General features: G+C 38.0%; 1 protein-coding gene across 8 annotated transcripts; it reads left to right on the plus strand.

The window, feature by feature from the left end:
* The first annotated feature begins 1,754 nt into the window (after positions 1–1,754).
* Positions 1,755–43,249, plus strand: RPGRIP1L (RPGRIP1 like). Of its 8 annotated transcripts, none has more exons than XM_064712880.1 (22): positions 1,755–1,792; positions 3,952–4,043; positions 4,807–4,951; positions 7,190–7,488; positions 8,656–8,755; positions 10,135–10,278; positions 11,493–11,598; positions 14,200–14,346; positions 15,500–15,573; positions 19,966–20,105; positions 22,349–22,455; positions 23,915–24,094; positions 24,753–24,870; positions 26,023–26,475; positions 27,427–27,581; positions 29,085–29,168; positions 31,362–31,533; positions 32,628–32,755; positions 35,512–35,695; positions 37,235–37,319; positions 39,058–39,191; positions 41,913–43,249. In XM_064712880.1, exons 2-22 carry the CDS (start codon positions 3,959–3,961, stop codon positions 42,014–42,016), a joined length of 3,144 nt encoding a protein of 1,047 aa, XP_064568950.1. In that variant the 5' UTR covers positions 1,755–1,792; positions 3,952–3,958; the 3' UTR covers positions 42,017–43,249. The 8 variants fall into 8 exon arrangements, with proteins under 8 accessions (XP_064568950.1, XP_064568946.1, XP_064568949.1 ...); XM_064712876.1 differs by having other exon boundaries at positions 1,777–1,792; positions 3,908–4,043; XM_064712879.1 differs by having other exon boundaries at positions 1,778–1,792; positions 3,920–4,043.
* Positions 43,250–72,089: the final 28,840 nt, after the last annotated feature.

A 72,089-nucleotide genomic window follows, 5' to 3' on the forward strand; every position in this document is an offset into this window, starting at 1 on the left:
TTGTAAACCAGTCTTGGTTCCTCAAAGTCTGAGCTTTCCCAATAAGGAAGCAATAATTGTTCTCTTGGAATTTTGGTGTCTGTTTGCTGTTATCTCTATCCAGATAGGATAATGTGAAGGATTTCTTGATTATCTTTTCCATTCTTTGAGCTAGTTACAAAAAGTATCTTACATAGTTTCTATTTTAATATTATGCTATAGTCTAAGAACTTTTCACACTATTTAAAAGAGATTAATACAGCACTACTTAAAGGAGATTAATACAGCATAACTTTCCAACATAACACATATTCATTTTAATATTTGCAAAGAGCCAATATTATAATATGTATCTACAACATTATCTAAAAAATCTCAAAATTAGCAAAATCTCAAATTAGCAAACCAAAACCACTACACAAAATTAATATTTCTACCCAATTTCAAATTAAACCACCACATAGCCCTGCACTCTAAAGAACTTCTAATATGTGTACTTGGAACAGATTTGTTCTTCTATAACAGCATAAATGAAAACTCATTATATACATGAAAATTTGAGAGAGTGAGACCAGCTTACCACATATAAGACACATACTGCATAATTACAAATCAAAAGCCAATCTGGGATTTTGACAGACAGCATTTAACTGCATACAACTATATCAAAACAAGACCAATTACAAAATAACCAGGTTGTCCTTAAAGAGTTAAGAATCTTACTACTGCCAACAGGCTCTGAAGTTATTTTCCATTAAAATCCTTAGTTGCAGACTTAGATAAGATCTTTCCCCCACTGTGGGAGCCAAAATAAATGCAGGTAACCAAGATGGCCAAAATCCATATGTGAAGCATAAAGAATAGATTTATTCCATCACCACGCTGGCAAAACTTTAGACATAGACACTGCTAAGCTTGTTCTTTCTTAGCAAAGGCAAAAACTGCATGCAACAGGCCTGTGCCCTGCTTTAATGCAACATCAGGCCTGGCACAGGCACACCGCTTCACAGGGCTGTGATTTTACAATCTCTAAGCTTCTTTATTCCTCTTCCCCCACCTCCCCCCCACCAGTAGGCTTAAGCATATGAGGGAAATGCACTTAAGTCTTTAAGATCCTGTTATTTCTTTGAGTGAATTCCATTTCTCTTAGTTGAGAGAAAACAACCTAAAGCAAACACAAATACCTAAAATTTCCACACTGAATAATTTTAGGATCTCTCAGGGACAAGGTTGGTCTTTGAGGGAAAACAATTCTAGAAACAACTTTGTCGTCAGCAATCCATTTTTAACCTTTTCCTCCCAACACTTGCCCCACAGTGAAACACTTTTAATGTTGAATAGCAAATTAATAGCAATACCAAACCCAGCATACCCTGTACAAGTGTATCTGATTGCAATCTTAGAAAGCTTTTTCTAATATTTTTTATAGAATTAGCCTTCCTTTCATTAACATCACTAAAATTACTTTCAAAGGAATCACTTGCTGCTTTTCTGGACTGCTATTTTGTAAACAAACCCAGCAGAGGTACAACAGCCATAAGGAGCAGCATTCAAGAAGATGTTTGCATATTGCACATCTGAAGCAGAACCTTCAGTTCTCGCTGCAGCTCCCCTCTCCTCCCCAAGCACGGCGCGGGCAGAGGCCGAGAGCGTGTCCCGACAGTGCCCCGAGTGTGGAGCGGCGGCGCTCGGCCTCGCCCCGAACTCCAACTCCCAGCAGGCAGCGGGGCGCGCGCCCCCGGAAACGGACGGAGCCGTTTGTCCCTCGGCGGTTCCGGCGGTGGGTCGGGGGTCGTGCCGGGCCGGCGGGGCGGTGAGTGGGAGCGGCTGCTCTTCCTCCGGGCGCAGCGCGGGGAGCGCGGCGCGGCCGCAGCTGCTCGGGGGGATGTGGCACCGCTCCCTGCAGTGGGCTGTCCCCAGGCGGGGAGCCAGCCTGCGGCGGAGCTCATGAAGCGATAAATGTCAGGCCCGTGAGGCCACTCGCGCGCAGCTCGATGCCCGTGGGAAAGGCAGTGCCTCACCGCTTTATTTAGAACAGCCCGAGAGGCCTTTCGGTTGCAGTGTCTATTTTATACGTAAAAAGCGGAAGTTGGCCACTGCGTTCAAGCGGGAGGTGTGTTACCCTGCCCGAGTATGGAAAAATAGCAAGAAAAGCATCATTTTGACCATGTACAAGACTCATGAAATTCTATATCCACATTGAAACAATTAGATGTCGTAATTTTTAAGATTTCCCTAAAACCTCCTTCCCTAGAAGTGCTTCCTACCCCACTGGCTGAGTACTTTTTAAAATTTAGGTAATCCATCTTTAGTTTTGCTACTTTGGAATGATGCTGGTGCAACAGATTGCTTCTGTGACCTACATAAAAATTTGGACCTAAAGCATGAGGTTTGATTCTCTGGTTTTAAGCATTCATCTCGTTACAGGCTGGTCTCGCATAACTCAGCAAAGTCGTGTGCAGTGTTTTGTAATTTGTCAGATGGTGATAGAAACATAAGAAAGTTTTAGTTTCTTGAACTCCAGTAACAATAAAATTCTTCTTTATATCGAACTGGAAGTTCTTATAGGCTAATTCTAGAGATATGGAAAATTTTCCTCTCTTTCTATGTGAAGTTCTTTTCACTTATTTTTGATTAACAAAAGTGCTGAAGTGACTGTATGGTTTATTTCTTAGAAATAAAATCTGATTAAAATTTTTAAGGTTCAGCATAGCATCTGGATCTGTCCAGGTATTGTTATTTTATTCTAAATTTTAGTGATGAAAAATATTGAAAGCAAGACTGACTTGTTGGAAATGGAACTTCCATTAATCCTTTTTGTTCTTTTAGGACAAAGCTATATGGAGACTAGTTTATAATAGATGGATTTGCTGGTAGAAGAAAGGCATCACATAGGCAATAGTTTTCATGAAAAAATTAAGAGATATTTCGTGGAATGTCTGTGGATTGTACTATGTCACTTCTGTCTTCTGTTGCAAGTCTTCTTAACATTGCTGTTAATATGCCAATAGATTCCTAGATATTTTTGGATTCACTTAGGGTTTATATCATCTGAAGGATGTTTCAATGTGGGGGGGAAAGGCCATCCTAAGAACTTAATGTGCCTCCTTTTCATGTTGTTTCAGCATTCCTTAATTCTCTGGCCAACATTTAATTTTCTGCACTGGAAGACAAGAAAAAAGCAGCAGTATCTTCATGTATTACTGTGATTAATAATCTAATTAATACTTTCCTAATCTCACTTTGTCATGTAGCTAATCTTTCTAGTGTCTTAAAAAAGAAATGTGTTTGGATTTATGAATATCGTTCATAGGAATGTCTCTGTTTTAAAAAGTAATTTCTCTTAGGACAGTGATTGAAAGAAGGCTAAGAGATTGGCAGGTAATACTGAAATGGCTTCATAACCCCCAGCACCTCATTTTAGAGTCCCATACAGAATGTGAAGGATGTCATTCACCTATCAGTTGATGCCTTAAGCTTCGACATGACTTAAAATGAACAATCAATTTTAAAAAACCAAAAACCCACAAAACAAAACCAAAACAAAAACACCCCCCAAAAAACCCAACTGAATAAAACACCCCAAAAACAAAGACACAGAAGAAACCCCATCAGATCCTCCCACATCCACTTGGAAATATGTCCTTAGCCTAAAGATTGCTGAAAACGGTCTAGAACTTCAAAAGCTCATGCATTATGCATGCATTAAATACAATTGGAGCTAGCTACTGCATAACCAAATAAGCCATATTTTGTGCATGGATTAAAAATGGCATAATGTTAAACTTGACGGTTTTGATTGTCCTCTGAGGAATTCAGTTGAGATAGGAACATTTACAGTAATACATGACTCAGTCATTCCAGTGAATCTGTCATTACTTTAGCCATCATTTTATATGATGTTTTGTCGTTCATTCTAGTCTCACAGTTTAAATTGTAGATGGAGAAGCATTTGAATTTTGTCATTCCTAGTTAAGCCATGCCTGTTTCAGCTGATGAAACTGTGGGGAACCTTGCTGTGAGAGATACAGTCCTTACTCCAGCTGGAATTGAAGGATTACAAGGTTTGTACCAGATGCTATTTATTGCAATTGCAGACTTTGCTCAGTGGCTTCCTTAGCTTCTTTCTAAAAATGTTTCACAAAATGAAGATCAAAATCTGGGTTAAATTTTGAAAGGTACAGTGACTCATTCTGTGTTCAAGTAGGTTGTTGTAAAGAGAAGTTGCTGTGAGATGCTAAAAACTGGAAAACTCATCAAACTATAACGTTCATCCTTCTAGAAGGAAAGAGAATGCTTTTTTGCAGAACTGAGGACAAGGTCAGATCCATTTAAGAAAATGGGAGCCAAAAGTACTGTGCAATTCTTATATATTACTCAGCTGCTATTGAATGAGACTGCTGGGCTTAGTCTTGTATTTGAGTTCGTTTTCACAACTGTGAGTTAATTTCAAGCTTCAAGAGAGTATGTTCACTTTGAAACATTAGAAAACATCTCAATGGTAATGTTCATCCTATCTTTTAATTATGTTTGACCATTCCTAGTTGCTTGCTAAATTGTTATATTTGCATTGCCTGGTAAGTAATCAGTTTGCTGCATCATTTGAACTATGGTTTTTTTTTCAGTCTCTTAGAGAAAGGAAAAAGGAAGTTATTAACCTGCCCATAAGTCTGAGGAAATTAATCAGTAGACTGAAACAAGTGTAAAATACATTTTACTCGAAATTTTTTGTTAATTTTTTTTCAGAATTTCAAAGTGATTTAGACTTTGAGTTATGTTATTATTGAATGTATTGAAGGTAATTTAAAATTGCCTTGGTTTGGGTAGAATCATCATCTACACAGAATGTAAAAGCTCGACAAGTCATATCAAGAATCGGTCGAGAGGAACTGGAGGACAGATTTCTTCGTCTACGTGATGACCATATCCTACTCAAACAGTATGCCAATAAGCAAGAGGAGAAAATTAAAAGGTATGGGGTTTAATATTTTAATTTTAACTCACAGTACCTTTTTGTCTCTTTAAAGCATCATCAACAAATGTAAAATCACGCTGATTTCTCTCAGAGCACTTTTTAATACGGTACCAAAAATCACCCACTGGACATGATTTTTGTATTGATTTCTACAATCTGTTGTCTCTGAGTATGTGAGATGGTTTTTTTCTATGCCTGTTAGATCTCCCTGTACAGAGGTACACTGCTGTCTACTACATCAGAGCTGATGCCTTGGATTCCCAGCTGTGCTGGTGGAGTGTTCTGGGAATTGGAGAGCAGGCTTTAGCAGCCTAATGGTTCTTCAGGCTTTTCATTCTAGAATCAGAATGGTCTATCCAGAGAGATTCTGCCCCTTTTTTGTCCCAGTCTGTCTTTCAAGAAGTTGAATAGCATTTAGCTTTTTATTGGTGAATTAGCACTAAAATGTCTTTATAATCATTACTTCTTTATTCAGTAGATAGCTGTCACATTATGTCACAGTACAAGCTCGCTTGCACTGGGCAGTTAATTCGGCTATAGATAAGAAGCCCTGCGGGCTCCATAAACCTGGCCCCTGGGTTGACTGACAGGAACCTCAGCCAATTACGTTCCATCCTTAGCTGCAGACATCTCACTGGTCCAGGAGCTTGGGCGGTGTCAAAGATCAGACCAATGAGCTATCCAGACTGGGTTTTTCAAACCCCTTTATAAAGAGGGGCTTGAGGAATAAACACACTCTTTTGCTACATGGACGTCAGGGTGTGTGTTGTCCCTGTCTCCAGCCACTGACACCATGAAGCATGTGCATATTAAACGTAATAGATAACTTCAGGGAAGAAGTCCCAAATAGCATGGGGAGCACAGTACCCAGTTTACCCACAAATATACAAGCAACTTTAGGCTGATTATTAAACTCAGTATGCTAGGATTTGTGTGCTAATCTTTGCCAGGACTTAGTGTGGTGGCAAACTGATCTGGACTGTGAAAAGCTGTTTGAAGCATTACGATATTGCATAAAGGCTGAATGCTGTGACTCTGTGTTTGCATTGTGCTAATTGTTAACAAAGTCTTTCTGCATGTAAGCCAGTTTCTGGTGAGGAGCTATCGCCAGCCGAGGGCTATGTACAAATCACGGACAGGACAGGACTGCTAGGAACGTGTCTTGAGCTGTTTTATTTTCCAGTATCAGTCTCATTACATGGTTATGACAATGGGAAGATGCCATCAGCTCACATCCCAGGCAGCAGACCAAGAACTTAGTGTTACAACATACTTTAAAACTTTTTTGACCAATCACACTAAGCAAAAGCATATTGACAGTAGTTCCATCCAACCACTATAAGCACATGTAGCTTGCTTATTTCAAATACAATACCTGCATGTAAGCCTTAAAGCACAATGCACAGACCACCATTATTAAGCTTAGAACTTCCAAATATCTCGCTAGATACACTTTTCTGCAACTTAGGGAGTTATTCTAACATTAATATTAGACAAGCATTAAAATTAGACAAGCATTAATATACAGACCATTGTTCTATTCGTCCTTTTCTACTTCTTACGTAATTTTTCTGTTGACCAAACTTATGGCGACTGCTTAGCTCTAATCATAGTTCTGCTGTCTCTGATGCCTCCTTTTTGCAGCTTTCCCAAAACCCTCTGATTTTATGGATTCCCACAAGGAGCTAATGAATTCATCAAAGGGTAGTTGACAATAGTGCCTATTTCATACTTTAAAATACGAAACATTATTTTATTTTGACTCAGTATTCAGTGAGCCACTGTCCAGTTGACCAGTATTACATAATTTCCATATTTTCTGTTAGGTTGTTGTCAAATACAAGATTGTAGATGAAATTAATTGTTTCATTATTTCAAATGGCAGTTCCTATGTTTCTGTGCACAGGAAATACCACTCATGATCCACTTACACCAGGTGGGTGTACTTAGTCCACTTAGGTAAAAATACAATGTAAAGGTGTCCTTCCTTCACTAACCTTAAATGATTAGCCTTAGGAAACTGTTATTCTTCAGTGCTATAATGCAGGTTGCTGCTCAGTGGTATGAGTTACCTTCAAGGAGTTTGTCCCAGGCAACAATAGTTATATCAAAACTTGAAATTTATTATCAAGGTTCTATGCTGACGTCTCCATAGTGGCTATGTTCCTTTCAACAGAATACTTTTTATGCTAACTTTTCACATTATTTTTCTTTTTTGTGAATTGTTTTCCCCAGAATGACCACCAAGTTAATACGGCTCGTTAATGATAGAAGAAAATGTGACCAGGCTGGCTCTGGACCCAAGCGGCTGGGTCAGGCTCTGGAGCTGGAAGAAATGATTGAGCATTTGCGAGAAAAAGTCTGTGAGCTTGAGAAACAAAATGAGAGCCTCCGCAACAAACTCATTTCAACTAAACAGCAGCTCCAGATTCAAGGCCATAGGCCTTGTCAGTACAGCTCCGTTCAGTCTCGTGTGAACACTGGTCTGAAAAAAGAGAGTGAGACTGCTGGCATGCCAGAGCACACCAAGAAGGGTATAATTTATTAAAACAGCTGGCTCTTTCATTGCACTTGAAACCATGATTCTGAATTTCAAAACATTTTTAGTGCAGATCAGAAAATATGCAGAGCAATTATTGAAAAATAAAATGCCTGGAAAAAATGAGGATAGTTTAGCTGTCTCTAAGGTATTAAGAGACAAGAAAACTCTACAAATAATAATTAGAGCTTCCTGTATCTGCTTTTTATTTGGCTGATTTAAAAATACCATGGAAAGCTAATCAGGTATGGATGTTCTGGAGATAACTTGCTTTCTTTGAGTGCAGTCATGTAAGAAGTACCTTGAGTTGAACAAAAGTAAACAAAAAAAAACTTCTAAGCATATACACACACATGTGCATCTATATCTATATATCTATATCGCAATTAGCAGTACCTTAAAATAATACGTAAAGATCAAAATTCTAAATAGGTCAAGTTAATGCAGCACAGTAGGTAAGTTTTTCAGGCATTTTGGGAAACTCTTGGCATCACTGTACCTTAAACCTAAGTTATGCAGTTCTGAGGATTGAGGGATGGCTGCCTTAATGCTGTCTTTGAAATTAAATGTATTTGGTCCCACCACAAAACTTGGATAATTTCTTCTTGCTAAGAGTAGGAGAAACATGTGGAGAAACCATTGCATTTGCTCCTAGAGTAATAACTCTTCCTTAATTAATTTCTCACTTCTTTTCTTCACCATGGGCTTAGGATGCTTCTAAACAACACAATGAAATTATCTGCACTGCTACTAAAATACAGTCCTAACAATTGCAGGTCTGGATGAATGTCCCTTGGGATTTTGCAGAGAAAATGATGAGAAAAAGTGATTACAAGTTCATGTTCCTGTCTAATAATACTGACATTTATTTTCTTTGAAGACACGATCTCTGTTCTCTTTGAAAGTAAAATCTTCTCAAAATCTTTCAGGACATGTATTTAACAGTTTGCTTTAACACTGTTTGGCATTGCTCATCCTTCAGATTTTACAGCAGCTTATGTTGTGTGCATATTATGATTATTTCTATGTGATTTTGTTGTAAAAATACTTCTTTTGACATCTATATAGAAGTTGCAATTATTTGTGCTGTATTAAGATAGTTGGCTTGTTAGGAGCTTTCTCATTCAACAAGTCAAAAATTTATCTTTGCTTTTGTATTCAGGAATGAGATTTCAAGGTTTAGAAGTGAGATCATCTGACCTTGTGCTTCCTAAATATGGACAGAGTCTGCTCGAGGATTCAAGAGCTGAAATCAGAAATTTGTATGATTTTCATATTACTTCTTTTTTTGTCATTATAGCTCTTATAACTTAAGGTTTTCTTGAAGAAAAAAAGTATATATTCTAAGAAGTTTTCAGTTCAGAAAATAAAACGGTTTGTTCTGGCAATAATAACACTGGTAACAATGCAGAATGTTAAGGAAAACAGGAAATGAAGGATTTAGAATGCAAAATGTAGGTACATAAGAATTTGGCTACAAGTTAAAACTGGTCTCCAGTGGTGAGGCTTTGTTTGCTAGGATGCAATGTTTGTTATGGGTCAAAGGTGACAAAAGAAGAAAGAACCCTAGCTGCAAAATCTTTACCGACATAAGTCCTAAAATGTGCACCACCATGCAAGTAGTAACTATGTGAATGTGTTTCACTGATGCATTTAAGTTTCATTCCTAGAGGCAGACAGATTTTATGGATAAGCACAAAAAGCACAGTATTGGGATAGTTATGTAAAATGATTCTGATTCACTTTTGCATTTTGAAGTGTGGTTTGTAATTCATCTACACGTTTCAATTGAAATTGAAACCCTTGCAGCATCCTTGATGTAGAGATAGCATGAGAAATAGAGAGGTGTTATATAGAAAAGGTAGTTAGCATTTAATTTAAAGATATTGAGGTCTGATTAGAATATTTTTCTTCTCTGAATTATGTTTAGAACCTGGGTTTTCTAAAAGCTGTTAGTTTATTTTCAGAGTGATTTACTTAAATCAGATTATCGATTACCTTGTCTGGCAATGCTAGATTTACAATTAATGGGCAAGCTAAGTTTAGAAATACATGGATTAATGTGCAATTATTTATTTTGTGCTTGAAATTTTATAAATGCAATGATTAACTGGAATAATAAGAAACAATTGTATAGGAAATATTCCTATAAATTACTTTTTCATGCATTCATTGGATAAATTCCACTGTTCAAAACCCATATTTTGATTTTGTTTTCTTTTTTGCTTTTTTTGGGGTTTAGATTTTTCCATTTCAGAATAAAAGCTTAAAAATTACTTTCAGTGCTCCATCCATTGAAGATCTAATTTTTTGATAGCTAGTAATGGTGTTTTGCTTTTGAGAAACCATTGGTGCTAATGGATGAGAAGGAGGATACTTCTAATACAGAGTATAAGAAACCGTGAACAGCATCTTAGGGAGGTTCTGCTAAGCATTATTCAGTCCACAGAAATATTTATTTTGAGAGTTTGTGTTGCTCTTCAATAGAAATTTAAACTCATTAGCCTCTCTTGTAATGTATGTTAATAAGAAATACTGATTTTGCTGAACACTTAAAAGTTTGGCTTACTTGAGTACTCTTTTTTTTTTCCTTGAAAAAATATATAACTGGTTTTAGAATGTAGGATGCTTGTACTTGCAGGGAGACTGTCATTGAGTCCCAAAAGAACCAAATTGAGGAATTAGACCGTGCCAGAGAGATTCTTGGGAATCAACTAAGAAGGAAAGAAAAGGAAATTGAAGAATCCACCCTACGGCTGAAAGAGCAGGGTACAGCAAGCCAAAGGTATTGTGAAAAATTAAAAGAGTTATATCATAATGTTTGTAGGTAGCTGTGGAAGTTACTACTTACTAATTTTTGTCCGATTGGTGAAACCAAGCCATAAAATGTTTTGCCAAATAGCATGGATAATTCTAAGCAAGGAAATAGTTACAATGATAAGTTATGATATTCTTTCATAAATAAACAAAAAAGTTCATAATTACCATTTTAGAGAATTCTTTTCCAGCTGATACAGGTTCAGTTAAAGTTCAAGTCATAAAATTTTAATCACCTGTTTTTCCTTCACTTTAATTCTTATCAAATTTTAGGTGTAGGTTCATAGTGGACAATTTAATGTTCACTAGTACTCAGTAATTTGGAGTCTACAAATAGTAGAAAAATTCTGCTCTGCTGTTGCAGAAAATGTTGAGATAAATGAAAGTCTCTAACACTGTTTTAGTATTAGAGAGCAACATTACTTTATTCACATACTCAAGTGTTTTCCAGATGTCGAAGCTTTGTAGCCCCCTTCACTCGCTCCAGCATGGCATTGTGACAATTTGTCCTGTGTGTCTAAAATAAACAAATATTGGAAGAGAAATTGCCTTTTCAGATATTGAAAATCTATTCTGATTTTATCATAATTTATATTAATAAAAATCCCTGGTTTCTCCTCTCATATTTGCAGAAATAATGGGGTTTAGTTGCACCGTTTGAAGTAAGGAAAAACACTTAAGTAAATATTTTTTAAATTTTTGAATGATTTTGAACATCCTTTCTAATAAACAGTACAGGCTCAAATTAATCTTAGAATTGTAAGAATATCTGCATAGATATTAAATTATTTTCGTGTAATTAAGACACACTGGCAGCTTGTTTGAATACCAGATTTAAGATGTTATAGTCTAAATTGCTAGCTCTCATTTTCTTTGCAGTGTTTGATAGGTGAAAACTTCACAAAATGGTGTTCTACTGGCACCAAATATTTTGGATGGCGGGAGAGAGGAAAAACAATCTCTTTAGGCATAGGATTGTTTTCTTTTTCTGTCATATACAGTTTTATACAATAAACAAAGATGTATATGTATTGATTGAAGTTGCTGTGTCATCAAACAGTAAAATGCGTATTTACCTAAACTCTCTAGTGTGAATTATAGAAGAACAAATTAATTTGGCTATTATACACTACATCTTCTTCGAAGTATGTGTTTATGATGCATTTGTTTTTAATTTTGAAGGCTAAACATTCAGGACAATGTGGAAATGATCAAAGTCCGTAAACAGCTGGCTGAGAAAAGCAATGCTCTTTCAGCAATGGAAGGAAAGTTTCTCCAGCTTGAAGAGGTAATTGCAATTTGATCAGTGACATTTCTATGCTCTTATCACATAAGCATGCTAAACAGAAGACAAATTATACACAGTTCTTGATTCTAAGTCAATACAATTCCTGTTTTAAACTTCCCAGTCCCTTCCCAGGTGTGGCAATACCTCTCTTCCCCTTCCCCCTTGCCCCCTGCTGGGTTGTCAATCTGTCTTAAATATTCCAGCAAGGCACTCAGTGTGGTTGGTCAAGTTCAAAGGATGCAATTCAGGCCTGGGGGTCATTGGCCTGTCTATGTGTCCCTCGTCCCCTGAGACCCTCCTCCTCCCACCTGGTTGGTGCTCACCTGTCCCTTCCCCTCCCCCTGTCCCCAGGCTTAAATTGAGCCCCAACCATGTGCTCAGGATTCTGTTGGAGCTGTTACCTAAGATTCAGATGTCTGTGACCATGGAATTAAACTCTGGATATAAACCTTCCAGCAGAATCTGTCTCCTTTTCCTCTTTAACTTAGCCTGAAGCCCTTCCACCTGAGCTACAAGCCTGTGTTTGTTTCAGTGCCCGGCTGCAACACCCAGCCAGCCAAAGGTGTCTCTGAGATGAAACACCGCAGTTGCCGCCTTTAGCCCAGCAGCAGGGGTCAGACGAGCCCAGGCACAATCTACTTGATAATATTGGGATCATAATCCAATAAACCACATCCTAGATTTCGCTCAAATTACTCCAGATGGAGTAGGGATTTTTAGTCTTAATCTCTCTTTCTTTCAGCAAGGTCCAGCAGGTCTTAGTGATTTCGTCTGCAAAGTCATACCAAGCCGATTATGAAGAATGAACTGAGTTGTCTGGCTGTGGAAAGAGATCCATGATCGTTTAAATAGAGGACTTTGATTTAGATGTTCTGATTTATCAAAAAAGACTACCAAGCACCCTCCACTTTATTACTCTTTGCTGAAGTTTGGGCAGTTTGGCTCTTCTGTTAGGATTTAACCTCTGCTCATATGTTCTTGGAAATTATTTTAGAGGGCCACTTTAAGTAACAATTTTCCTTATAAAAAGAGCAATTTTATGAAAATATCTCTGTAAGTTTTAATTATACCACTTTTTTTCTGCTTTTTTCCTGTATGTATATGGAAAACTGCATATGTGTACAAAGGTAGTATGATAATACCTTGGAAATGGGAGACTTCCTGTAAGGAGGAATCCTACCTGCAATAGAGCTTTATTATGCATCCAGTCTTAAGAAGTGGAAGAACTGAGTATCTTTAAAAACACCTGTGTGCTTGTTGTTAGCATGCTAAATAACACTTGTGCCATTAGATTTTTCTTTGATTCTTTTTTTTTGGCCATGTTTTCCTGTTTCTGCATTTTATTTTGCTGTGCCTCCTTCCCCTATTCTGTGTAACTCCTGTATCTTCTCTGCCAAACTGAGAAAAGGTTTAACATGACATTTTGTCTTCTTTCTCTTTAAGAAAGCTAAAATAGAGAGAGTTTACTCTAGAATTTAAATTCTCTCCATTTATAACTATAAATAACTACTTATAAAAATAGCTATAAAAATAACTCTATTTCTTTTTGTTAGACTGACTGCTAATATTGTGTATTCTTTGTGATTTTTGTCTTCCTGGAAATGAATACAAAAAGCTGAAGATCAAGTTGGTGACTGATTTTTCATAGGTTTTTTGTTAATTTCCAGTCTGTTCAGACCGCATGTGAATGTAAACGATTTTTACAGGATTAACATTTAGCTTCTCCATTTAACTACTTTGTAGGAATGCTGTATGGAAAAAAAATGAAGCTAACTTCTTTCTGTCTAAAAGCATTAAACATTAACTATATTCACATATGTATTTGGCATAAATTACCATCCAGTTATTTTATGAAACAGGAAATTGGGTTTTCAACTATTTTGTCTCAAATCATAATTTGAATGTGATTTACATATGAATTTTTAATGAATGAGGCCTAATTACAGGATTGTAGGCAGTATAATATTTACTAATATTCTGGAATAGAGGCTCTATTGGCATCCTCCATTTAATTTTAAAATTGGTTAAATGTGCCATCAAAGTAAATGAAAATATGATATAAATCAGAAGTCCCTTATTAAAGTTCTTCTAGCTAGGAAATAGAGCTGAATGCATGAGGGTTGCAAAAGAATCATATATCTACAATTGTGTGTATATGTGTATCTACAAGTATAAAGATTTATATGTGTGTGTGTGTATATATGTATATGTAAATATAAGGGTTAAGAGAGCTGTGGCAAGCTCTGTGATTAACATAGATGTGGATGACATTGATTTCTGCTTGCTGCAGCAGTGGTTTTTGGTTAGCATGTATAACCACTGTAAGCACTGCAAAATCTTTTAATTGCTTTACAGATTTATTTCTTTGTCATTTTCATCATGAGGAAACTGAGGGTTTGGTAATTCATGAGGGCAGCCAGGTCACCTTCTGTGGGCCGTGGGAAGTGAAAGTTACTTTTAGTTACTTAGTTCAAGAATGTGTCTTGCTGATCACATTGAGAACATCTACTCAATAGCGCCTTGAGAGCCCCGTGTTGAAATACACAGTGAGGGAACATTCTACAAGGTCTGATTTTGATATTCCTTCCTTCCTTTTCACAGAACCTAAAGAACTTGAAGACCAACCATGATGCTTTATTAGCAAAAGGTGATGAACTGAATGTTCAGCTTAAAGAGGAGCGGTTAAAGTGCTTTCATCTTCAAAAAGAATTGCAGACAGTAACTATTTCAAACAGAAGGACAGAAGAGGTGAGATTGTGTTCAAGAGATCTTGAATCTACTTGAAGTACATACAGATAAGGGAAGAGTTAATGATGAGATACCTTTTAATTGTGAAAATGTGAATAGATGTTTCAAACACATTTAGAAGACTTGACATGGTGATATATATATACTACTGATATATATACTTTTATCCCATTAAAGAGAAAAAGACAGTGGCTGCTGCTGCTTTGCATTTGGTAGAATATCAACCACACTTTATCCCTGTGCCGCATAGTCACCAGTGTTTGGACAATATTTGAGGTTAAGGTATAGGATTCCATGTCAATTCTGATACTGAACAAGTGGTTTGTTAACTGAAAGAAAATGATACTTAATTTATTGGTAATATATTTTAGTATTCTTTCAACCTGATTAATATTCTTTCAACTGATTTGAACTGCTAAATCAGATATAACACTATAGTGTACTGATTTAATTCCAGTACACTATAGTGTTATATCTGATTTAGCAGTTCAAATCAGTTACTTCTGTTTCTTTGTCTAGAGGCTCTCTATGGATGTCATCCACACTTAGGGCTAAAAATCAAGTGGTTTATTTCTCATTCTCTTCAATGCATGAGAAGTAAGAGTCTGCAGTCTTACTTGTTTTTCTGTTACATTTTGTACTAAATTTAGTTTCACCACCTGGTTTACCTATTTTAAATGTATTTGCATGAACCAGGTTTACCAAGAAGTAACTCACAGATACTTCCTCCAAACCTTTAAACTATTGTAATACATGAAGGTATCTTCTTGCTATCTCATAGCTTTCAAGTTATGTCTTGCTTTAGGGAATGTTTTGAAAACAAGAATGTGTTGTTTAACATGTCAGTAATATACTTAGACGTTTAGATTTTTATATTTTGCGTGTATACCCTGAGATTGGCTCTTTTGATTAGAGCAGGATGCTAGTACTGCCAAGGTTGTGGTTTTCATCCCCAAATGGGCGATTCATTTTAATTGGACTTGATGATCCTTGTATCCCTTCCAACACAGAATATTCTGTGATGCTGATTTTGTATAAAAAGAACAAATAATAGCTTGGCAATGCCTACAAATACTTAACTATCTGTCTTCACACATTCACTGTAATTTGCTTTTGTGCTGTGCATCAAATAAAACTTCCTTCTTCATTTTAGTTACAGGAAAGAATAAATGATCTAGAAAATGAGAACAAACTGTTGAAGGAAAACTATGATAAGCTGCATAACAGGTAAGTTATGGATTCTGTATATAAAAAATTAGGTTCCTGTCCTGTTGAGTAGGACTTCATACACTAAGTGCTGGAATATGGCTATTGAGTGTTTGTGCACACATGTAAATATGTTTGTGCTCCAGTTTATCATATCAGTAAGTGTATATGGAAACATTCATGGTACTCTGCCTGTATTTCATCTGCCCTGTTTAAATGGACCAACTTGTTCTAATACTCTTGAAACAATAGGACACTACTTTTAAAAGCGAAATTAAAAATAAGTAGGAGTTACTTTGTTTTGAACATAAATGAAAGAATTTTTAGTTGAATTTCTCATTATTTTCTTTAACGTTATTGTTGAAAGAAGAATACTTCTAGGTAGATATATATTAATTTGGATTTATTTTGGGTTTTGGGATTGTTTCTTGGGGTTTTTTTTAACAAAGAGGTGTTTGAATTTTTGTCAGTGGGATAAAAGTTCTTTCAGCACTTCACAGTGAACCTGTATAAAGTCTGATATTTAGCTTTCCCACTAATTATTTTTGAGGCGTGTTTTGTTTCTTTTGTAATATCTATCATTTTACATCTACTGATACAAAAGTAAGTAATTCTAGCCAATTGCCACAAGCATATGAAAGCAAAAAATGACCTTCAAATGAGCTTTTCCTTTATTGTGAAACTGTGATTTTATTACACTAAAGAGGGTTAGATAATAAGAGAGGTGTCTTACAGTTAATGGTTGCCTCAGAAAGTATGTAAAATGCTTAACATATTTTCTTATATTGAAATTATTTCTCCTGTTAAAGTGTTTGGCTTGTCAGTGTGATGTCTGTCAAAAAAATACCAATGACTGAATACAATGTGAGTGATGCCAATTTTTGTTTCTAGAATTCTTACAATATTTCTTATACTTCCTGTACTGTTTGTAGTAAAATTAAAAATTATAGAAGTGAAAAATGGTGAGTACAAATAATTTAAAATAGTTTTTTACTTATGAGATGTAACATTTGTATTATCATGATACTCAGAGATTTGTATAGGGGCAGTTGATCAGTTGTCTGTCACTTAAGTTCATTGTTGTAGATTTCTCCAAAATTTGATTGAAGAAACCGATTAGGATTTCTTTCTCTCTTTTATCATTATGCAGAAAAGTAACACTTACTGAGAAATCAACTTATGATATTCCTGTTCTACTTAGGTCATAGAGAATTTAAGATGTTTAAATAAATTTAAATATGCTTCTCTTACTATGTAGTAACCTACAATATGGCTGTTCTTTTATCTAAAGTGATCTGTCTTTTCATATAGTCCCATTTAAACGTTGATTAATGTTTCATCATTCCATATTGTGGTTTTACTCCAGCCAGCCACCAAGCCCCTCACAGCCCTTGCTCACTTCCCCACCAGTGGACTGGTGAGAGAATTTAAAGAGTAAAAGCTAGAAAAACTGTGCAGTGAGATAAAGACAGTTTAATAGGGAAAGCAAGACAAGGAATTAATTCCTGGCTTCCCAGGGGCAGGCAGTTGTTCCACACCTTCAGGGCCCCATCACACCTTATAGTTACTTGAGAGGGCAAACACCATCACACCAAATGTCCTCCCTTTCTCCTCCTTCTTTTCACTTTATCTACTAGAAAATATTCCTTTGATCTGCTCTCCCAACTGTGTCACCTCCCAGTTTCCCAGACTCTCCCAGCCCTTTCCCCAGGACAGCAGTTTGAACGCCAGAAAAGGCCTTGGTTATCTCCAAGCCCTACTCAGCAGTAACAAAAGCATCTCTGTACTATCATCACTATGTTCAGCACAAATCCAAAACACAGCCCATACCAACCACTAGGAACAAAAAGTACCTGTGCCTCAGCCAAAACCAGCACATTGAGTAACAAGAAATTAGAGAAATTGATAATTTCATTATAACCACTGTTTAATGGCTAGCTTTTCCAGTTTCTTATTTTCACAATGGAACTCTACTGCAGCTTACTTTTTGCTAGTGGTGGGTAGGAAGTGCCCGCAGGTGCTAGATCATTAATAAATCTTTTTAATAGAGGAAAAGAGGCACAAATCCATCCTTTGCTGATGTTAATTTTGGGAAGTTGATAGCAATTTTGCCAAAGACAAGACTGCAGAACTGCACCTGAAAAGTTTGCAAAGAACAAGTATGAATTTGTCAGTTGACTCTTATTGCTTACTCTTTGTCCAAGAAAACAATACATTTTGATAAAGGGTTTGGAAGAGTGGTTTTCATATGACCTTGTAATGGCAACCTGACAATGCCTAAATTTTTTCCAAAGAAACAGTGCCCAATGTGGTTGACCATTATAGTTTATTCACATGGCTTTTACTCTGATGAAATACCGTAGATGTGACAGATTTTCCATGTGAATCTTAAATTCAAATGAAAAAACAACACAAGTGGACTCAATTCAAACTAAAACATTACCTTAAGCATAATCATTAAACATCAGACTTTAAATGTAATCATTAGCATTACATAGGCTTGGAAGAAACCTGTCTTCTGAAATCTTCTTCATTTAAATACTGAGATCTTGAACTGCCATCATAGTTACTCTTTATGGTTTCTCTGACAGTATAGTCTTCCAAAAAACTGGATTAGATGTAGCTACATCTTTATGTGAAATTATTGTACCCAAAGCTAGCAAATGCACATACAGTTGTCATTGAAATGTGAAAACACTTTCAGAAGTGTGAAAACTAAGGGTATTTGATACCTTTTTTGATATGCTTTGTTCTTTCCTTATGGGACCAATGAGACTTTAAGCAGTTAGAGAACACACTGTATCTTTTCTATACCTAGACAGTATTATGGAATGATAGTGGGTGCAGTGCCTTATATTCCCTGCATATTATCTTCAAAATTATAGGAGAGTAAAATATTATTATTATTTTACTGCAGGACTTAGAAGCATTCCATAAGTTCATGCACGCTGTAAAAGACAATCTGTCAAAGTGTAAGATGTTCTGTGCCTGGAGAAATGTATTAAAGAGTTTAGGTATACTATGAAGAAATGACAAAATACTGGGAAATAAAACAGTTTTTAAGAAGACCCTTCCATATAATTCAGAGTCTACAGTTCATGCTGTAATAGGTTTTTTTTCCTTTAAGGTCATTCTTCCATTATTTTTGATGTAACTGCACTTAAAAGTACTCAGAATCACTGCATGTAGTCACCCATCAGAGCAGGCATTCTCTTTGAGTCTACAGGTACAGTCTACAGGGCTCTGTGGGCTGTCCCTTCTGCAACAATTCTCTTTTTTTTTTCTTTTTTTTTCTTTTTTTTTTCTTTTTTTTTTTTTTTGAGGCTTGTTACATAGATGTCTGGGAGAGATGGGCTGCAAAATAGGTTCCAGAAGATTTTTTAATACATTTATAAATATAAAATATAATATTTGTTAACTGGTGAGCTTCTGCAAAGGAAAGAGCTGAGGAACTGATACCTTTGTTTAAAGAAAACCCCACAATTTATGATTTTTCACAGAATGTGTAAATGAATAAAACTGGTTTATGATTTGTTAAGGTGGACGTTTTTCCAGTCAATAAGAATGCAAGAGTTGAGCAACAGTAATATGAAGAGCATAGTACTCACTGGCTAAGAAAGCACATTACATTGCTTTTTCTTTTTACCTGCAAGGAATTATACTGTAAATTACGTAATACAATTACTTTTATTTCAGTCTGAGTTACACAGACTGAAACCATAACATTTTGTTATGGTTTCAGCAGTTCTGATTCTGTACCCCTGCAGTCCTTGCAAGTGGATTGGCAGTTTACAAGCAAATAATGTTAAAGGCAAAATAGTTTTTCTAATTTCTTCTCCCACTTTTTTTTTTTTTAATTTCTTCAAGTAGGAGAAAGATTACTTTATATGCACTTCTTAAGCAGTAGCAGAATTGTTTTAGAGTATGAGAAAACTGTTGTCACTTTGTGGTCAACATTTCTTTGACCAGGCAACTGACTTGAGGTTCTGCATGTCTCACAAATTTAAAAGAAATCAGGTGGATGATTCCAATTCTCTACATTAAGAGGGTTTGTACACAAAAAAACCCTAGTTTTGTAGTTGTCACTTGCTGAATTTTGCTGTTGTGGATTATTCTGAGATATGCATCTCAGTTGTTTTCCTAGTCCCACAAATGTTGCGTGCTACCAACTTTTTTTAACTTTGGAGCTGTAAATTAAGGTCAGTTCCTTTGCTCATCCCACAAATCTTTTATGGTTTTTAATTCCATCCTGAGAGAGCCACCTGGCTTTCAAGAGCAGCCGACCAACATGTTTACATGATTCCTCAGCCACAATGACAGTGGTCTCTGTGGTGCTAAAAGGTTTTCTCCTTGATAATTTTCTGCTGAAGCTGATTTCTAAAAGTTTTTCATATAACATATGTTTTATTGCAGTGTCTTCAGTCTGCCCCATGAACAGCAGTGGAAGTCAAAGGAACAGCAACTGAAACTGCAAATTGCTAAACTAGAGGCAGCTATCAAAAATGATCTAGCAGACAAAAATGAAATCCTTGACAAGATCAAAGTAGAAAGAGGTATATTTCTGAGAAAACTAGTATTTTCTCAAAATGTGAGAGTATACCCATGTTGGAGTTGAGATGTACTGCCCTGAAAAGTGGATTCTCTGTTGCTGGTGTTTTCAATACTGCATTTTAAGTATACATTTGCTAAATATACCTAAGTGATGACTATTTATTAAGTGCAAAATATGACCCAATACAGAATATGAGCTGAATGAGGCTCATATAATTTCAGCTGCATTTGTTCTTCATCTGTTGGATTTTCATATTTACTCTTTATTCAGTATTTCTTTTCTTCTCTACACTGAAAGTTCTTGTGGAAAAGAGACCCCTCTGACAGTCTCTCTCAAATTATAAACCACTATTCTGTTTACTGTACAAAGCTATGTGAAGCCCATGTAGGCCCTTGGCAATGTTTGTCTTTCATTAATTCAGATTTGTTTTTATTTTCAGTATATACTAGTTTTTATTTACAGCATTGTACATTTAAAATAACAGTTGTCTTTTAATCTAATGAACAGATTATTTCATATGTGTTTTCTTCATGCTGTAAGACAACTTCTTAGTGAATACTGACCTTGCAATCTTTATTTTAATCTCAGCACTGGTTACTGTAGCAATATGAAGTTTACAAAGGACAAGCACAGACAGAAAGTGAAGATAGTTAGTTTAGAGTTGATTCTTCAAATGTGTATTTTTAAGAGGTGTATTTCTGTGAACAATTCATGGAATGAAGTGGGCCAACTTGTTGTGAATAATTCTTATGATAATGGGTTGAGTTCAGCACATGCGTACCATTAGGATTCTCAGTAGCTCTGCTGATTTCACATACCAGATTGAATATTTAAATATTTTATTTGATCAGAGTAAGCATTTGCAAAATGAGCCTTAATTGATACTAAAATAAAGATGCCTTAAGCTACGTTATTATGAAGTTATGACATACTAACAGTTGTTACTTGTAGCATGATTATGAAAAACCTAGCATTCCATCTTCTGTCCTTCCTGTGGCCATTATGTTCAACTGTCAGGTGTTTACCATCCCTTCCTCCGGTAGCTTGTTGTACTCCTAAACTGAAACACCGGAGTACTACACTTCTGATTTCTATTGAATTGACTTGCTGCAGCTGGAGTAGATGTTCTAATATCTTTCTAGGCCTCTGTATATAGGATTTGATTACAGCTCCGTCTTTAACAAAACATAGGCAGTATAACTTTCTTCAGTCACATATTTCAGAGTATTTGACTTTGCTGCTCATTCCTCTTTGAAGTTCAATACAAGAATTGAAATTAATGCTTGTATTAAAGTACTGCCTAGAGCTAGTCTAGAAATAATGTCTTGTCTACCCTTTGTAGTTTGGCATATTAGTCTTTTTTCTAAGCTTTTCCATGTCTAAGAAAGATGGCAAAATAAGTGAAGCCTTGAAAATTCTTAATGTTACAGGAGACCAACGTCATCTTGACATTTTCTATGTCCTCCTTCTGTATTTCCCTTTTACAATAATCCTGTAATTTGATCTGATTGTTTTAGTAGTATTTTTCTGGCCATAACATCATAATGTGCTTTGTAATACTTGAAAGAAATGTATTTAGATAGAAAATAGAGTAAGACTCTAACTATGTTTTCTGGGTTTTTTTTAATATAGTACTTAAAGAAGCTAGATCACCCTTCCACCAGCCTCATTTCCCTTAGACATTTATACTTGTGTTTCTTGTCTTACCAGTAATTCCCAGATTCTCAGCCATAAATTACAATAGCTGTTTGGTTCATCTTCATTGAAGCTTACTAACAGTAGTGTTTCATTCAGGTTTTAAAAGACTGAGATAGGCTAATACAAAGTCTAAGTTGAAACAATTCCTATAGCAAGGATTGTTGTCACTCATAAATTCATACAGTGTATATATTTACTTAGTTATGTCTAAGTACTTTTTATTTTACATTAATAAAATTTCATTAATTGCTGCATTTGTTGTTCTTATTTATAGTACTGTTCTACAGAGTACGCTATTTAATAATTACAATTTTTTTTTTATTGTCTTGATAGAGAAGTATTGATTGTATCAGTAAAAGTTGACGTCTTGGAAAAATTAACCCTATCCTAACCAGAAGAAGGAAACAAATATTTCCCCATACAAAATACATTAGTTTCTGCATTTTGCAATGAAATTTTCATGCATATATGAATATGAAAAAATCAAGTTTGTAATTTTTTTAACTATGTTGAATTAAGCGTAATATTTTGTTCTTCTATATCAAGACCAAAAGGAAAAGCTGATGCAAGACAACAAAGACCTGCAGTTGCGCTACCTGGAACAAAAACAGCAACTAGATGATCTGAAAAATCAAGTGAAGTGTTTAACCAAGGTAAACTGTATTTTTGTTTCAAATATGAGGGAAAAAAACCCTCTATGTTTTATGCATAGTGCAGATACTTCTTGATACTTTCTTCTAGTCAAATATGGAAAAGTGTTTATTTATTCATGCTATCAAGCAAAATATCATGTCTAGTGAGAATGTATCTTGTTATTCTAAATGTATTTCTTCAATTCACATCTGGTAACACCTTTCCATTAAAGTTCAGGAAAGTGGTGTTGGTGTGGCAGAATTCAATTAAACCCTATTACTTATAAAGGTATCTTTCAAAGAATGTGGGGTTGGAACTAGATAATATTTAGGATCCCTTTCAACCCATACCATTCTAGAATTCCATATTTTGCATTCTTATTTTCTCATTTGTGCAAGGTGTGTTTGTTGGTTTTGTTGGTTTTTTTTTCTTTTGTTAAACCCTTGACTGACCATTGTATGCTTTCTACACACCTGGAATTTTCAAGGGCTGAATTATTTGAGCATCTTTCAGTAGTTAATACCTCAAGCTCAAATGAGGCATTAACTACTCGTCTTGTCATTTTTTAGTTACAGTTAATCAGAAAGGAAGATTAAAAGATTGCCAGAATTAAATCTTAATTAATGTAAATAGTTCATTATAACAACAAAGGAGAATTAAATCAGATTCACAGCCATTTAAAAAAACTTAGGTTCTCTCACTTAAATGACTTATCACAGCATCTTGTGATCCCTATAATGTTTACTAAAACCAATTTTGTTTATGAATTCTGTAATTGATGCAAGTATACCATAAGCATGGAAATTCCAGTATGCAGTATAGCAGTACCAGAGGAACTTATCTTAGGAACTTATCTTTGATTATTAAACAGAAAAACAAAAATACTGAGAAAATACTCTATTCTTTTTTCTTTTGCATAAATTAAAAATGGAGTGAGAGGAAGAAATCAGTGAACAAATAATTTTGCAATGTTTCCACTGTTTGGGTAATTTATGTTTCATTTTCTTGAGGAAGTGTTAACTGTAATGATGATTATATAATGATAATTTAAAAAAAAACAAAAATACAGAAAACCTCAATGAAAACTAACTCCCCAGTATTAATAACAGAAGGAATGTAGACTTGAGAATAATAATTCAGGGTTTGTATATTTATGGAGGCAGGATTATTAATTATGAGAAAGTCAAATGTATCTGTTTGTATTTTCATTGGATTGACAGGAGTGATTGCTTCTGAATATCTGATACATTTTAATTGATTCCTGATAATCGTGAAATTACATTGCTGAAAACAATCCTGACACATTCTAGTCTACCTCATTCCTATTTTTGTGTTACTATGTGCTTAAAGTTTATAAAGTTCTGCTTACTGCCTTACTGTTGTACCAAGAGTACATGCCAGTGTTGCATTAAGCCATGCACAAATACATGCAAATCTTTTGCAAAATTACTTTCTTGTAATTTTTCTAATGTACTCCAGGATAGAAAGCAACAAAAGAATGTGGACCTTCTGTTCTTGGAAAAAGTGGAAGATGATATCCATAAAGATGTAGAATACTCCATGCAGGAGCTGCAGTTAACACATGTGGAAACTGTGCAAGAACTTGAAAAGACAAGGAATTTGTTACTTGTGCAGCATAAAATTAGCAAAAATTACCAGGTACTAAATCTACTCACAGTGGGAAATAACCTGATAATAACATTTTAACCTTTGTAGCTCTAACACTTGTAATAATTAAAACTTGCAAATTCAGCAACAAAGCCAGTCTGTGCATAGGGAACCAAACATAAAATCTGTTGTTGCTTAAGGTATTGTTTAAAAACTGTGAGATCCAAGTGACTAAATTGTAATCTTTTGGCTTATCCTGCCCTTAACCCTCAGACTGTTCCTTCTCTCTGAGCGTTATCTCTGAGCTTGTACCAGGTCTTCACAAGAAAATGTGCTTATCAAATAAGCTTCCTTTTCCATACCTCCACTCTGCTTTCACTGTCTTCTTTCTACTTCCACTGTTGGAGTAGTGCAGATCATATTTTGACTTTTCATTCAATTAATTAGCATTTAAAATAACAAAATCATTAAAGAAACTGTTAGGTGTATTGTCCTAAATAAAAGCTACTCTATTTTTCCTGTTGATGTTTTTAGATTTTGCTGACATTAGAACTGATTTGTTGTATTGATAAGTAAAAAACTGCTATTTTTGCATACTCTAAATGTTCTATCCTCAAATCTAACTGTATTTTAACTTGTACCCAAAAGCATTTACAACATCAGTACAGACAATTCTCAGAACTTCTTTTTACATGCAATTGTTTTTCAGACTGAAGTAGAAACAATGACAAGAAAGATGGAAAGTCTACAGAAAGATTATGAGTTAAAATTGGAACAGTATACCCATCTTCTCGATATTAGAGCTGCACGTATCAGAAAACTAGAAGGTATCTTTAAATTATATTCTTCACTAATATTTTTTATATTTTATCTCTTCCAAATTACTGTTTTAAATTTATTCTCCAGGTGAAGCACTTTTCCATTCCTAAAACTACTAGAAAGGTCAGTTCTTTCATGGAAAGATTCCTATTCCAGTTAATTTTCATTGACTTAAATGACAGTTATTAATTAAACCAAATCCAACAAACTAGTTTTTATATTGCAGCTATTGCTGAATAAGAATAAAATTACCAAACTTGGTTTTTTGAATAAATCGTACTTTTATGGTCAACCTTTTACTTTACAGTACTATCATTGCAGAATCACTTTGTGTTACTAAAATCCCCCAAGCCTTGGTATAATATACTGACATAGTATTTAAACAGGATGAATTTCAAGGGTTTTTTTTAGTGGCTTCACTGTGTAAAAGGTGCATAGGAAGCTTCAAATAGGGTATTTTACAAACTCAGATGTTGAAACAGTTTTCACATTTTGTCTCCAAGTTGCATCTGTTGCATCATGGTTTATGTCCTAATTCTGTAAGCATGTATTTTGATTTCTTAGAGTCATACAATTCCAGAATGGCTTGGGCTGGAATCCATCTTATTCCAAACCCATTCCAGGGCCAGGACACCTTCCACTAGAAGACTCCTCAGAGCCCCATCCAACCTGTGTTAATCACTTTTTAACCACTTACCACCAGAAGCTGGGAAACATGTGATGGTCTTTGCTGATAGTTCTATCCACTCAAGATGTAACATATGTTAAAAGTCAGGTGTATTATTTCTTTCTCTGGCAAATTTAGATCAACCCTACAGAAATGTGCATCTTAAATCTCTGCTACATTTGCATAGTGATACTTACTTTGAATATTGCATAAGACTTCTGAATTTTACCTTTTTCACTCCCTTATAACCTGATAATAACTGTTAGAGGCCTGTGACTATGCGTACTGAGGCAGATCCATTGAGGAAGTGTTCTTGATTGTTGCCAGTGTGCTCAGTGGGCATTCAGTGTATGAATTATTTTTGATAATGCCTTTATGAAAGTAACATTGTTAATATAATTGAATTATACTTTCATCCTTTCTTCTTAGTCATTAATTGTATTTGAGTTTTTAAAAAGACAATCATATTATAACTCTATTTTATCTGTTGCAGCCCAACTAGGAGACATTGTGTATGATACAAAACCACTTAAGTCCAGACAAGAAGTATTGCTGAATGATCCAGTGTGTGGATTTGTTGAAACTGTTCATTTAGAAAGAGGAGAGAACCTTTTTGAAATTCATATCAGCAAAGTGATCTTCTCTTCTGAAGCTATGCACACTTTTGGTGACTGGGAACCTGCAACCTTTTGTACTTACGCGTTCTATGACTTTGAACTTCAGATAACCCCAGTAGTTCATGGGAAGACCCCATCATATGACTTCACTTCTCAGTTCCTTGTGCAGTCTGATGATAGCTTCTTTCACTATATACAGGAAAACAGCATCACACTGGAGGTTCATCGTGCGTATGGCATAGATTATGAAACAATTGCTTCTTGTCAGCTTAAGTTCCAGGAAATCTTGGAAAAGGAAGGCAAGATCTACAACACAGCAAATTTAGTTGGTATTTAAGATCTCACAAAGTATTCTGTTTGATTATGTGTCACTATATTCCAAGTGATAAATAATGCATATTTGACCAAAAATGAATTTGTGCATTACTATTTCAAAAGAAAAAAAATGTGTTTACAAGAATGCTATTTTCTGTTGGATGTGCAGCATGTTTTTGTGGTTCTGCCAACATTTGTAGAAAGCTGGAATTGGGTACAGTTTTGCCCATAATGGCATATAGTCCCAGGGCAAGAGGGAAAAAACCCAGAAAAGGAGGCACCCCACTTTGCCCATCAGTGCTTTGTATCTGGGCTGAATATCATAAGTATATCCTCTCTTTCCTTATTCATAAACAAAGGAAGAAATGGTTAAATCTAAACTGGTAAGACAAAGTTTGCCATATAATAGTGAAAAAGGTACAAATTATGGTGATTATGATTAATAATATATATAGTAGCATAATCTAGGAGGGTGTTTATTTACATTTTGTGGATTGTTTTAAGCAAATTCATATTCATTATATTAAAATAATATTAAGGTATCCTGGACAAGACACTTGTAAGATGTCTTGAATGTTCTTTGCAGCTTACTTTTTCTTCTAGAAACATTTTGTCAGGTCAGCATATTCAGTGACCTCTTAACTGCCTACTGTTGTAGAGAATCTGGTTTAATAAGACATTGTACAGTGGTACCTTTGCCAGTAATTTGAATTGCATACCAAATATATAAGTAGGGGAAAATGGCTATGTTTTGATTTTGGATCGTACAGTGGGAGCCTGAGGAATTGTTTCTGTTTCTAAGATGAACTACAGATGTCACACCACAAGCACTGGTGTAATGCATAGGCACAATCTTTAATTTGTGGCTGTTCTATAAATCTTGCATTTCTGGTTTTTCCTAGCTTTTAAGTAACATACCTCGATGTTGAAAAGAAAATTAATGCAATCCTCTATTTATTCCTTAGGAAAAACAGGACACATTCAAAATTATGGTACTGTAGAATACTGGATCAGGTTGCAAGTTCCTATGGACCAAGCTATTCTTCCCTACAAACAGAGGTCAAAGGATCTGGGATATGGGATAATGCCCAGTTTTAGGAAGCATGAACAACCATCCAAGGTATGTTTGGGTCTGTACTTGGTAGAGAGAATTACTTCATGGAGAAGAGAAGCTTCAGGGTGACCTAACTGCAGCCCTCCAGTATCTAAGGAAGCCTGCAAAAAGGCTGGAGAGAGGCTTTTTACAAGAGCACAGGACAAGGGGGAATGACTTCAAATTCAGGGAAAGTTGATTTAGGTTAGAAGACAGAAATTCTTCATAGAATCATAGAATAGGCTGAGTTAGAAGGCACACATCAGAATGAATGAGTTGACCTCCTGGCCCTGCACAGACACCTCAACAATCCCAAATGCTCCAAATGCAAATTGGGACAATGCTAATTGTCCAAATGCTCCCAGAGCTCTGGCAGCCTTGGGACCATGACCGTTGCCTGGGGAGCTTGTTCAGTGCCCAACCACCCTCTGTGCAGAGAATCTGTTCTTGATGTCCAGCCTGTCCCTCTCCTGACACTGCTCCAGCCGTTCCTTCAAGTGGGACAGGTTGCCCAGAGAAGCTGGGCCTTCCCCATCCCTGGAAGTGTCCGAGGCCAGGTTGGATGGGGCTTGGAGCACCTGGTGGAGTGGAAGGTGTCCTTGCCTATGGCAGGGAGTTGGTGACTAAATTTTAAGTTCCCTTCAAATCCAAGCCATTCTCTGATTCTGCAATAGTTTTGATAAAATAAACTGTTCCATTCTTTCTTTTTAAGTTCAAATAGCTTAGGTCTAGGGTTGATATGTTCAGAGTGTAATAAAGTTAAAGATTCTTGAACTGGAAAACACGTTAGCAGTTTTTCATATAAAGAGATCAAGAACTACTTGAATTATCCCTTGTCTGAAGAGGCAAAGTCTTAAACTTACTTATTTTTACTGAAATTGTCACTATAACATTTGACATTTTATTTCATTTTCTTGAGCTGTAAGTGGCAGATTATACTCATAGTATCATAGTCATGAATTTTAAACCAACTAGATGTTGGATACATAGAGTGGGTGAAGCAGTTGTTCAACAAGGTTTTGAAGTCCTTAACACTGGAGTATTATGAGATTGAAATTCCTTCACAATGGGTTTTTTACTGAGTTTTTTGGCTGGATATTGAAGAGCGTTTTGAAAATAAAATTCACTTTACAATCACATTTAAATTGGGGCCACAGGAAAAAAGGGACTTTCAAACATCTTTAACACTCATTTAAGAAATAAAAGCAAACAAGTTGAAATGCAAAAATTAAAATACTAGAGTTTTTAGTGGGCTTTTTTTAACCTAAGCTGTTTAGAATATTCTATGTCTGGAGTAACTCTAATGTTTTATATTATTCCATGGTGTAAATTTATATTATATATAAAATCTCCATGGGTTCCATGATGTTATCTGAGAAGTATGTTGTGTATGAATTCTGTTAAATTGTATCTGATTAGAATTAAATTTAGTGCCGTTAGATTTGGCTTTGAAAAAAATTAAGAGTTCTTCATAATTTGCTATGAAATAAGATGGTAATAAATGTTCTTCAATATATTTGTTTATTACAGACTCCAACACTCAAAATGAAGCATCGTGCAGCTCAAGCACACAAGAGAGTCTCTTTTCTGGATCTTAGTGCAGTACAGATGGCAGTAAGTTCTAAGTATTTCTGTCATGCACAATGAAGCATGAAAGGCTACTTGTAGCTCCATATGGGCAATTTGTAGAACTAGTAATTAAGAATGCTGGATTATTTTAGCAGCACAATACAGCACTGTCCCAGGCAATGAATGATAGCATAGTACTGCATAGAGGTGGAGAATGCAATGCCGTGATATTTGTGTGACTCCCTCAGAACTGCTTGATATCCTCCACAGTTTACAAGTTTCAATTTCCACTGGCTTAGGGCAGATTCTAACAGGACCAATCAGCTTGCTCTACACTGTGTTTCTCAACTGTCTGCATCATTCAAGTGTCTATCTACTGTGTACCGCTTGCACTGCATATAAGTGCCTCTATAGAAACTGGCTTAATCCAAACAGTTCCTGACTGTTGTGCTAATGGGATACACAATTTGGCACAGTTCAGAGTCACCTCTAAAATTAAGTTTATCAGCTGTGATTGCACACATTCTGAAAATAATGATACTTCTTGACTTGGCATACACTGTCATCTGTACATCCTTCTAGAATCTAACAGAGTCTACATGGAACTAACTCAGATGTTTTTGCTGCATTTTCTAAATTTTCTTCTGAAATAATTTGCATTGGAAGTACTAAAAATAGGTTGTGTTTAGTCTTTTAAGTCAATCCAGTATGTAAAGGTATGTTCTTCAACAGGCAATTATAAAAGGTTATATTTATCTATTACATATAATTATAATATTAATAATATTGCATTAATTAAAAACTAGTTGTGGGTTTTTTTCCTTTCATAAATTACTTAATTGGATTTATTCTTTGAAATGTTAATATCAATTTTTGGTTAACAGATTCTGTTACTGTTTGGTTTACTATGACTAGAACTTCGTTGAGAGCTATAGAGTATAGACTGAAAATAAGAATTAAGTCGATCTGTTGCATTTATCAACTTTAAAAAACAAAAAATCAAATGTTGGTGAATATAATCTTTTGAGAGCTTAGATATGAAAAACTGAAATGTTAGCCGGATAGTTGCACACACAAAATATATTCAGCTGTCCAAACAATAGCTTCTCAAAGTTTGACAATTTTTCATGAACTAGGATTTTCTAAGTGACACAGCTACTTGGTCTCCATCAGAAATCTTTGTTCTTGGGTGGCAGCTCCTCTAGCCGTTTTAAAGATCTAAACCTCATTGTCTGGTTAAGGACAAAAGTACTATTAGGCCTAAATAATGAAACAGCTGGGCCTTCTCTGATGTCTGAGTCTTGTGATGAAATGGCAAGAAAGTGTCCATGCAAGAAAAACAGAAGTTCGACAGATTAAAATGGGAAGTCTGTTTCATTTTCCAGTTCATTTTCTCAATAGCAGAGAATCTAGTTCTTAATAAAATTTCTTGTCAATGTGATACATGCCAAAGCAAATAAAAAAGGAGACTCACTAAAAGGTGGAATGAATGGTTTGTCTCACCCAAACTGCTTGTGAGAATTGTCCAGCCTCATATGTAAAAGTTCTAGCAGAGGATAAGAGCCAGTGATGCTAATGCAGGGAGGCAAAGGAGGCATTTTCCGTCCAAATGCTTTTCCACCAGTAGATCTATACCTACTTTTGTATAATAATTATCTACTGCATATTAAAGGCTTCCCCTTGTTTTATTCCTAACTTACGGATCTGTATTTGAAAATAATGCAGAAGTACTTTGACATTTAAAATGCAGTTCCATAGGGTTCACTACATTTATAATAATGTCCTAACTACAGATTTGAGATAGTAACATTCATACCAAAATCAATTCCCATGCACACAGGTAAAATTATGTGCAGGCCTATGTGTGTAAATTTAGCTATCAAAAGTTCTTCTTGGGTACAGTGTTTTGGGGTTTTTTGACTGAGTCTTGTAGAACTTGTAGAAAAATATTAAATAGAAATGAAACTGGAAATCAAACAGGCTGTATATATGTTGATAGGTACAAATCATTATAATAGTTATGTTTTCACAAATGCAGTTAGATAAATGTCCTTCTGCTGTATATTATATGTTACAGCAGTTGACACCACCTCATTGTTTCCTGCACTGCGTAAGCAATACAGTTGCTAAAAGGCTCTGGATAATGAATGTGGGCCGTAACTCTTCAAGTTTTGAACTTCAGTAACTTCTGCTTTTCAAGGAGTTTTTTAAAGACTATAAGTTTCTCTTTTTCTGTAGCATGTGGTGCAGGATGCTAAACAGCTGTTGGGTGACAAAGTGAAGGACATGGCTGAAGAAATTCAGCAGGAAAAAGAAGAGCTTTCTCATCTGTCAGAGGAGCAATTGGCTGACCTAACATTGGTTACTTCTAGAGATGAGACAGAAATAATTGAAGAATTGGAACCAGAAGGTAGAATTCATGGCTATTAATAAGTAGCTGTGTTTTCTGAAAAAACTTTTCTCTTTCCATTTTCATAAGCATTTCTTACTAGTAGTGGAAGCTGCCTCATTATGAGAAACTTCATGACATAAATTATATTCTGGCGTAAGCTACAGGTGAAGCTGGGTGGTAGATAAAATGTGTTTTCTCCCCAAATGGAAACCATATTGTAATTGATTGCAAAAATCTGATATATGACTTAGATTCGTAAAATTATTAAAGGAAACCTGGCTTCATTTTTAAATGTCTTCATATTGTCCCTTGGATCTATGCTGTTCCAAAGACTCTTTTAATGAATATGCTTTTTTTGTCTGCGTATCAGCCAACGCTGATACTGGAATCCTTTCAGAGAGTGAGAGGGCTAGGATGCTATATCACATGTGTGACACAAAGTTATTAGATTTATTTAAAGATTATAAAAGCCAGGTCAACCTGTTCCAGCTCCAAGTTTAAACTGTTTATTATAGCAATAACCAAGTCCATGATACCAAGTTTAAAATAAAAGCAGAAGCAGAATGCTAACATTTTATGTTTAGTTGTTGGCAGCTTTTGCATAAGAAATCATTAAAAAGACTGGAGAAACTTGTTGAATGTTGATTTTGAATACCAGTTGTCCTTAAAATTTGCTTCATGGAAAAAAAATGCTCTGCAATGTTCCAGAAAGTAATGCACCTGCGTACAGAACTACTTTTTTACTAAAGAAAAAAGGTGCATTCTTCTTTTACATATGCATGGTGGTAAAGGAAGTCAAAGGAAATTCAGACTATATTCTTAAATAAAGCTAACAGTTGTGCATACTTAGTACGTTTCAGGACTTGCTCTATTAACCAGTTTGCATCTGGAAAATGTTATTATTTTTTTAACAATCCAGAAAAAATACATATTACATGACTCTAAATGTCATCAGTTCAAAGTGTTAGTCTTCTTCAAGGAAGAGAAGATTTACCTAGCACTTACTCTTTTTATATTAGAAAAGGAAATTTATTGCTATCAGATTTCTTATTAAGTCTTAGGTGGTCTAAAATATAGCGAGTGTTATCTGCATTGATTTTTTTTTTTTTAAGGTCAAGAAGATCATCAAGAGGATGATGCTGTTGAATCAATAAAAACTGATAGTGATGACTGTATTATTTCAAGTCCAGTATCCACAAATATTAAACAGCTGAGTCAGAGTATACATGGCAATTATTTGGTAAGACTAAGAAAAATATTTTAAGCCTAATATCCTCTAAGAGTAGCTTTACTGTATCTAACGTAAGTTTTCAATGAAGCTGTACACGTACAGTATCAAATCTCTTGACTTACTCTAAAAACCAGCAATTCAGGACTAGAAGTTGTATATGCAAAATAGCACAGCATGATATGAATTTGGAAAACTCATTTTGAACAGTATTTCAATAGGATAGTTCTCAAAAAAAAAAAATTCACAGTTTTGGATCTAACATTGACTGAACCATCTTAGCCATAAAACTAGTACTTAAAATTAACAGGTTTATATGTTCTGTAATGTGATATCCTGGAGGTAGGGGTTTGTTTTTAAGTGCTCTTTTTAAGGCTCTGTGTTGTCTTACAAAGTAACTAGTAACAAGAAACATGTATAAGAAATACTGCTCCTTTTTTTTAAGGTGTAGAAAGTACATCTTTAAGAAGTACATGTCTTCAACTACAGTAGATTTGTAGAAATGCTGTTACTTATATGTTCTTCAGAAAAATACAGAAGGTACCTTTGAAGATTGCATTATTTATAAGTGAAATGTAAAAAAATTTCAGGAGTAATTTTGAGAACTAAAATGAATGCTAGTTATCACTATTAAGTCAAACTATAATACAGTTGCTCTATACCTTTCTAGTCATCCTATATTTTATTTTATCAAAATTATTTTAAAGCAATTCTGAGAGGATTTTGTATGTAGATTAATTTGATAGGTTGATAAATTTCTGCATTCCTCCAGTGATCTGTTTTTTGGTAACAATGTGCATGTTTGTGAACAGTAAATAAAACCAGTAAAAGCTGTACACTATTAAGGCAACATGTGATAGAAGTTGGATTTTAAAAATACGTATTACTTTGCTTGAATTCTTGGGTTGATTATAGAATACACCATGTCAAAATGGCTGTTGAACTCTGTTTTGTTTGGTTAAGATCAGAAATCACTGCCTTTTATCTTTTGAGATAATTATCCTGCTGATACTCAAATACTGTAAATAGGTGATTTTTGGAGATCATTGTGCTAATTATCCTATAAATATGAATTGTATGCCACGCTATATAAGTAATCTAAGATTACACCAGGGTTATTTGTATGTTGCAAATTAGACAGTTCATAGTTATTTCTTAGATATATTGATCATAAGGCATATCTAACATTTTCCAGTATCAAACTATACCAGTTGCTTCTTTATTTTTTCTTCTTGTCTATGATGTATGATTGATTATAAAATGCTTCATTTTGTTTAATTTCATTTATAAATTGAATATGGAAAGCATATTCAAGTCAAAGATCATCACTTAAATGACATTCAGTAGCGATTAATCTTACTAGATTGTAGGGAAAAAATTTCTAAAGCCCTGAAACTTTATTAGTAGAGACAGAATGGTGTGGATTTTTTTCTCTCATCCTGGTAGAATTTCCATGTACCTGCTGAATAGTGGAAGAACCTTATTGAAATATTGATCCAGTTTTGGACTTTTTGTTGAAGTGTCATAGGATACATAATGAAAAGTCTTTTGAAAGGAGGGGTAAAATTACATAATCAAATACTGAGAGAACTTGACAGCAATGGAAATTATTCTGTATGGTGGATATTTTTACAATAAGATACATTGCTTTTCATTTTGATTAGTTTTATAATTTTCTCAGCAAAATGCAAGCTATCTCCATATTAAATAAGAACATTCATTTAGCATTCTGACTGAATATAGAAAGCTAGTACTTTGAATGTGATTTAGTAGTTCAAGTGATTTAAGTTTAGAAATTAAAATTGTCCAAATTTTTCCCTAGAGAATATATATTTTAATTAAGTTATGAAAAGAAAGTAATATATTGAAAAGAAATAAGTTTTAAAAAAACATTCAACATTTCTGTATCCAGTGTGTTCACTTTGCTCTTTGAAGAATATCATCATTGAATGCTCACCTACATATTCCAATGTTGAAACCATTGTGGCTTTTCTTTCTTCCCAGAGTAACTTCAGGAAATCTTTGTGACTCTTTCTCTTGAGTCTGACATGCCCACCTAAATCAAACTTACTAAAATTTATCTGTACATAAATATTCCAGACTTTGCAGAACAGTATGAAACCATTTCATATAAGGAATAGAAGAATGTAATTTCAGTTAAAGATAATAAGAAAAGGCTGCAGTGAAGAACAACTGGGATATTATTTTTATTATCACATGTTAAAATTAACTTTGTAAGGTGTGTTTGACTTAACTAATAAGGTTCACTATATGAAGTTGAATTCTTTACAAATACATTATTACATTACATACCTAACAATTTTGTGATTTGATGGATTTTAATTGAACTGTTTGTAGTATAGTCTGCAGTAGGTACTAACAATTCTCTTTTATTTGGAAAACTTCAGTACCTTGTATTACTGACAGTATTTTAAGCAGTTACAGGATCACTTTGCCGTGTAGGTAAAAATGATGATAGCTGGAATTTGTGATTCAGATAGCATTTTTACCTAAAGATAACCAACAGACTATGACTACTACAAAAACGTTTTAATCATTAAATGGAAATCAGTATCTCTTGCAATAACAGTCTTAGCTACAAACCCTGGAGCTTTAGATTCTCATTTTTTATATGTCCGTCAATCAGTATTAATCATATAAAAAGCTGATGATTTACATACACATATATATATGTATGTTTGTTTTGTGTTAACACTTAAAGAAACAAAAAATCATTTGTATTATGTTTATATTTTGTTTTTAAATAGGAAGTTGAAAAAATCCAGATTAAAATTACATCACTTGGTCTTACTGAGTCACGAATAACAGCAGATGAAACAATACAGCAGCTGTTTGTAGAATGCAGATTAAACAATTTCCTTGCAGAGGAGACCCCACTGTCACTTCCAAAACCACCTAGTGGTCAGAGAATTCACTATAACTATAGCACTGGTAAGTCTGATGTATTTCTGAGCAGGCTTGGTTCTTCTCTTAATATCTGGATTATGAAAATACCTGCAATAAAGCCCACTTTCTATATACTATAGTTGCATTTCTTTATGTACCAACTCTATTTGCCTATTTTCCAGATATTTTGGGAAATACTAAAAGTGATTTTTAAGAAATGAGGTAAGTATGCAATTATATAGTATACAATGAAATGCTGAAGGAGGCTGGTATATAAAATGGTAACACCACAACATATTTAAATGTGCTGGTACTGCATAAATTTCATAATTAGACTGTACATAACTAAAATCTATATATTCTTTTCAGAAGAGCATGATGATCTAATTTTTCTGTCAGTACATGATGATACATCTTAGCAAAAGGAAAACATTCTAACCTGTACATCTAAAACCTAGTTGAAAAGAGAGAATATGTAATTGGACTTCATCACTACTTGCAAATACTCAGTGTTCTTTTAATGACAACTTTTTAATAGGGGAACTAATTAATCCTTGTTTCATACTAATACATTGCCAATTAATACTTTATATTTACACTACTGGCGTACATAGAACTATTGTAATAATTTAAAATTCTCTTGTTAATTATTTCCGCAGCTATGTCATCATATTTCAATTAACTTCTTCTTTCTGGTAGAATTTTCTTTCTTTTAAGATTCCAAGTGCCTGAGTGCTTCAGTCTTGGACTTTTAGCTGAGATTATTCTGTAGTGGGTGAATCAGGGTTAGGGTTGGGGTTATTGCTATTTGTGACAAACCCTTAGTACAGACATTCAAATTAAGCATTCTTTTAAAAATAATTACGTAAAAGTGGCTTTGCAGAAACGGTGTCTTAGTCAGATCTTTAAAATTGCTGCCATCTACAAACCTGGTTTTAGAATGCAACTTCCCAAATAATTCACTCATTTAGATCTTCCTCTTACTCATAGACTATTGGATTGTTCCATGTGTAGCTGAAGACTGAAATTAATCTGAAATGTCACATCAACAACTGCTATGTTGGCATTGCCCACTTGAGAGGGAATATAAATGACAGATTTTTTCCAGTCCATTGGTCTGAAGATTTCTTCTATTGAAATACTGCGGCAGGAAAGGAGGATTGAATTACTGAGGCTGTCAAAAAGGATAAGCACTTTGCCATACATTCTCATTATCTCCAGCTTCCTTAGTGGAAGAAAATACAGTAAATCACTTCAAATACAAAGCAGTAAAGACCCTTTTAAAATCATGGCTTTTAAAATCATGGCTGCTATTGTCGTTAATAGAAAGTGGCAGCTCTGTGACATGCTTAGATTCTGCTGTTGTATCTTTTTTGACAGTGTTCATATAAACCTGCCAGTGACACACCAGTAGATCATGATTCTACCATTTGATTCTAACATTGTTGTTTTTCCTTAGAAAAGAAAATGAAATGAACATTTATTTTATTTTGTTCTTTTCTTCTAATAGGTGAAAAATGTTTTTTTCTTCTACTAGGTGAAAAACAATTGATAACCAGCTATATTAATTTATTTGTTTTGCAGCGATAAATGTAGATAAGGAAGATAATCATGCAGAAAGAGAGTATCTCAAGTCAATTCTTCTAAAGCCAGATCTACCTGCTGACAGGTACAGATTAATACTAAAAACCTCTATTATAGGTCTTTGTAAAAAATGCTCATGATTTGTCTTTTTATTTGTCTTTATTGACGAGGTAATCCTAAGTAGTTAATGCATAACTAACAAGAAAAAAATAATTGTTTCGGCTAGGAATGATGCCTGCATTGTGATCTGGCTGCTGCTGGTCTTATTTCTTCTCCGAGTAGGTGCATATGGAATGGAATATTACAAACTTATCTAATGTTTGTTTAGTGCTGTGGTTTAATTCTGGGGGGAGGTTGTTTCTTTTGTTGGTGGTTTTTTTTTTAAACAACTTTGTTTTACAAAACAGAGTTTCTAGAGTCTATCATCAGTAGTCTATCAGTAATGAATTTGAAAAGCACGTATCTGTGCGATGGTAGAGTAGTACATTTGTTGCTTTTTGAATTCAGAATACTAAAAGAAGTCTTAAGAACTGCAGGAAGTGTTCCTTGGCCCCAGAATTTAAAGTAAAAAAAAGTATATGTGTGTATATATGGATGTAGCAGACATCTATTATATGAATACATACGAGAAAGACTAGAAATTAGACTTGGTCAATTTTATAGTAATAAATTTGTTCTTATTAATTTTTTTTCATTGAGATAGCCATGTGTATTACTTGGAGAGAAGGAATGACATGCTTTGATTCTGTTTCTTCTTGAATATCAATATTCATTAAAATGGAACAACTATTAATTTAAAGATCCATTCCATTTACAGAAGACTAGGATATCTGCTGATTGCATTTGAAGCATCAGAGTAATTTGTAAATCTTATGCACAAATCACCGATTCACTCTAAGAAAGAGAGAGTGATCTTTCTTCCTTCTATATTTCTTATTTGGCATCTCTATCAGGAACATTGCTAAACATATTCTACTAAAGCATGTTTTACTAAGATTTAACAATAATGAGGATAAAATACTCCTTTTTATTTCCCTGACAGATAATTTAGTTGCTAAATAAATTTCCCTGTCCAACTATCCAGGACCACTGTGGCAGTTTCACTTCACCACCTGATCTGGGACTGAGGTCCCTTGGCAGCTACACCTCCCACAACTGTCCCAGTCAGACCAGTTGCCTTCACCAACTCCAGCACAGGTGTCCAGTCACTTAGAGGTTCCAATCCTTAAAATAAGGTTTTGGTGCTGTAATTAAATAAGACAGTAACAGTTCAAGTTGGAGCCTCAGAGTAAGGACCCGAACAAAGGAACCTCTCGGCTTTCACACCCTCACAGGACAGTCTGTGGCTCCTGCCACATTGTGAAGTGTCCCTCACCTGGCTGTTCCCAAAGTCTGGGAGTTACTGGCTCCAGCCTGTATCTCTGAGTGTCCTTCCCCTGGCTGAGGTAAAAATAAGGTAAAATAACAGCAGTGAGCTTTTTCTCAGAACAGAAGCATTCATCTCTTACATTACTGTCCCCTGTGTTACAAGTAGGTAGTTTCCTGCAGATATCAGAATGTCTGGTTTGGCTTGTGCTGAAATTTCAGTTCTGTATTGAATAAATAGGAAGGCAGAAGTTTATCAGTAATCCAGTTTCCCATTTTTTTGTATCAAGAGGACCACCAAGAAACAAAATTTATGGAAATATTCTGCCCTTAACACCAAGGATGTTTCTCCATTTTAAACTTGTAAAATTGTGGTTTTTCTGTTTTCATTTTTTGTAATTTGATTTATGACCCTTTTTGAAAGCAAAGTACCTTTTTTTTTGTGCATGTGTGTTTAGCCTAAAATTTACAGTGGTCAGTGATCCTCCAGAAGATGAGCAGGATCTTGAATGTGAGGACATTGGATTTGCTTATGTCAGTTTAAAAGAGATATTCCAGAAGCAAAGAGATATCATTGAGCAAGATATTGATGGTAAGTTTTAAAGATCATTTTCTTGTAAACTTCTGTAGCCTAAAATTCATGTAATTGCTACTTTGCTTTGCAGGCATTACTGTGCAAGTAATTGTTTCAATAAGAAATTATTTAATACTAACTAATAACTTCTATATTTGTTTGCAGAAGTCTGCAAAAACTATCTATTAGTATTATTCCCTTAAGTTTAAAAAAAAAAAAACCCAAACCAAATAGCATTCTCACCTCATAGAAATTAGTTTATGAAACCCAAGAACTTTCAAGCTATGTCCACTGCTATAATTCTGTCTTTTCTACAACATACTTCATTGTGGTATAACAATAAATATGTATTTTGTATAAAAATTTGTTTTGTATTAAAATTTTCGTCAGCAATTTGGTATTACTAACATCTGTATTTTATTTGAAATTACGTTATGGCCCCAAGTACCTCAAGTTTGTTTCCTCCATATGAAATATGTATGATACAATGTGAAATACTGTTGGTTTTCATTAGGAATCAGTTTTAGTGAGCACCCTTCTGTGACAGACTGACCAAAGTCATTGTGACTCCATAAGAGCAAGGTGATGTGTGGAATCTTCCTTTTCCTAAGGTCATAGGATGCGTTTTTATAACATTGATAAGAAGACTCAGGAAGGCTTTTTGGTCCTTTTGTCAACTATTTGTGAAGATAATATTCTCCTTGCTCAGTTTCCTGTTCCCCATGGCAGCAGAGACACGATTACCAATGGTGCACTTTTCTCTTTACTTTTTCCTCTCAATCCGCTTTCCCCCTTGGGGTGAAGCTCAGTGAAGAAGCTGAAAGCACCTCTCTTGTAAAAGAGTAACTCTCCCAGTAAGTGAACTAGTTCAGTGATTGGATGCAGAGCACCCATGTTCACAAGGTTCCTTTTGCAATAGCAAGAGTTCGAGTGAGCCCCAGCAGAATGCCAAGGAAATGTAACTTTACTACTTCTACTGTTTTGTCTAATTCCTGTACTTGAGCAATAGGGAGCTGAGTAATGAGGGAAAAAAATACGCTTTCTTATCCATTCCCATTATCATGCATGATTTGCATCCACGCTGTTGCTAAAATACTCAAATTTACAGGATCGCAATAAGGAAAATTCTAAGAATCATCAAATTTCCATACTCAGGAAGAATAATATGCAGATGTGATGCATTTCCTGCTCAGGCTGAGGAGCTTAAGCTTTTCTCCACCAATAATTTTTCTCCAAGTACAAAAGCTTCTCCAAAAATGTATTTTGTACTCTCTCACTGGAAGATTGATTTTTGTTCTGGAATTTATGACCATACCTCCCCCTGTCATAATTCCCATTTGATAAGATTGATTAGTTAGGTAAACATAATTCTTAAAAGTCACTTTTCACAAAACTCTTGAAATTCCTAATCATCATCTGAGAGAGTTATTAGGACGAGAAGGATTGAGTTTTATTACTAGTTACTGTAAGCTAATCATTACCATGTAATGACAACTACTGAAATATTGTGAGGAGCATTTCTTCCCGTAACTGTCAGACTAATTTAAACCAATTTTTACTTTATGTTAATTATATATATGAAAATGATAATAATAGCTAGAAATACTTTTATTCTTTTTCCCTTCTGCATTTCTCCCCTTTCCTGCATATGCTGTACAGTTTTTTGGGGATTTTCATTGCATCTATAACATATAAACTTCTATATTGTCTGAAAATTAAGATGTTTCAGAGGATTTAAATTAAATTTATGTTAAAATATGTCAGATCATGGCAAAATAATGTATCTGTATATTTTCTTAGATGAAGTAATTGTAAAAGGATTAATTCTCCAGATCTGAACAAAGATGTCGATTAAATGTAAGGGCACAATAAACAGAATTGCTAAGTAGTGTTGTACACGTTCTCTGAGTTGGATATTGGTTTAAGGAAAAATAATAAACCTAGACACAGGGAAATTCATAGGACACTACTGCATAAATATAAAGTCAATCTTAAGTTAGATACCAAACTTCCTTTATTCTTTTTGAGGATTGCAACCATATATCTTTCTCATATTTTGTTCTTTTCATTGCTGATTGTGTCAAAGCGGTTTATGTGAAATTTGAAGCAAGTAAATGAATGGCTAAGCAAGAAGATGGATGAAAAATATTGTAGTAAAAACATCTAACAGTATGTCTCAGAGATAATAGGACAATATAAAAAGGGAGAAAATAGAATTAGCGTTATCTTCTGATATAATTAACTATAATTATCCTACTCTTCTTTTAAGTAAAAAGGATACTGTCCCCTGAAGTCTGCTCTTGAAGTTGACAGTTCACTGAGTGATTTGTTGAGGCTGATTTGGACCCATCCATCATACACAGTGTAGAAGCATTAATTGCTGTATTTTTACTTAAAACTATTCCTTTGTATGTAGATATAAGTTTAATAGAATTTGGAAAATCTTTATTTACATATTGTGAAAAATAATTATTTTATATAAACAATTATTATATTGATATTTCCTTTCTAAATTAATTTTAATGCAAATACATTTACTGATGTATATTCTACTTCTAGGAGTGGTTAATTTCCAGTAGTCTGAGGGCCTGAACTGCACAATTATTTATTTATCTCTCCCTTTTTTTTAGCATATGCTAGTTGCTCTTTAATCTGTCCAAACACTAAAGAAAACTACCAAAACAAAAGTGAAATCTTAAGTTGAATAGCTAATGCTGTTTTCTGATGTTTCCTTTCTAGTTTTTGATTCACAAGATGCCAGTGCAGTAATTGGAAAGCTCACAGTGACAGTGGAAGCCCTCAATGCACTGCGTTCAGTCCATGAAGAATGCAAAAATGATTAGGAGGTTCTTGCTCCCAGTGTAAAGATACACTTGATGGTTCATCAAAAATTAGATCTTTATCATTCTCACAGTATACTTAATGTAAAATGTATATTAAAAAGATGCTTGATGTCCAGAAATAAGGTTTTGTACACTTTTTAGTCTGTTTTCTTTTTTTTTAAGGTCCTTGCTGAATTATACTTCAGGCTCTCGACACTTGATAGTGTAAGAGTCTAACTTAGTTTCAACGAAGTTTGGTTTCTAATGCAAGCTTGCTTGTAAATTATCAGATACCATTTGGGGGTATTTTGTCTAAGGAAATAAGTGATGGTGAACCTTCAAACAGAAATGCTTGTAGATTGTTACTAGGATTAGTTCTGTCACAATACTATGTCAGAATACAATAATTCCTGTTAGAAGTGACCTCAGGTAGTTTTTAGTCCAGTCACTGCAGGATTAGGTATTATGTTAGGCCATGTTGCTCAGGGCTGTATCCAGCCTGGTCTGAAAACTTCCAAGCACAGGCACTGCTTTACTGCTCTCTGCACAACCTGTTCCAGTGCCTGACTGTTCTCACAGGGGAAAGAAGGAGACGCATTTCTACACATTACTTCATTCCAAATTGAAGCCAAAGCTAGATCTAAGCACATGGAGCAGCTTTTGCACTTAATGCACTGTCTAATAATTTAATTTGTTGGGGTTTTTTTTTAATTCTAGGGTTGGCATGTTGATAATTTGTTTCAGCCATTTACATTTTGCACAGAAATAAAAATAACAAAGCATTTTAGCGTTGATTTTCATGCTTTGCAATATACCATCACATTTTTATCTAATTCTGTAAAGCAGTTGACAAAAAATACCTGTTATTGTTATCCAAGTGGTTTGCTCAGGTAATGTTTTTGTAGATTTCAGTGGTTAACAGTTTGTTTTGGTTTATTCCTGGGTTCAGAGGTTTTTATATTAGGCTTAGATTATTTTAAAAGTAAGGACAGTAGTGTAAGCAGCAGTGCAAGACAGGTCTTCCACACAATTAGCAATTATTTGTTTCACATTTTTATGGAACTGTCATTCATGTTAAATGCAGAATTATTTCCGTATGTATTAAAGTCACAAGAACTGAACCATTCTTGAAAAAATATTGCAAAAATGTGGTCCTTCTACTGCTACAAAAAAAAAATCAATAAAGTAAACTCTGTTTTGCTTGTTATAGACCAGTGGTTATTCTGTTTACCTACTTATAAGTATAAATGGCTACACAAGCTGACCGCCTTTGACTTCAGTTGTAATGAACAACCAAACTTCTCCATAACATGAGGAAGAACTTCTTTACATTGAGGGTGGCAGAGCACTGGGACGTCTTCCCAGAGAGGATGTGGAGTCTCCTTCTCCAGAGACATTCAAGACAAAAACCTATCTGGACACTTCCTGCGTCACCTCCAGGTGACCCTACATTGGTGGCGTGGTTGGACTAGATGATCTCCAAAGCTCCTTTCCAACCACCAACTAACTATTCTGTGAATTTATTTCAAATCAATGCTTTTTATTGAGGATAAGTAAAGGTTAGAGGTTGATGTAGCTGGGCCCGTGAAATTTGCAGCTACTTAAAGGGCTGTTGCAAGTACAGAGGAGCCAGCCAGAGTCCTTTCAGTTGTGGCAGATGGTGTAAAAGGGGCATAAAAGCCAGACCTTGTGGTTTCAGTGGGCTCTGGTATGGTTTTGGGGAGAGAACTTGTTCCCGGAGGCTGGGATGCTGGGAGGGGGTGCGAAGGGGGACTGCAGGGAGGGTGTGGGCCTGTTTGGGCTCCATGACCCTTCCGACTCAGGATATTCTAAATTTGTATGCATAATGCATTTGAAAAATACTATGGATCTTGAACATTCCTTCTTTAATAAAGTTCAAAGATGAAAGCAAATATAATAATAAAAAATATACAGTATTAATATGTCTTTCTTGGGTTTGTTTTTTTTTTCCCCCCCCCCAGTTTTGGCCACACTGTCTTTGTCTCCTTTTATTCTCCTCAGTCCTAGTCATTGTCACAACTTTGCCATTTTTTCTTTCTTTCATCCTGCTTGGTGCACTTCACAGTCACTTAGATGTGGCAAATTCAGGATAACTCCGCACGGTCTTGAATTGTGCAGTTTGATTCTGATAGGGAGAAAAGGATAAGTGTGAAGGTACTGCTAATAAAGAAATTGTTAACCCATTGGACTCTGCACTGTGTACTGCTATGCCAGAACATGGTACATTCAGAGAAATAGAAATTTGAGTTGTTTTATTGTTAAGAGGAAATTTTAAAGAACTTCATTTTGCATGCATCATGACTTAATCAATTAAAATACCAGCAAACTATAAAATAACACAGAATGCTTGAGAGTAAAGCTATTTTATGACAACAACTAGTATAGTTCAGAAAAGTAGACAAATTTCTCATGGCAAGGTTAGAACAGAGACAACCTGATATAATGCTAAATTATACTACTACACCAGGTAGTCCTCACATAGGGTAAAGAAAGATGGTATTCCTTTCATTTCTTCATCTCTATTTGATAAATATTTGTAATTGCAGTGCCTGTGGGTACTGTAAAGGCGTGCACATCTGCAAGTTCTTCAAACCTGGTTAAAGGAATTTTAAAGCTGATGTGGAACAAAGCATTCCAACAAGGACATTGAAAGATTCCCAAGTGAGCAACCTGCCTGGCAACCTGCCAGCGTAAGGTGAGGTAGATTTGTTACGGCATACTAGTGATGAGAGACTTCTGCTGAAGCTTCAACAAACTATCATGTGAAACACACTTCACTACCATCCTCTCTGGCAAGCAGAAAATGGGATGAAGTTGGTTGTGTGTGCTGGTCTACTGCCTTGTTACTGAGGAGTAGGTTCATCAGCAAGCACAAAGGGTAAGATGGTGCACTTGAGCCTTCAAAAGGGAGTAGGAGATGGGCAAGTTCATACAAGGACCAGCCCTTCTCAAGGCACAGTGTGGGAAGATGGGAGGGCAGGCCCCCACCCCACAGATGGAGAATAGATGCTCTCCATTTTTGTGCTCAGATTGCAGCCAACAAGGGTAACTGATCCAGACCGCTCCTCTAGTTCCAAGGGCTGGCCAGTCCTCAGTTAGACTCGGTGAGCAGGACTGTCCACAGTTGGTACCTCATTTTAAAGTTGGTACCTCACATTAAAGGCTAAGTTTCTAAAGTCCTATCAGTCCACAGACAGCAGATTCAGAAGCTTCATGATGTGTTTGGGGAATAGGTTTGATGAACAGATTTCCACCTGAAGAGACCAGTTTCCTTGCTTTGTGGAATATCTCAGACAAGACATTTAGGGTAATAATGGTCTGATGCACCAGTCTTGTAGAGGGGAAGTGAAGTGTGGGTTCTTGTCATCTACTGCTGTGAAAGTAAATCATGAAGGAGAGATGTACACGGGCATGTGAAGGTTTAGGCCAGAAAACCTCAAACTGTTGTTTCCCAGACTTGGTGATTCACTGAGTTTTACATTAAGTTTTAATACATTTTAAACTCCTGGTGGGCTTTTCTGAATTAGGAAGAGGAACTAAGATGCAGCTATATATGGAGATGCTTTTGCTTGCATGGTTGTAGTCCAATGAGGTCAACTTGTCCCCCCATTTGGAACACAGTGCAGGAGAAAGTTTCGTAGACTTCACTTTTTAGATTTCTTAACCTACATACCTTTAAGATATTCTTGCAGGAAGAAAATTGTTTGGTTTGGTAGATTCCTGTTTTTAGACGATTCTGAAGTGTCCTAATATTGTGCTTATAGCACATTTTGAGACCTAAAGCAAGCATTGGTTTTTGCAGAAATGCAAAATGCATTCAGCTTCATAAAAACCTCCCAAATTTTTAACTTCTAACACTAACTCACCACCTCTTGAAAGCCAGGGTGATCATGAAGTAAACTGTTGTTCACTGGCAAAGGAGTAAGAGGTAATGGAGGATTTCCAGAAAGCTCTTGATGCCTAAAGAAAAAACAAACCAATGTACAAAGGCTGAATGTCCACCACATACTGCTGATCAGAGTACTGAGGCTTAACTCTTGGGCTGTAATGGTAATAACCAAGAGGACAATGGATGTAATGATAATGGTAATAATGGTAATATCCAACAGGACTTACATGAAAAATAACGATAAAACAAATGAAATATACCCAAATGTTTAACTAATGAGCAGTCCTCTTATGTGCATGGACAAAAGGGTACTAGATTTCACCATGGGAGTTCAGCTTAAATACTGAATCTGGAGTGTTCAGACTTCCATTATAACAGGTTTATAACTATACATTCATATGTATATGACAGCTGCTTGTGCATATACACATAAAAAATGCAGGTGTAAACTTGGTGGGGTTAAAAAAAGACTTGTCAGATTCTGTTCCCCAATGACTGAAAACATTGTTAGTACAAACCCCAGGGTTCAGTATGTTCTCATGGTCCTGAATATTGCAGAAACAAAGTATGGAAAATTGAATCTAAGTAATCATCTGATAAGCTTAACAACCAAACATTATAATTAACTGCAGCCTGTCACAAGCCCTCATTAAGGATGCAATAGCAAGATGCTATTTTGATGAAAAACCTTGAAATTGCTCTACCACATCAACTCACTTTCTTTATACAATTTTTTTTAAATTATGATCATAAGGTTCATTCATAGGTGATCTTTGTTACCTGTCTGCAGGAGACTCTAAGTCAATATGGTGTTCAAAACCGTCTGTACAACTGTCTAGTTGTGGTGAGGGAGAATTCCCTGGAAATAAGACAAGAGCATAATGACTATTCAGTTATGACAATTCAATTAACCAGTTAAAAATCACAGAAAATGTTTTGTGCCATCTGTAGTCTCCTAGTAGACCTAAGGTAGTATACAAAGGTATGCTGCCATTTTACGGCAGATAATCAGTAGCATCATCTTACAACTTGAAAATGTTAATTTCTCACTTATTCACTTAGAGAAGCACAAATCAGGGTTGTTGAAGTAATCAAAAACAATATTGTCACCCAGTTACAGACACAAGAGATGCTTCTGATATTAAGAACAACAGACATTCTGCTTAAACCCAGTAACTGCTCAGTAGAGCCTTTGAAGGAAGCAGTAGCACTGAAGGAATGTGAGTCCTTAATATCTGGGTTTCAAACGACGCCTGATTAAGAATATAATATGAACTACAATCTCTTACCTTTAAAACAAAAGCACTGATAACTCTGTGGCTTTAGTCTAAAAATTATCCAAGAGTTCAATAGTGTCTGACCATACTGAATCAATTTTTTCTGTCAGGCTGCAAGGTAAAGTTACACCCCAATTCCTAAATGTAATCTGGCATGAAAACCTGGATTGCTGTTTTCCATACAGCAGTGTCTGACACAGCTTGCAAGCTATGATGTTCTGACCCAATCTATTGTATTCTCTTAGCAAACAAAAAAACCGCAAAGAGTGAATCCTTCCCTATGTAAAAGCCACAGGAAGTCTTTGTTTCTTAACAAAAAAATTAATTTTCCAACTACAAATTCTTATCTTTGTAAAAGGCTTTAGGATTCAAAACTGTTCTTTAAAAAGTATAAACATTTACACTTAAACTTTACCATTGGGACTACAAAACATACCCCTCCAATACTGCACGGTAATTGGTCTTCCATACAAACAGATTCCATCCAGCAGAGCTTTTGCATAAGGCACTGATACTTTGTGTTTAAAGCAGACATATCCAAAAGACTGAGGTTTTCCTTCTTTGTCCTCACAAATCATTACTTTGGTTAATGGTCCAGCCTGAAAGAAATTTCTATTATTTAGGAGAAACTGACACTTCATTATGTTTTGAATATTTAATTATTTTTCTTCAGCCATAGTCAGCAACCAGTATGAAAATGGTTTGAAAATATGTCTCCACATTCCCAAAGCTCAAATTCTGAGCCTTCTACAAACAAAAATCAACTCCAGAAATGTTAAAAGGGAACCAAGCATCAATTCATGTTTAATCTTTCATAAATAATTTCATAATCTTTCATAAAATAATTTTTATTATTTTTAGAATACCATACCATAATAATTAGTTTCCCAAAGGGGAAGAATAATTTGCTGACTCCATAGCAAAAGTAACCTTCCAGTTCATAAATAAAAATATTAATAGTTTAGAAGTAGCAGTAGATACATGCTCATCATTTGATGGAGGGGAAGAGCTAGAGGTCAGGGATGTATGTTCAGGACTATGCCATAGCAGGAATATTGAACTGGATTGAACTGGATTTTCAAAACTAAAATGAGAAGCATAGGCTGTTGCAGCAAAAGGAAATGAAAGCAAGATAAAACAAGGGAAAGACAAGTTACTGGGATGACCTAACAACCCAGATAAAAGCTGGCAGTTGGATGGCTGTTGCAGATTATGCAGAAGAATAATGCAAAACTGTGTTCTAAGACCATCTTTATCACTTTTACATTTTGTCTTGCATTACTTATGTCCCCTAAGAAGATAAACTTCTTAAGATCACATTTACAGTTTACAGTTATACAGCAGACTACTGTTTAATCTTGAAAACAGGCAGGAATCTTCAAACAGGTCCAACTACTTTGTGCTTCTACAGTCACTGAAAGGTCAGGGTTTGAAGGGATCTTTGGAGAGCATGTCCAGCTTTCCTAACTGAACATCCCGTTGGTCGAATTTTTCTTCTCGAGCATTAGAACAGCATTTCGATATATAAGGGTACCTGTCTGCTACCTGCAGGAAGAGCTCATAGAGGATTTCCTCCCTGACCCGACTCTCCAAGTTCCCCACGAGCAGAGTCTGCTCCGCCGCCTCGGCCCGCCCCAGGGATGACATAGAGCCTGCAGGAATGCGAGAAGAGCGTCCCAGCTGCGGGGCAGCTGCACTCTGTGTGAGGGGCCGGGCCGGCTCCTGACAACACTGGAACGAGGGAGGGCAGGTGTCGCCTTTGTTTGTGACACCATCCCCAACATCTGTGGCACCGTACTTAATCGTTCAGTGTGTAGTAATGATGGTAAGCACACAAACGTGAAGGTTTTCTCTTGTATTTTTGCCACTGAATCTTAAGTTCTAGCAGGGCTGACTGGTGCAAAACAAACTGACCAACCCTGAAAAACAGTCCACCTTCTCAGACTAGTATTCACAAGTGTGTCCACACCATCCATTCCTGCTATTAGCATTGCAATGAGCCCTTACTGTAAAAGAGGCTGCAAACAGAGCAAGCGCTCAGCTCAGGAGCAAAGAGAGAGGGTTTTATCAGATACAAATCCATGCTAGTCTTACAGAAAACCTATTTCTGCACTGTGTTACAATGTTGGCTGATAGAAACAGGTGAAATGAGGGCAAGCTCTTTTAAAAGGCTTGGGCCTGTTTATTAAAAATCAAGACAACTGAAGATGAGACCTCAGGGTAAGTCAGGGGCCTCTGTGACAAGTCAGAGATACAAACTAGCAAACTGTGCAATACAGGGTGCTTCCTCGGACACGAGTTTTGCGTTTCACAGAAAGACACCAGGCACTGCACTTTCAATCCACTTGTTGATCGGTCCTTTTCCTGGTTGCTGGTTGGTCCATAAGATAGTACATTCCTGGCCAGTTATTCTAGAATTCTGAGGCTTCATTGGCTGGCTAGTCTTCCAATCATAGTTTATATTAATGTCATCATCTCATGAGGTAGCTTTCTAGAAAACTCGCCCACTCATTCCACCACCTCCCCTCTAGTTGGGCACACACTGATACCACAGTACATTTAACTCTAAGTTCGTAACTTCATAACTTACTTCATAAATTACATATCACAATCTATTGCATTAATTAACAATTCAGAATAAAATTACATCTTTTATAATTCATAACCTTGCAAAAGTCCATTTTATTTATAACATTGGCTTGAACAGCAGAGTGATTTCAAACCATGGAGGAACAACAGACTGACCTAATCTCTGGAATAAATTGCTAGAGTTGTCCAGTCACAGCTGGGCAAATGAACAGAAACTTTTGCCCCTTATGAGCTTCCAAAGGCAGCTGGTCACAGGCAGAAAGCTGGGGAAAAGTGTGTACCCAAAGCTGCAGGGGCAGCCCCTGGGCAGGGAAGCAGAGCTCACGGCACACTGAGAATTCCTGATCCAAACTTTTGTTATAAATATATAATATGTTGTTGGCTTTTCGCAAATACTAGGATGAATGTTATATGCATAATGTTAAAATAACTTTGCTTTCATTTCTGCTATTAACAAAAACATAGACATAGTAGTAGTGGTAGCTGATAGCTATGGGTGATTTCTCTGTTTGGTCGACATAACATCCAGTGAATATGTAAGGAGGACCCTGCTATTGATATGCCAGCTATCAGCATCTACCATCCGAAGAAAGTATGGACAAAGGCCCAAACTGGATGTGACAAGGAGGAGCCAAAACCACAACCAAGAAACACCCATATGCTAAAAAGGCAGACCCGAGGAGGGAGGGACCATGTTAAATGGTTCCTGGAAAATGTAAACTAGTTTATGGATATGCATGAGGGTCTATGAATATGCAACAGGTTGTGAAAACTGTATATTTTATTATTGGCTTTTTGCAAATATTAAAGTAAATGTTATATGTGTTATGTTAGAAAGTTATGCTGTATGAATTTTCTTAAGTATCGTGTTAAATATAGTTTGAGGTTATAATATAATGTTAAAATAGAAGTTATACTACGTATGATACTTTTTAACTAGCTCAAGAAAGAGATGAGATAATCAAGAAATTCTTCGCACAACGATAACAGCAACAAGACACAAAAATCCAAGAGAGACAGAATTATTGTCTCCTTATCATGAAAAACTAGTTTCCTTGCAGACTTCATGGAGTCTGGCATGATTTACAAGATGAAGGGGGGGAAGTTGAATTATAACCAGAAAACACCCTTCGTTTGAAAAGAGTTTTTGAATCATGTATGAGATGTATGAATAGGCAACAGGCTATTGCTTTTAAGAGTTAATCCTTTGTTAGCAAGCCATGCTTTTTTAGGAAAGTATCTGAATGTTTGTATTCTCTGTTTTTATTGTCCTTTATTGTCCTAACTCTGATTGTCCAAATTCTTATTGCTCCAATTTGCATTACTATTTTTATGACCATTTTATTACTGTTAAACTTTTAAAATTTCAAAGCAAATGATTGGCATGTTTCACAAGATTGATGTAATGGAAAAGGTATTGAAGGGGTATCCCCGAAGGTGACAGTGTGCTCTTGGCTGAGTGCTAAGATGCACCCAGCCATAATCTTTGCTTTACTCTCTTTGTCTCCCATTGTCTTTTATTAAACTCTTTAAATTTTCACAGGAGAGTGAAAGTGTTTTTCACACTTTCTTGTAGAAACACCAGATCAATCACTAACACTACCAGTCGTACACTGTTGTGAACATCAGCCTGAGCATCTTTGGTTCTCTCTAGTGATGGTACACTGAGCCCCTCCCAGACAATTGGGCATGAAGCAGTAGGTGTCTCCCAGCTCCTGTTAACCTGCAAACACTGCTGAAGGGCATCAGCTGAGACAACAGGAGGCCCATCTGCACCTCTGCATCTCCCTGCCTGACAGGCCCGGGCTGGGCTGAGAACTGCGTTGACCACAGAGCCAGCAGGAAGACGCAGGCACAAAGGGATACAGGAAGGAGAATAGCGACTCTGCAGGAGCTGTTTCTTGCAGACTGGGAGTGAGTTGTGCCAGAGTGAAAAATTAGAGCAATGATTTGTGTAATGAGCTGCATTGCCAAGTGCTACCTGAGCCCAAGTGCTTGTCAGACAGAATATATCACCTCTGTGGATCAAAGTAAAAAAACCTTGACTCATCAGTAGCCTCAGGGAACAAATGTGAATTGAGCGCCTGAAATGCACAGCATCAACTCAATACCTGGGTGTGAAAAATGCGTATTTTATGACTGGCTTCTCCCAAATATTAAAATGAATATTATATGTGTTGTGTTAGAAAGTAATGCTGTATTAATTCTTTTAAGTAGTGTGTTCAATATAGTTTTAGGTTATAAAAAATGTTAAAATAGAAACTATGCTATGTAGGATACTTTTTTTAGAGAAAAAACTCGCAGCAAGATAGCAGCCGCAGGACACCTAAATTTTTCAGACAAAAAGAATTTATTGCCTTCTTATCAGAAAAAATTGACTTCTTCCTGCCTGGCTAAGGATTGAAGGTGCCTTAGGTTTAGGAGGAAGAAGTTGATGATGAACAGACAGAATCCTTTGTTTGAATGGAATTTATGCATCATGTATGAAATGTATGAACATACAACAGGCTGTTGTTTTTAAGGGTTAATCCTCTGTTAACGTGTTTTGCAGGCTTGTGCTGCCCAGAAAACAGTACCTGGACATCTGTAACTCTGTTTCTATTGTCTCATATTGTCCTAATTCAAATTGTCCAAATTATTATTACTCTAATTGTATTACTATTTTTACAACCATTTTATAACTATTAAACTTTTAAAATTAAAAAAAAAAAAAGTATTGGCATTTTTCACACTGGGTATGTGTGTTGGAGATCAATGCAATTATTGATACTTAAAATAAGTAATAACCAAAACAATCAAAATAACAGAAATATTAACCTGACAGAGAAGTGAGGCTGTTTATTTCTATGAGCTTGCACCAGAGAGAAGAGTTCAAACCTTTTAACTTTAGCAGCATTCCCAAAGTCATGAACTTTGCATGGAATCAGTTACACTGCTACTGAAGTATAAGTTTATTGTCCTTCAGAAAACAGGGAGAGGAAAGCAGTACAAGGCACTTCACAATACTGTGATTATTTTCACACAGACCACTGTTACTGCAATAGCATGAGACACAACTGCTCACTTTCAAAATTTAAAAAGGCTTATTAAACTTCAAAAAAAAATCAGCAAAAGGACTAAATAAGGAAAAATTGCAGTGCTGGGAACTGCCCTTGTGGCTGCCTACCATGTGGGCAGTTCACCTTGAAGATGAACACTCAGTCTTTAATACCCCTGGGGGTTGCATCAGCCAACCCTGGCCCCTCCCAAAGTCTGTCAGTCAGCTCTTTTTTACCATTTATTGGTGGACACTGCTTTCTTGTAACTTGATTGGAGGTCAGATGTTGCCATGCCTCACCCTCTAAGCACCTAGCTTTTCCATTCCCAACTGACCCATTCAATGGACATGTGTACGCCTTCTTTTTACCTGTCCTAGGCAGCCCAGGCTGCCTGGTGGGAACAATACAGAGGAGGGAAAAAGGGAACTGTAATATATGTTGGGAAATAATTCATGCTATAAAAGAATGTATTTTATAAACATTGTGAAATCCAAACAAGCCTCTGACCACGAGCAGCCTGAGAGGCAGACGTCTATTCAAACTTTGAAATTCCTGAAGAAGGCAAGATAACAGTCGGCATTTAGCTTATGAATAGATGCACCCAGTCATCGGAAGATACCTAAGAGCGATCATTGCCCTGTTGATAACATTGATCAAGACAGACAGAGTCGTCAGAAAGATACATGTGAATACGCGACTTCCCGGGATTCGATCAACGCCAGCTATCAACCAGGAAATGGCGATTGTCCAGCTCTGCACAGTGAAAGAACCAACTATGAATATGCAGAGTTACAAAAGAAACTTGGACTCCTTTGCCTCAGACATAATAAACTGTATAAAACATCCGCACTAGAAGTGGCTCTTGTGAACAGGGAAGGGTCTGATGTGTAAGAGGTCCGATCTGGGTTCACCCCGTGCTGAACCTGACTCAACGCTTTCTCTTTGGCTCTGGTGGTTTTGAGGACCATATTTTGGTGGCGGAAAAAGATAAATAAATATTTTCTAATTTTTGATAATTTGGCTTTTGCTTGATCATTTATAACAATTCTGGTGACCCCAATGTGATTTGAATTTGGGGTTCGGGGACCCCTCTCCAGTCAGGAGGCGCTCCGCTGATTTCAGTAGTGTGATGGGATTGGGAGTTCATAAAACCAATCAAACACCAAACTGAAGCCAGAACCACAGCCAAAGAGGGATAAAATGGGCTCAGACCTTTCAGAAACTCAGAACAATATGAAGAGGGATCTCCAAGATTATGTTGCTTTTTTTTCACTTGGAAAATTGACGTGCACAAAGAATTCACACAGGAAATGGAACTGTGAGTACCATGTGGTTGAGGGGGGTGTGATCGAGCGTGTGTGTGAGAGACGTGATTCTATCACAAAGTGAGCGTGGACCCCAAGATCGCAGTTCCACTCTCCCGCGAGGGAAGTGGTTGGTCAAGGGGCAAGCGAATGCTTCTTCTTGTTACATGTGGGAGCTGGGACTCGTAGAGAGTTCAGGGGGTCAATCACGGTTGGGGTCAGGAGGGGAAAGAATGTTCCCGAAAGATTTTGGGAGCCAGTCCACCTCCTGATCTGGAGAAGCAGGTAAGAGAGCTCGATACTAGTTGAAAGACCCATGGAACAGTTCTCTGTGCAGCTGAGTAGACTTGTGGTGTTTCACAGACTTAGGAAGTTGATACCGGACCAGACTTGGGACTCGCGTCGAGAATCCCATCTGAAGGACTCAAGGTGAGAAAAATAGCAAGTGGGGTTTTTGGGAAAATGGGACTGAAAAAGAGTAAGTGCCAGAAAAAGCCCCTGGAAAAACCTCCCCAAGATCCCAAGAAGGTTTTGCCTGAAAACCCGAGGGGAAGCCCATTGAGATATTGGGATGGATGTTGGAACATTGGGACGACAGCCCCAGGAGGGTGGGGAAATCCAAGGAAAAGATGATACATTTTTGTATGGAAAAGTGGGGGGGAGAGGGGGGGGCGGAGAAGGAGATAGTAAAATACGTGGTTTGGCCAGTGTTTGACACTTTCAAGATAAGGATGTGCGAATCCCTGTACAACCACGTAGTCGATCACCACCCGCAGAATTTTGAGGAAATTGAGTACGCTAAGATGTGGAAATACACTTGTTCGGGATTGTACCTGATCAGAACTCTCAGATGCTCAGCAAACCTGGGCAAGGAGTGGGAACCACTGGAAAATCTTCCACCTCCGTACCTTGTCCCTCCGCCCTAGCTCCTGTCAATCCAGGTACCTCAGGCGCCCACGTTGCTTCCTGAGGCATTGATCCTGCAGGGAGAGGCTTCGGTGCCACTGCTCCCACCAGAGCTGGCCGCAGTGCCTTCCCTCCCACGTGAGCAGGCATTGGTGCCTCCACTTCCATGCGAGCAGCCCCAGCCAGCGACCCTTCCCAGGACTGAGGAGAAACAGATATTTTCCTCAAAGAAAGCACGCTCTCCTCCAGCCCATCGAACGAGGCGAAGGACGAGAAGGGCAACCACTGGAGGTAGTGATAACAAGGAAGAAAAAACCAGGAGGTACCAACGGCTCTGGGATTTATCAGCTTTGTACACGTGCTGATCAACACTGGGGACATGAGGGCTTTCAAGAAAGAGATGGAGAAGTTGATGGACAACCATTTGGGATGGCAGAAAGACTAGATGAATTCCTAGGAATCAGCATCTACACGTATGAGGATCTCAATGCGATCCTGAGGTTGCTGTTCAACAACAAGGACAGGGAAATTTTCAGACAAGCTGTGATCAAGGACTGGGAGCAGAGAAATCCCCGGGGGGAGAGAAGAGATCAGAGATGGCTGGACCAGAAGCTGTCTTGGAACACCCAGACAGAGGAAGTGAGACAGAAAATTATAAACTTGAGAAATATGTTAATACAACGTATCAGGGAGCCAGTGCTGAAGGAACAGAACATGAGCAAAGTACTCAGGGAATGTCAGGGAAAAGACAAGACCCCACAAAATGGCTGGAAAGGCTCTGAAAGAGTCTAAGAATGTATTCTGGGACAGACCCTGAATCCCTGACTGGAGTGGTCTTGTTGAAGACCCAATTTGTGGCAAAATCATGGGAAGACATAAAGAAGAAATTGGAAAAGATAGATGGATGGCAGGACAGAGAACTGCAGGAATTGCTCCGAGAAGCCCAGAAGATCTACAAGAGAAGAGATGAAGAAAAGCAAAAGATTCAGGCGAAAGTGCTAGTGGCTGCAGTGAGGGAGGTACAGAAACAGGAACAGGTCAGAGACTCGGCAAAAACAGCACTGGCGAAGAAACAAAATCCTTCCCAAGGGAAGGGCTCAAACAACCAGAAGAAGGACTTCGAGTGCTACTACTGCAAACAAAAAGGGTACATTCGGAGTAAGTGTCCCAACAATGTCAAAGATGAAACTATGTTTCAGCAAGATTAGGTGTGTCAGGGGCTTTCCAGTTTGGGGTCTGGAATACCAAGGAAGCCCTTGATAAAATTGAGAGTGGGACCGCACAGGCAGGAGATTTGGTTTTAGTAGATTCTGGAGCTGAGCAGACCATGGTGCAGCAGTTACCACGAGGGTGCTCTCTGAGCGATGACGCAATGATGGTAATTGGAGCAAAGGGGGAGCCTTTTAAGGTTCCAATCATAATGAATGTCGAAATAGAGATGGAAACTAAAAAGTGTATAGCAAATACGTTATTGATAAAAGATGCAGACTTCAATTTCCTGGGAAGGGATTTGATAGTGGCATTGGAAATTGGTTTAGCAGTGCAAGATTCCCAGCTCAAGGTGAGATTGTATCAACTCACCACTCAGGATGAGGAGAAAATTAATCCGAAGGTTTGGTATGTCCAAGGGGAGGCCGGGAGACTGGACATAGAGCTCCAAAGGAACGTTGAAGCTGTGCATGTCCTGGCACAACATCCCGATTTTGGCAGTGCGAAAGATGGATGGTAGCTACAGGCTAGTGCAGGATTTAAGGGCTGTGAATCAAAGGACTAAGACGCTGTTCCCCACGGTCTCAAATCCTTACATCCTGCTGAACAACATCTCTCCTGAGGACATGAGGTGCAGTGAGATTGATTTGAAAGATGCTTTCTGGACCTGTCCTTTAGCAAAGCACAGCAGAGATTACTTTGTGTTTCAGTGGGAAGACCCAGAAATGAACAGAAAGCAACAACTCAGATGGACATCATTGCCTCAGGTCTTCGTTGATTCTCCAAACCTTTTCAGGCAAGCATTTGAACAAGTGCTGAGTCACTTTGTACCAACCGAGGGAACAAAATTGCTACAGTATGTAGATGATTTGTTGATTGCAGGTCCAAGGGAAGAGGATGTGAGGATGAGCACCAAGTTTAAAAGCTCATTAAATTTTTTAGGGGAAAAAGGACTAAAGGTGTCTAAGTTAAAGTTACAGTTCACTCTAGAGCCCGAGGTCAGATATTTGGGACATGGGTTAACAAAGGGAAAATAAATTGGATCCTGAAAGGGTGGGGGGAGTTATTGCCCTACCACCCCCACGGACAAAAAGAGAAGTTAGGCAACTTCTGGGGTTGTTGGGATATTGCCAGCAATGGATTGAAGGATACAGTGAGAAGGTGAAGTTTTTGTATGAAAAACTCACCACAGACAGAATCAAATGGACAGAAAAGGATGAGGAGGAATTTAGGGGTGTCAAGGACTCACTCACAGCACCACCAGTGCTGAGCCTCCCTGATATGAGACGGCCATTCCAGCTGTTTGTGGACGTGAGCAATCACACAGCCCACGGTGTGCCGACATAGGACTGGGCTGGGGTCAGGAAACTGGTGGGTTACTTGTCAAGGCTTTTGGACCGTGTAAGCAAGGGCTGACCCACCTTCTTGCAAGCGATCATAGCTGTAGCATTGTTGGTGGAGGAAGCCAAGAAAGTAAGTTTTGGAGCACCTTTGGTAGTATTCACGCTGCATAATGTGCGGGGTATACTACAACAGAAAGCAGATAAATGGCTCACGGATGCTAGGTTGTTGAAATATGAAGCCATTTTGATTCATTCATCGGATTTGGAATTGCAGACAACAACCATGCAAAATCCAGCTCAATTCTTGTTTGGGGAAGCCTCACAAAAGCTAGTCCATGACTGTGTGGAAGCAGTCGAATTGCAGATAAAAATAAGACTAGATTTGGAAGAAGAAGAGTTGGACAAAGGGGGAAAATGGTTTGTAGATGCCTCAAGCAGGGTGATTGAAGGGAATAGGAATTCAAGATATGCAGTTGTGGATGGGAGAAGAGGAAAAACAATAGAGGCAGACCCTTTGAACACAGGTTGGTCAGCACAGGCTTGCAAATTGTACGCAGATCTGCGAGCCTTGAAAGGACTGAAGGGGAAAAAAGGGAACGATTTTTGCAGACTCTAGGTATGCCTTTGGAGTGGTTCACACCTTTGTGAAAATTTAGGACCAAAGGGGTTTGATCAACACACGAGGATAGGGACTGATGCACGGGGAATTGATGAGGCAAATTCTGGAAGCGATAAGGGACCCACAAGAAATTTTGGTTGTCCATGTGAAGGGACATCAGGCAGGGATACAGTTTCGGACCCGGGGAAACAGTTTGGCAAACCAGGAGGTCAAAAGCCTGGCATTGATGACAGTAAGTACCCCAGAGATTGAAGAGATCGAGGTCCCAGACAACCCTCTTCAACCCTCCCAAAAGGAGATTGAAAGTTATGAGAAAATAGGGGGAAAATTGGAGGAAGATAAGTGGAAATTACCAGATGGGAGAGAACTAGTCTCTAAAAGTTTTACCAGGAGAATTTTAAGGAGACTGCACCAGCGAACACACTGGGGGGCTCAGGCTCTAGCTGAAAAATTTTTGAAGTTCTTCAGGTGCAGAGGAATTTATGAATTGGCCAAACAAGAGGTACAGGGATGCCTGATCTGCCAGAAAATTACAAAAGACTAAGGCGAGACAGGCAATCCTGGGGAGTTGCCCCATTGCGTACCGACCTTTTGAGAGAATCCAAGTTGATTTTACTGAATTGCCCGAGGTGGGAAGGTTCAAATTTCTGCTTGAAATAGTGGACAAATTAACCCACTGGGTGGAAGCTTTCCTCAGTCCAAGGGCAACAGATCAGACAGTGTCCAGAAAATTGCTGGAAGAAATTGTGCCCTTATATGGGGTAGTGAATTACATTAACTCAGATCAAGGGACTCATTTTACTTCAAAGATTATTAAGCAGATGGCAGAGACACTAGGCATTTGATGGGAATATCACACCCCGTGGCACCCCCAGAGCTCGGGACAAGTTGAAAGGATGAATCAGACCTTGAAAATGCAGTTATCTAAATAATTATTAGAAACTCAGATGTCCTGGCTGAAAGGCCTCCCTCTTGCCTTGCTTAATATCAGGACTATGCCTCACCCAGAAACTTACTAGTGATAAATAAAAACCTACAGGAATTGAGAAAACAGAGGATAGTATCTCAGAGCACCCCTCTGGGATTTGCTGTCCACAAAATTCAACCAGGTGACAGGGATGCTTGGGAAAGTATGAAAAGATTTACCCCTCTCTCCTCACTGGGAAGGCCCCTTTCTTGTCCTTCTGACAACGGACATGGCCATTTGGATAGCGGAAAAAGGTTGGACACATGCGTCCAGAGTGAAAAATGTCGAGCATCAGGCGGAGGCTCCCAAGTGGAGGATCACCTCTTCTCCAGGTGACCGAAAGATCAAGTTTCATCATCCACATAAATGACCGAAGGGGACCGGATAGGTTGTATACTGTCAGATTGTGTATGCTATCCGTTTGTACACTTCAAGTGTGAATATTGTCAAGGGGTTTTTGTTGTGCATTGTAGAAGGGGGCAGAGACCAAAGGAATTGTGCACCCAGTGTTTGGAGGAGGAGCTTGAGCTGACTGACCACAATCTAACCCTAGTCACAACTTTAGGTATTATCGAATTAAACTCACAAGAGTGGTTCCACATTTTTCAGAACGGCATGTGTGGAAAGCTCAATTCTAAGGCAGAGATATTGGATGTGGAGTGCCAAAAGTCAGTCAAGGTATCGTGCAGCTCAGATGCTGTCAAGATATTGAGGTGGGGCACCTTTAAGAGGAGGTATGTGGCAACGTCCAAGAATGTATTCCCTGAAGAATACTCCTGCTGCCACAAAGATGGTCTACCTCACTGCTGGTGGCACCCCAGGTGGCGGAGGCAAAGGCAGAGAAGTGCACCTGGTGGGAATCCTGATTGGCCTGAGCCTAGCCATGTGCGGGACACAGAGTCTGCACATTGAGGCCCTGATCCATGATGGAAATCAGAGCTTCGTGGATGCAGTGAGTGTACTCAGATGATCCCAACTAAGCAAAGGGACAAGGGGATCTCAGCATACCAAGCCCCAAAGGAATAGCATCAGGGAGTCTGGCAAGTACTGTTTGACAAACAGCACTCAGGTAAAATTGTGTAGAATGGGCAAAAAGATCCTGTGTTTAGATCTGAAGGCTGGGACACAGAACGGACAGCCAGACAAGCACAAACACCGAATAATGAAAAGAAATGTGGAGCCAATGGCGATCCCCATTTGCAGTCAATGTAATTGGACAATGTGGGTCAGGGCAAAGACTGAAGCAATTTTTGTCACATATCATCCAGTGAATCCATTGTGTTGTGACAATTCAAAGTTGGGAACGTGGGTGATGAACAGGAAAATGTACTGGGTGGGAAGAAATACAAAGTTTGATAGCAATTTCACCCTGAACAGAGAGCTGACCATATTGGATTTAGCACAGGCAAACAACAATAGAGTTTGCCTGCAATATTATAGAGCTGTCTGGTTTGCGAGTAACAGTGATGGAATAGATCCTGAGGGAAAAATGAAAGAGATTACCCAGGAACTGAAAAGAAGGGAGTCCGAATTAAGAAAGAAAAGGGTGGAGCAAGAGAGGATGAAGACTCTGAGTGAATGAACAGTACAAGCAGCTTGAGAAACAATACGCTGATGGGGGATTACCTTCCCCAGATCAAAACTTATTCATTGATTTAGTTCAAGAGATTGCCCCCGAATTGGGACTGTCAAACTGCTGGATTTGTGGGGAGCTGAAATCAGCAGACAAGTGGCCCGGGAAGGGTGAGAGTTTAGCTCTGGAAGAGCTTTTGAAATGGGACAATCCAAGGGTCTCAAAATTGGCACAGAGACCTGAGGAATGGGTGTTGGACCAGCAAGTGATTGGAACAATCTGCATCAGTCAAGAAGGGAAGGAATATACTGAAATGGTGGGATATACTCTGTGTATAATCATTTTGTCAGTAAATTCAAATAGTAGGAGCACAGTCTGGCAGCCAGAACCTCCTACAGGATGCTAGAGTCAGAAAAATGAGACAAATTGTGATTAGAATGGTCAGATGGGACTTTACTGGGTCAAGAGTCCCGGAGCTAATCCTTACCAATCCTTGGGAGGGCTGAAAGAGTATTGGGGCGACCCAGGGAAAATTAATATCGGGTGGAAAGACCCAGATGGAATTGATTGCATTTGTGGAAAGAAAGCGTACAGTGAATTACCTCCCAGGTGGAAGGGATCATGCACTTTGGGCATGATCCGGCCAGTTTTCTTCACTCTTCCTCAAAAAAAAAGCAACCTGCTAGAGGCCCCACTATATGAGACCTTGAACAGGGAGAGAAGAAGCTTGAAGAAAATGATAGCTGTCATAAGTAGCAGGCAAACTTGGGGGGAGGAAGAATAGCCAGCAGCAAGGCTAATTGATGATTACGGGCTAGCCAAATGGGCTCAGGATGGAAGCTATGGATATAGGACTCCAATCAATCTGCTGAACCAATTGATCAGGCTGCAGGCAGTGGTGAAAATTGTGTCAAATCACACCTCAGAGGCCCTGGACTCATTAAGTTGGCAGCACACTCAGGTATGGGCTTTTCTGTACCAAAACTGAATAGCTTTAGACTATTTGCTGGCCGGGGAAGGGGGAGTGTGTGGAAAATTCAATGAATCAGAGTGTTGCACTGAAATTTATGATTATGGAGAGACCATAAGAAGTTTGGCAGCCAAAATAAGAAAGTGGCCCATGTCCCAGTACAGAAATGGAATTCAAACTTACAGTAATCTTGGTGGGACAGATTATTTGACAGGGCCTGGTGAAACAAAATAATGGTTTTTGTATTCTGTTCAGTAGCAGGAGTCATATTCCTTCCATGTCTAACACCTTGTTTTATTAGACTGATACATTCTGTGGTACAGGGTATGCAGATAGCAGTAATACCTGTGGACCTGGAGCTGGCTTCCGGAAACAGCGTGTCCAAAATCATGAGCCTGGGAGAAGGAAAGTGTGCAAGTAGTGCTGCCAAAGTTCTGGCAAAATTTGAGAAACAGATCACATGCAACAAGAACAAATATAATGGTTATCAAGGGATCCCGCAAGGATAACAGGGCGTGATGAGAATTTAATAAAGCCTTCTCCTTGTAGGAGACCCGTAGAGGTGGAGGGCAGATGTAGAAATTAAATAGATAATAGTAATTTGGGTTGTAGAGGGAGCATGAATTAATGTGTTGATGTAAAAGGGAAGGGATTGTAATATATGTTGGGAAATAATTCATGCTATAAAAGAATGTGTTTTATAAAGATTGTGAAATCCAAACGAGTCTCTGACCACAAGCAGCCTGAGAGGCGAACATCTGTGTCTATTCGAATTCCAAAATTCCTGAATGCGGCAGGAGAGCAATCAGCACTTAGCTTATGAATAGATGCACCCAGTGCAATGATCACCACCATCTTGAGCCATCAGAAGATACCTAAGAGCGATCATTGCCCTGTTGATAACATTGATCAAGACAGACAGAGTCGTCAGAAAGATACATGTGAATACGTGACTTCCCGGGATTCGATCAATGCCAGCTATCAACCAGGAAACAGCCTTTGTCCAGCTCTGCACAGTGAAAGAACCGACTATGAACATGCAGAGTTACAAAAGAAACTTGGACTCCTTTGCCTCAGGCATAATAAACTGTATAAAACATCCCCACTAAAAGTGGCCCTCATGAACAAGGGAGGGTCCGATGTGATAGAGGTCGGATCCAGATTCACCCAGCACCGAACCCGGGCTAGACGCTTTCTCTTTGGCTCTGGTGGTTTTGAGGACCATATTTTGGTGGCGGAAAAAGATAAATAAATATTTTCTAATTTTTGATAATTAGGCTTTTGATTGATCATTTATAACAGAACTATGGGGAGAACAGACGACATTTAAACTACAGTAACATAACTATACATCAATAAAGCTTCTCTTAATATTTACACAATATTCATCCCTTAATTGCGAGAGCCAATCATCTCATTATCCATCTATAATATTGTTTTAGTGTGTTATGTTAGTTTGCCCAGTTGCTCCCCCATTTTGTATAATGGTTCTGTCCTCAACTGTTTTCCTGCCACTGTATTGTCACTGTTGCTATGGTTTCTCCCGCCCTATGCCCTGTCAATCCCTTTGTTATATAAGTTCTCCTCCCCCTGTTCCCTTATATGGGAGCATACTCCTCCCTCCGTGGGCCCTGACAGTCACTCCCTACTCCACCTATTTTCCAGAATGTTCCTTACTTTGGGAGCTATGATTGGCTGTGGGATCAGGACCCTTCCTTTGTTATGTATTGGTGGTTCCCTTCTACTGTCTATTACCCTATGTTCACTCCCTCTACGCCCTGGATTGGTTCTGGTGGAACCCCACCCCTGGATTCCTCCCCCCTTTACAACTCTGTTGCACTCATTGTTCGTGGTCACTCCCTGTTGGACTTATGTTAGGTGCAAGCCAGATTGTCCCTCCCTGGCTGGCCTCCATCTAGGCAATAAACCTGACCGTCCCCAGAGAGTGTCCGTCTCTCGTCTCGTCATTCCTTGCAGCTTGATATTGGACTTACAGCGACGATCTCGTCCACACAAGAAAGGCACCCCAAAAGCCACTGCCACCGAGGGAGGTCCGTAGGAGCAATCCTGGGGCCCTCCCACCGAGATTGACTCCCCACTGCTGCAGTGGGCTGTTGGCCGCCCTTGCTAGCCGGAAGGACACTATTCAAAGGCCGCTGACCGCTGCATAATATCTGTAAACAAGTATCACATTTCCCTCAAAAGAAAACAAAATGCCAGTAAAACTTTTATGCAACAGTCTTCATTATCTTTAGATGGCTCTGGAAGGGTAATAGTTCTGTATTGTGCATCTCAAGGCACAAGAGACATTTTCAAACACAGGTGCAGACCCACAAATCCTAATCTCTGTCAGCAGACAAGTTCTTTAGAGCATTCCCTCATCAGAGAATACAGGCAGTGAGCATATTTCAACTCATGGCTCAGGTTCATTCCTTACCAATCACTAGGGAAATAAACTTCAAAATACTCTGCAACTGTTGTAAAATCACTTCTGCTGCCATCCTGGACTCGGGACCCCGACAGTCTGGGAGCCCCTCCGGCAGTTCTGCCACAGAGCCAGCCCGCTCCTGGCCGCAAACCTGTGTCCTCTGCTGCAGCACCGCCCGGGGCACCTCCATGGATCGGTCCCTGCCGCAGCCCCCGAGACCCCGCTGCTCATAGGGAGGGGTCAGACACTTCCCAGCCCTGACAACCCCAAACTTGGCATCCCCAGGTGCTTCTGACATTCTTTTTCCTTCTCTCGTCAACTTATCCTCTTTCCTCTTCAAGGAGGGCCCATTCTGCTAAGGCTTTTCTGGACCCCAGTGTGGCATTGAATAACCTCTTAACAACAATGTATTAAGACACTTCCCTGCCTTTTATGCAAAAAACCTTCATTCACACTTCTGGTCTCTTCTAGCACCAAGATGTCATCACTTCACATTCTAACATCTCAGAGTTTCCTAACTACCTCTCTACTTCAACTTCTCTCTTTCTTCTCTCTCAATTGTAACCCTTATGGGATCGATATTTAATCCTCCCCTGTTTCCTTCTCCAGTCCAAACTTCTTTGTTGATTTTTTTTCTCTGTCCTCTTGGTGTAATTTCAAAACTCTAGCTCTCATTTTCCTATTTTCTGATATAACTCTTATTCTTAATTGCACTTGTAAGACTCTTTCCAATAAATTGCTACCTGCCCCTGGGACCAATAACACATCTCCCATCTAAATTTTAGTTTCTTCCCTCAATTACCACATCTTTAATGACTAGAAATGTAAAACTTTCTCTTCTTGCCCCTGTTACTTTCACTATATGTTTGCTCACACTATAACCTTTTGGAACATTTAACAGGCAGGTTCTCTCTCCCCCTGTGTCTATTACAAATTCTAATTCTTCTTCTCAGGGACCCACTTTTAAAGTTATCACCGGCTTCAGATGGTATTTGTCCCCCCGCAAAAAAATTAGAGCCTATGACTTTTTTTATTTTTTTATGCCCCCATTTCTTTAAAGATTTTCAGATCTTCTGCTTACTTAGTATTGAAGATGGAGGGAGAAGACCAACCTTTGTTGATCAGCATCGACTCCGTTTATTCACTCAATCAGTCACTTTTTATAACCGTGTTAATTAAGTTCATGCATATTGCAAACCCGAGCTCACAATAGGTCAGAGATAACACACCAACCCCTCCTTATGTTTCCAATACCAAGATTTGGGTTCTCAAACTTATTTTTGCTTTCCCAAAACAGCCAAAGATAGAATATCTACTTGTTATGAGAAAGCTGCCTGAGAACTCTGGTGTGCAAGGTTCTCAAGGTCTTCATGTTTGTCACTTTTACTTGTAATTAAAAACAACCTGAGAACTTCTACTGTTTACAGAAACAGGCTGTGAGAACCTGTCCCCCACAGCTGCCTTCCAAGCCATTTCTGAAAAAATCTCCAACAACTTAGGACCATTTTCCTTTTTCTCTCAAGTTTGTTTCTCTATTTATTTGGAGTTTCTTCTTTCCTCTCTAAAAGCGGTCCCTCAAAAACCTTTTGTTTTCATATTTCACCTTTGATATGCTGTCTCATTTATTCTCTTGGTTATGTAATTACGATAACTATTCATGGGTTTACTCCCCTCCTCATTATTTTAACCCCACTCAGGAGGCACAGTTGGCATTTTGTCTTCTCTGGAAGTCCCCGCAGATTATCTTTTTCTTAAGCTTTTATTTCAGTTGCTCTGATTAATTGCTTTTCTTCCTGAGAAAAATATTATTTTCATTACCTACCTCATCTCAAGTATAAATGTTTGGACCTAAAAGTTGGTCTAATTGTTCAGCTATGCCTATGGGATCCTCCAAATATCCCTTTCAATTATTTCTTAAAATTTCAGACCTCAGACGAAGTCAAAGAAGCATTTACTAACTCTGATCCGTCCCCTCCTATGAGAACCTCTCTTAATGGAAATAGACCAATCTCTTTATCCCATTCTTTTTGGATTTTTATCTTCTACAGCCTTTCTCCCGTATTTTTAGGAAGAATCAGGAAAGGGCTTTCTTCTAACTGAACTTTCTGTGTTTCAATAACACAAAAATAACTTTTTGTGATTCCTTTAGAGAGTTTCCCTGAGCAGCCGGAGCTGTGGTTACCAAGGCAACGGGGCTCAGGGCAGGATGGGGAGACTCGGCCCAGCTCAGGGTCTGGGGTCTCCAAAGGCGGGGTCTGCAGCCGGGATCTCCCCAGGGGCTGTTCCGGTGCAGACCGAGCTGGAGCGGGGATCGCCCCCACGCGGCTCACGGTGCCTGATCCGGCAGAGCCGGACTGACCCGGCTGCGGGAGCCGACAGAGTCAGGGCAGCTGGGGATGGGACAGACGGGACAGATGGGACTCTCTTTCGGTGCAGCCAGCGCGGTGACCACGGTGCACACGGCAGGACAGACCCCCAGCCCCGTCACGAACTGCGGAGCGGCCGCGGGCCAGGCGGCCGGACTGGGACAGACGGACTGGGACAGACGGACTGGGACAGACGGACTGTGCCGGAGCCGGCACAGGGGCTGGGAGGGCTGGTGCGAACGAGTAGGGGAACGAACGGGAATGGATGAGGTAATTTGTTCTCAGCTTTATACTTTCCCCGTTTTTCTTTTATTGCCTTTCAAAAAATGTTATTTTCTTACGTCCTCCCCCCTCCCCAGCATGTGGTATACTCTTTTTCTTCTGGATTGAACGGTTTTTAAAAATAAATCCAGAGCTTAACAAATCTAAACTTCTGCTTGGATACTTTGAAATGGTCGACGAGCTAACTCATGACCTTCTCATATTGTTTTTCTCATCACCCTTTTATTTATCTTTTGGCAAATTATACATGTTTCAGGTACTTGTTTTTCTACTCTAAAAGTCTCAGTGCACCCATAGTTCTTTTAAATAAATGAACACACAAAGCCTGAGTATCCCACCGGGCTTTTTGATACATGTCCTCTGCTATTCCCTAGTAAGCGTTTTATTATCTAATTGTCTTCCATCAAGATGTTTCTTTTTCCCCGATTTATATTGTTCGCCACCTATCTTGTTTTAATTCCCTTTTTTTGCTTCTCTAAACTTTGGAATTTCCAATTTTTCTTCATTTGGAGTTAATATTAACTCTTTCAGCTCTATTTTCTGCTGCATCTTTAGCTTCTTGATCTGCCAATTATTTCTTCTTATTTCTGGGTCTTTGCCTTTTAGTGTCCTTTAATATGTATTATTGCTATTTCTCTTAGGTAATTTTAATGCCTCTAAAACCTCAAAAGTAAGTTTCTCATGTACTAATCTTTTTCTTCTTTAGCTAAGTAATCTCCTGTTTTAAATTTTTCTTAAGGTAGGTATGTGCTACTCTAAAGGCATACGTTGAATCAATATATAACTCCTTTCTTTTGTGTTAAATTTTCTAATGCTCTTTTAAAGTATATAATTCACAAGTTTGCATGTTTTTTCTCATCAACTTCTGCATACCCTGTATTTTGCAAGGAGTTGTATTTCTGTTTGTTAACATAACTCCCAAAGTGCTATCTTGGGGTATTTCTGGTGGTAATTTTTTTGCTTTTCTTTTCCTGTATCCACCTTACTGGATTTCTGTCTCATTTTTCAGTTTTCTATCTATTCATCCCCTGCTTCCATTTTTCACTTTTTACTAACAACTTAAATACCACTTTTCTTTCAACTACTTAACACCCAAAAAAACCCCTTTTTCTCACACTGCTTTTCAATACAATCCACCTCCCTCCAAGGAGATATGGTAAGGCTTAAAATGCACAATCTACATTACCTATACTTTCATTCGTCTCCATTCACTCACTTTTATTTCTCATTCACTTTCACACATTCCTTCACACTCTCAAGACACAAAGTGGATCCTTATTGCTAGAAAATCACAGGTCCTTGTGGCTCCCTCTTTCGCCTTGGGGTCTACCTGCAGGTCTCAGTGTCACCAGGCCCCTAGAAGGGCCCTGACTCTGGCGTCCTCTGGTGTCCGTTCACCTGTGAGGCTGTCTGCATGTCCTTCACACTCTTCAGCTACGGCCCCTCACACGCCCAGGGAACGCTAGCCTGGTTCTCAGGTCACTCACTCCTCTTTCACTGCCTCCCCCTTCCCACCTGCCCGGGAAGTTGAGGCTGACTTTGTGTGCGTCTCACTCACACACACCACAAAACAACAATAAGGTACCTTTTACTTTCACATCACCTATTACAAGTTTAGGTGTTACTGGCCATTCTTGGTGCTATTGGATATCCCTCAACCCAGCTGTGTCATCCAACCCCAAATGCTCTTGGGCAATTGTACCCTCAATCCTGCCATGTTGTCCAATCCCAGATGCTCTCGGGTAATTTTCCCTCAATCCAGCTGTGCTGTTCAACCCCAGATGCTCTTGGGCATTTTCTGTCCCTCAACCCAGAGGTGTGGTACAACTACAGATGCTCTTGGGCATTTAATTTGTTTTGCTGTGTTGTCCAACCCTGGATGTTCTTGGGCATTTTTTTATCCCTCAATCCGGCTGTGTTGTTCAACCCTGGATCTTGTTGGGCAAAAATTTTTCCCTCAATCTAGCTGTGTTGTCCAACCCCGGCTGCTGTTGGGCAAAATTTTCATCCCCCAATCTAGCTGTGTTGTTCAACCCCGGATGCTGTTGGGCAAAATTTTCATCCCCCTGTGTTGTCCCACCCTGAGTGTTCTTGGGCATATCCTCACTCTGACAGAATTTTGCTCAACCCTGTTCTTGGATGCTCTTAGAATATAAATCCCTCAACCCAGCAGGTTTTAAGGGCCCCTCCTGTCCCGTTTCCTAGTGGATTGGGCTAGGAAACCTTGCTCCCTACTTCCGAGGGGTCCAACCCGTCCCTGAGACCCAGTCCCAGTTACCCCCGGGGATTCTTTCACTCTCTTATCACTCGCTTCGTCTCTTTACTGGCCGCTTTTCTCTTGAAAAGAGGAAAACGCAGCATGGGAGACTCCTCACTCACTTGGCAGGTCTGGGACAACCAGCCCGCCTCTCATTCACACACATTCATCCCCCCGTACCTGCCCCCCCGAGAAATACTTACCAATCCTTTTTCCTTCCCGGGTTCTTCGGGCGCCCTACTAGTCTTAGGGGGGCAATTACCGCGGTTGTAGGGAGTCGTTTTCCCCTCTCTTTGTTTTATTGCCTCCTTTTGTCCACAGATCGTAACCTGTGTCTGTCGGTCACTGCAGGGGAAACAGAGCGAGGCTGCCAAATAGGGCAGGGCGCGCCTTCCCCACTCTGACTCTCCTAAAGCACCGGCAGCGAGGTGTTAGTAACCATCCTCTGCTACCAAATTGTGAAAAACACCAATCACTTGCTTTTAAAATTTTTAAAAGTGTAATCGTAATAAAATGGTTAAAAGGAATAGTAACACAATTAGAGTAATAACAATTTGGACAAATTGAATTAAGACAATATGAGACAATAAAAAACAAAAAGTTATGGACGTCCGGGTACCTTTTTCTGGGCATCACGAGCCCGAAAAAGGACACCCATTAACAAAGGATTAACCCTTAAGAACAATAGCCCATTGCATATTCATACACTTCATACATGATGCATAAATTCCATTCAAACACGGGATTCTGTCTGGGCAGTGTCAACTTCTTCCTTCCAATCCTAACAGCGCCTCCAAGGCGGGAAGAAGTTCGTTTCTTCTGATAAGAAGGCAATAAATTCCCTTTCTCTGATAGATTTAGGTGTCCTGAGGCTGCTATCTCGCTGCAAACCCTTTCTGTTAAACAAAGCATCTTACATAGCATAGTTTCTATTTTAACAATTTTTATAACCTAAAACTATATTTAACATAGTACTTAAGAAAATTTATACAACATTATTTTCTAACACAACACATATAATATTCATTTTAATATTTGCGAAAAGCCAGTCATAAAATACATGCATTTTTTGCACTCTGTGTTTATAAATTGAGACAGAGCAGAAGAATGACAGAACTAAGGCAGAACCAATAAAAAGACAGAAGACAGCAACAGGCAGCAGGCCAGAGCAACGAAAAAAACCAGGAAGAGCAGACCAATATAGAAACCAAGGAGTGAGAAAGTGGAATACTGTGAAAGGGAGAAGGATGCTGGGATAGAGACAATGAGAGCAACAGAGAATAACAGAGATATGAAGAACAAGAAAAAACAGGGCCAGTTGGGTGAAGTAATAAATATCAGGGTTGGGGAAACAGCAAAAGGATCACACTAATAAATGAACAGGAAATTGGAAAGGGAAAGTGTGAGAAATCAATGCTCACTTTTAACATTTCAAAGGTTTATTAAACCTTAACAAAAATAAAACAAAGGACTGAATAAGAAAAAATTACAACACTGGAAGTCTCCGTGACCAGCAGCCACGTGTTTGTCTAGAAAATTGATGGTCTGCTTTTTATACTCTTGGCCCTTCCCAAAGTCTTTTCAGTCAATTCCTTCTCTGCCATCCATTGATGGAGATCCCTTTCTTACAACTTGATTAGCGGTCAGGTGTTGCTGTGCCACACCTCCTAGTAACAAGCCTGCCCCCCCAAATGCCCCGATCAGTGACTACAGTACAAGGGGGAAGTGAAAGAGGACTATGGGGAGAACATATAACATAACTGTACATCTATAAAACTTCACTTACACATAATATTCACCTCTTAATTGTGAAAGCTAACCATCATATAGCTTATTTATAACACAAGTGAGATCCAGAACTGAAACAAACAGCAACAGTTAGCAAAACAAAAGGATAGAGACAAATAAAAGGAAGGAGGAAAGAGATAGGAATGCAGGAACACTCTGCAGTAGACAGAGGTACAGAGAGGGAAAAAATGCCAGATAAAGATAAAGAACAGGCCAGATAAATTGTGAAGAGAAAAGAGGCAGATTCACCTCAGAACAAATCAATGGAGAAGGGAAAAAACAACTGTAAGCTGCAGAAGAGAGACAGAGGATAAAAAAAGGAGACAGAACTGGTGAGGGACAGAAGCACAGAGAGAAAAAGGAAAGGGAGTGTGGTAGCGTGATAGATGAGTAATGCGATGTTTGACTCTCACAATTAATAGACAAATATCATGTATATAGGTTAACAAAAGTTTTATTGATTTTTTGTTATGTTTTACCCCCTCATGTTGTTACCAAGGGACAGCTGGGTTGGGACATCTGGGAGGGCTGGCTTGTCACTATGGGGACATCTGACTTCAAATCAGGATTTGAGGAAGAGATCTCCACCACTGGACAGCAAAGAAGGGGATGATGGACAGAAACTTTGGGAGGGATTAAAGGGTTAAAAAGGGGAAACCTCCATTGTGAGGGGGGCTGAGCACATGGTGGGGGAAATCTTTTCCTCCCAGCACCATAACCTTTTTTCTCTATTCAGTCTTCTGTTGTATTTTTGATAAGGTTTAATAAACCTTCCTAAACTATGAAAAGTGAGTAGCTGTTTCTCACAGGTAGGAAGAGGGAGCAAGACAAATAAGAGACAAAAGGAGAGGTATAGGGAAGCAAAATAAAATAGTCACAGCAACATGTGAAAAAAAAGCAGGTCAGGAGAGAAGCAAAGAGGCCTTGAGACACACAAGACGGGAGACAGGGCCCAAGGGACCTTAGACGTACCTCAGCTGTGATTCTTGGATGATTCTTGGCACTGCCGGGAAAATTTACCAGTTTGGATGCATCTTTCCCCTTCTCACCCAGTGAGGGAGGCTTTCACTTGTCTGCAGAGAGACCTGCCGGATGGCCTCCAATTTTTATTTGTCTTTTTTATGGCCTCTCCAGTCTCTGCCATAGCAGCTCCTCTCCGAGCCAGTAAGTGCTCATCCTGTCCCTCTTCAACCTATGGCCTGGAGGGAGTAAGGCTGGTACTAAGGTTGGAAATTATATACAGTTTCAGTTTTTCATGTAAAATTTTT

The sequence above is a fragment of the Zonotrichia leucophrys genome, chromosome 4A (genome assembly GCF_028769735.1).
Source record: "Zonotrichia leucophrys gambelii isolate GWCS_2022_RI chromosome 4A, RI_Zleu_2.0, whole genome shotgun sequence".
Lineage (NCBI taxonomy): Eukaryota > Metazoa > Chordata > Aves > Passeriformes > Passerellidae > Zonotrichia > Zonotrichia leucophrys.

Excerpts from the sequence above, each read along its gene's own strand:
- RPGRIP1L (XM_064712880.1), top strand. The coding sequence starts at position 3,959 with ATGCCTGTTTCAGCTGATGAAACTGTGGGGAACCTTGCTGTGAGAGAT. Across the intron at positions 4,952-7,189 it reads CAAGAGGAGAAAATTAAAAG|AATGACCACCAAGTTAATAC; the intron begins GTATGGGGTTTA and ends TGTTTTCCCCAG. Across the intron at positions 35,696-37,234 it reads TCACTATAACTATAGCACTG|CGATAAATGTAGATAAGGAA; the intron begins GTAAGTCTGATG and ends TTTGTTTTGCAG.